This window comes from Catharus ustulatus, chromosome 4 (assembly GCF_009819885.2).
Source record: "Catharus ustulatus isolate bCatUst1 chromosome 4, bCatUst1.pri.v2, whole genome shotgun sequence".
In the NCBI taxonomy this organism is placed as follows: domain Eukaryota; kingdom Metazoa; phylum Chordata; class Aves; order Passeriformes; family Turdidae; genus Catharus; species Catharus ustulatus.
The window spans coordinates 30078170-30150258 of record NC_046224.1 but is presented as its reverse complement, the minus strand read 5'-3'; the positions used below and the strand labels follow the sequence as shown (position 1 = coordinate 30150258).

Below are 72089 nucleotides of genomic sequence, written 5' to 3'. Positions count from 1 at the left end.
TATCATACTGTCCATTATTGACTCTGTGTGTCAAATTTTTTCTAGCACAGAAGCTGTGTGATCCCATACACATATTTTTCATTAACATATTTAGTATAGTGGATAGTGTAGATCGTACCTGGAGATAAAACTGTGTAAAATTTGTGAGTGTTAATGGTCTTCTTCTAAAAGAGCACTGATAACAGTATCTTCAATCGCCCCTGACCTCTCTGACACAAATGCTAACAACCATTTTCCCTATGTCATGGAGCTCTAATGATCTGTTCCCTGCTGGTACCTATCTGCTATACTGGTCATGATCACTTACTTTTTCTGAATTAGTTTCATCCAAAAAAAGAAGAAATCACACCAGGACCATCCAGCTATAAGACAAAGTTTTTGTCCATAAAATTATGTTCTTGATTTTAAATAAAACATCAAATGTCTGATTTATCATGGATAGAAAATGAACAAACAGACAAATAAACAAAAACCCCCAAAGCCATTTAGCTTTAACAGTCTTATGACTCTTGCATTCTTATTTAAACCAAGTTCTTGGCCAGAATATGTGGCTGTCTTTTATCCACCAATGAAATCTTTAATCAATGAGGTAACGATTAAGCAATATCGAAAATTTTAAAATTCCTTTTTACACGAAGATCCAACTCAACACAAAGTCATTCAAAATGGTTCGGGCTTGAACATTTACTTTAAAATACTCTCTGTCTCATGCCTATATTGCTAAGGAAACAAAAATAGATTTCCACTTATGGCTGTAATTACTGTTTCCAGGTATCCTTCTGCCACTTCAAATGCAGAAATATAAACTCAATATCTAAAGATTCAACAGAGTAATACCTTTTATCCTAAGTATACATTGACAACAATTTCATGTTTGAATTGTTTTAGTTATTGTATGTGAATTATCACACTATTAGAGAATAGGTACTCTTAAACCCACTTGACAATATGATATTTTAATACTGAAGTGGTACACTGCCACCTGCAATCACTTACATGGCAGCAGCAAAATTATTAGGTAATTCTTTATCAAAGAGACACAAACAGCCTCGTTAGAAACAAGTTTAATTTTAAGACAGTACTTGTTATATCACAAGTGAAAGAATTTATATGACAAATTTCTAATGGATAATCTATTCCTTGTAGAAGAAAAATGCTTGAAAATATTAACTACATAAGAAAATAATTTAAGGACTTTCACATAATTCTGATTATTTCTGTAAATAGTTTCCTTCTGAGTGACAGAACATTTAACTGCACAAAGAATTGCAAAGATTACACACTTCTCCTGTTCCTGTAAATTTGTGTAGATATAATAACCAATAGAAAATATGTGGTTATTGTGTAGACTGAATTATTAAGTATCAAGGATGGACTTCTCTCAATTACAATGAAAGGTTTTAATAAGATCAGTCTGATTTTTGATGTTGTGGAGAATTTCTGTCATGTCTTTTCCAGATAGTTTTTATGCAGATTAAAGAAACTAGGCTGGTTTTTCTCATGTATCTACCACACACATCTATTCTGATTGCTGAAAAAACTGCAGTATTTCTTCTTTGCATGCAAACCACAGCTAATCACAAAATTTTGTCCCTACTTACAGTAGAGACAGCAGAAGGATACAGAAGGATACCTAGAAAAATGTTTTTATTCCAAATATGGGAAACAGTTATGATGGTAAATATTTCAGTTTTCTTAGACAGGAAGAGGTCCAGATAACAAATCTTGTAGTTGCAGTTCATCTTATCACATATCTGGAGTATCCCAAAAATAAAAAGAGTCTGTCTTACCCCTCTTCTACTTGTGAAATTTTCTGGTATTTCTGAGAGCTCAGAACAGGTGTGCCCAGATTTGATAGCCAGTCCTTCTCTGACTCAGAGGTGTTTAGTAGGTCTCTGAATGTCTTTCAGAGCTACTTTAAGAAATTTTTCATTATGAGGGTGGTGAGGCACTGGAACAGATTGCTCAGAGAAATTGTGGATGTCTCATCCCTGGAAGTGTTCAAGGCCAGGTTGAATGGGTCTCTGAGCAAACTGGTCTAGTGGGAGGTGTCCCTGCCCATGGCACAGAGGTCAGAACTTGAAGATTTTTTAAATACCTCCCAATCCAAACCACAATTCTATGATGCTATGATTCATGTCATCTCTACAATACCTCTCCACAAGGAACCAGAAGTGTCTGCTTGATGCAAGCTGAAATGCAACATGATGTGAAGCAACTCTTTGACCATTCTGATATATTGCCCTGACAGAGGAACTTCAGTGCATCCCCATAGGGCCTGCTGCCAGTCAGAAATTTCACACAAGTGCTTTATCTTACCAAGGACCAAGCACCGGTCCCTGGCCCTCTGTCAAGGGCCAAAGAAATAATTTGTAGCCTCATTGCAGGAAAATGTCTCCAGATGATATAAATATAACAAAAATCCACTGTTTTCTCACTACTGTCCGTATATATTAGTTTTTTGAATACTAAGTACAGATGACCAGCCTATAAATAGAATAAATAAAAAGTGAGATGAGATCATGTTACATTAAATTATAAAATAAAATAAATCATACTATAAAATATAAATCTACCTTACTAATGTTCTTAAAGGTAAGGTACTTTGGGTTCTTTCCACAAAAAAAAAAAAAGAGATTTCTGATACTCCTGGTTGGTACATGTAAAATGCTAGACATAATCTGCATTTTTAGGATTGAAGTGGTCTTTTACTGGGACCATATTTGATGATTTTGTTTCAATCTTCAAGTCAATTTAGTTTTAAAACAGTAGCCATACAGTTGGACCAGTCTACTGGTCTCTGAATTTATTTAATATGATAGTTTTTAACCATCTGGACAAGTTCAGGTTTTATTTTATTTCTCTTTCCTAATGGGGCTTCTTTTACTGCATGCAGTTTTGGCAGGATACCAGTGACTATATCTGTGAGGTACATTCTGTCCAGAATGCCTGGTAGCCTGTTAATCATCTCGCATGGTTTTTTAAGACTGTCCTATGAATCCTCTTTGGAAATGTTCTATAAGTTCATTCGCTTATCTGCATTTGCAGACACCCTTAAGTCAGGCTTAAGCTAAGTGTATGGTGGGTCTGCCCATGGAATTTAATTTAATCACTGAAATTCAGACATAACTTCATAAGATAATAGTTGATCACTGCCTTATCTGCACTACCAGGCAAGTGGAAAGATCTGAAATCTAAAATAATATGCAATAATCAATACAAAATCAGGTACCTAAGTGGAGAATTTCTGCTAATTAAGTTAAAAATGTCAAGTGCATAGCTTAAATATTTTGCATAATTTAAATATTTATTGTAGTTTTTAGCTAATGTGTTTAGATTGCACCAATTACAGTCATCTCTTATTGGTCTTTAACACTGTGGTGCAGCTGGCATGACCTAATGGCATAACTAACAATTTATTATGTATCATAGCTCAGTTTGGGCTTAAAATACTGTTAGTAGGGTTATAAAACTGAGGGGTTTGCTTTGACATAAATCTGTGTTTTATGGATAAGAGGTGTATCTACTCCCTTTATTATGTACTAAAATATTTAGACTAGAACTCATGAATATGTTTATGACATTCAAAAATTTACTAGCTGACATTTATTCCTTGTGTGAAATTTTTATTTGATTATGAAAATGTAAGAGAAACTACAGGCATTAGTTGATTTACACAATGGAATTGCTTGGGCACATTTCTTATGCGTCACCATAACATTTAAGGTATAATAAAAATTGCAGCTACTTTGTTGCAAATTATTCAATTTAATCTTCTGAAGAGAATTTTATTGGCAATGTTTGGAAGCTGACCTTTACCTGCATGACACTTTCAACAAGAAATGTCAAGAAAGACTACAAATTACTTTTACAGCACATTAATAGTTTATAAAATTTATTCTAGATCATTTAAGGAAACCCACAGACTCCATAAACACCCTGCTATAACAGAGGTGTTTGACACATCGGAGCACTGTGAAATGGAATTTGATTTCTCACAGATCATAAAGGAATGGAAATAGTAGGGACCAAAGTGACACTTCACTCATTTTAAATTGATCCTAATTTTATGAATGTGTATATTTACTATAATGGGACAACAGAGGAGTAAGATGATGTTAAGTATGAGACATCAGGATGTGCCTCTAGGTACTGCATCCTCTCAAGGAATGCACTGACTGCATCAAATACCTTGAGAACTTTGCTCATGAAAATACTTATATATATGATTTTGGGAAAAAAATTATCTAAAATGGACCCAAAGTAAGACAATAGAAAACTTATGCCTGAAAAGTTCTGCTTTTTCTTCCAGGTTCAGCCATGCATCTAGCAAAATAACAGTGCTGCTTTATATGTCCTTTTTCTATATCTAGAGAAATATCATTGTTACATGTTATTATTCCAGAATTTTAAAGGGGAAATAAAATATATAAAAAATCAGAGTGATTCTTATGGTGGATTTAGTGGTAAAGTAGGTTTCTGTTGAAGTGTTGTGTTTGATGTTGATGTGTATGACATTTCATTTATTGAATACTGCAAACAGAGGCCAAAGGTTGCTCAAAACAACTTTCAGTGTTCTCTGCTCCTAGAAACTCACTCCAGGATTATAATCAAGCATTTATTTACAAACCACTAGGGTTACAGTAGGATGATTTGGCACTTATAAGTGAGTCCCTTGTTTGCTGTATTTTATGTGTATATGTGAACACCCACAGTGTTTACACATAGGATATAATTTCCAGAGGTGATTTTTGCCCTGTGTAGAATTGGAATTAATTTTGCATGGTAGCTGCCTTTTCCCAGCAGCTAGCATTTCCACAGCTGGTTGCTGTTTCACTCACCCATATTTTTCTATCACATAGTATTTTTTCAGCAGACCTCTTGTATGCCCAAAGAAAGAAAACATTTATCCACTACAAATCAAAAGTGTGAAAATGCTACTGAAAGTACGCTTTTTCTTTTGTGACTACAGAAAGCCCACACCTTTTCTCTTCAGATCTAACTGTTGCAAAGTCATGTGTTTAAGACTTTAAGGAACAAGGTTTTGAATTCTGCTTATTTTGACAAATAAAAATTAAAAATTTTATTACATTAAATAACATAGCTGTCTTATTGAGACACCTTTAAAAATAATGGTTTATATGAAGTATTGTTATGCATTTGTTTCCTTGTTTATCAGAACTTTTTAGCCATATCTGTAACTGAAGTAGCACAGAACAGCCTCTCTAAGAAAAAGACTTCAACAGAGAAAATGAGATTAGAAGGAGCTTGTGAAAGCATTTTTAGATACGTCTCAAATGCCAATGCACAGAAAGGACTCACTACCTCCTGCTGTTGAACAAATACTTGTAATAGGTTTTACACATATTTTTGAAGGACTGAAGTGATTGACAGTTGTAATGCTTGAAGAAGTTCTGAATGATGAGTAGGGGTATGGACATTCAAAGCTTTTCTTCACTCTAATTAACTGATGGCAATGATAGATGTGAGCTCAAGGCAATGACATTATACCTTCAGGCAAGGACAAAAGTAGTCCTGTTTGTTCCAGTATAGATAAAGATTTGATTTGCCTGTTTGCCATAGGAGAATTGACATGAACTTTAATCATTCAACTGATGAATTAAGAGATGCAAAGCTGTAAGAAATGCATAATTTATTTTACAAATTAATAAATGTCATAATCATTGAAAATCACACTGTTTTAAACAGCTCATAATGCTTTCCAAACCATTTTGATCACCAAGAAAGAGAGGATAACCTAATGATTATTCTAATGTATTATACAGGGTCACAGAAGCACTTGTGAAACCTTGTCAGTCCAGGGAGTCTCTGGCTCCTTGTCATAGAAATTACTACTGCTGCAATAGTGTCATCTGGAAGGATTTTTTGCTTCAGGTGTGTCTGCACACCATCCTGCAGCTTACCTGAAGTGGCATGGAGAGATGGCTTTAAGATAGATGACAGACTTTGCAACCTACAGCTCAGGCACAGACAGGCACTTTGTTCTGCCTCCCCTACCTGTGAAGGAGCTCCAGCAGGAGGGAGGAGCTGGAAATCAAGGACAGTATCTCTGGAAACTGGTTTGATCTCCAGCGTTAATCCCTCACCCTCCTGCACATGGCACGTAAGACTTGTATCATCAAGATATATCTTCCAAGGAAGAAAGAATGAGAGGGACTAAATTGAGCAGAATATTAAAAATCTTCAAAGGGCTGTGTTTATAGCTCTTTTATTATTCAGTTCTCCTAAGACCTGCCATTTAGCATTAAGTATTTTGAGAATATCTTTTGTATGGTTATGACTGTCATCAGTAATAATTTTCACTGGTGTCCACACTTTTTATGTCTTAGACGAACACCTCTGCCATTACACAGTTATAATTTCTGCAGTGAGAGTGTCTAAGGGGGGTCTGGCTGGAATGGGGTCAGCTTTATTCAAAGCAGCCAGTATGATGCTGTTTTGAATCTGTGTCTAAGCAGTGTTGATACAGGCCAACACTTTAGCTATTGCTGAGGAATTGCCATAAGATTTTCTCTGTTTCTCACTCTGCTCCACTAACAGCAAGAAGGCTGGGAGTGAGCAGGAGAATGGGAGGGGATACCATCCAGAGAGCTGGCCCAAAATTACCAAAAGCAAATTCCAAGCCACATAACATCATGTTCATCAACAAAGAAATCAGGGATTTCTTTTTTCCAAAAACACTACTGCTTGGAGTCAGAATGGGCACTGGTCTGCTTGTGGAAGGTGAGAAGTGATTCAAATGTCTTTGCACCACTATTTATTTAATATTTTTACACTTACACCAGCAGTTACTCAGACTATGATCCAAGTTAACTCCTATTGATAAAGATGGATTAAAACTGGCAATGCTGTTAGGATGCGGTGTTTGAGTCTAACATTTCTAGTAGAAGAGGGATTACTTCAGATTTTTACCATGGTTATTGATAGGACACTTCAGACTATTAATTTTTTTTCCATGTCTCAAATTTTCTGAACTCAGTGCTTTGAAAATCTTTACTTTTAGGTTCAGTACAACCTTATTGTCACTTAGCAGCTGATTCTTAATAACACTGAAGTTTATTTATTTGACACAAGTGGAGATGAGTAAGTGTATGCTTTAACTTTAAAAGCCAGTATAAATTGTATAATATTTTGCTCTGATCATCTAATGGTTCCATTTCAGTATATGTAATCCTAGGACATAATTTTCAGGATTATGTGTCTGGTCTCCATCCATCTTCACTGTACAGAATAAAATGTGTTAAAGGGTTTTGTAATCACTGCAAGTAAGGAAAAGGTCGCAGTCTAGATTTTAGCTGTCCCAGTAATATTAGAACATGTTATTTCACACTGTGTTCTATCCTCTGTCATGGGAATGAAGCCTCTGTCTCAGCCTCATAATCCTTCTCTTCATGAGGCTACTTCATTTCTCCATCTTATCTGTGTTAGCTCCTTAATGTGTATTTCTCAGAGGAGAAAGATTGTACTTCCAGTATTATGTTCTCATAATGCTGCATCCTGAGGTTTTCTTCAATCACCAGATTATAAGCCATTTTTCTGTAAGACTTGTTAATACCATCTTTCACAGCTCAGTTCTCAAATTCCCTTATATGTTTCATATTTAATTCCAGTGGTATCACTAGCAAGAATCATGCATTTAATGTTTCTGCCATATTGAGTCCCCTTTCTCCCCTTTCATATTTCATGATTCTAAACTTGAATTTCCTACATTAACATTTTCCTCTATTCTCTGATACTCTGAAGATCTGGTAACTATGCCATTCCTTTCTTTGCCTGCCAAAATGTAACACCAAAAGTAAAAACTGAGGAACTGAAAGTGAGAGGTAAGAAAAATATTATTATTAAAGATAAAAATATATTCTACTAACAACCTACTAATATTCCTTAAATAAAAAAAAAACTGAACCTGAATGTGACCTGAGAAGCTGAAAAACAAAATTGAAAATTACACAAATACTCCTTTGGCAGAAGAGTTCAAGGAAATCCTTCAAAAGGCAAAAAACCCCAAACCACCACAGTGTTCCATGATGGTAAGAGAGATATACCCATAAGTGGGTAGCACATATATGATTCCTTAGCTGATAGGTTTTCAGGGTTGCTTAGTTTATAAGTAGCCACTATAATCCTGTGTAGGATTCCTTATTTTCATCTACCCTTAAGAATGAGGGAGGGAAAAGGGGATAATGACAAATTTAGAGCAATGCGACAAGAAAATATATTTTTCACAGAGCTGATCAAAATCCAAATACCAGCATCTTATATAGGCCAAGTTATTCTACACTTCAGCTATGAAACACTGTGGCCTGTTATTCCACAAGAAATTACAGTGGACAAAGGGCTTTTGTAAAAAAAAAAAAATGTGCTCCAAATGTGGCTGAGAGTATTGAAGTCTGGTCCTCAGTGTGTGAGAAAATATTGAGCAGATTGAGAACACCACCTGTTCATAATTTGTAGAAACTTGACTAATGACTGTAGTCTACTTTATCAGACTAAATTTTAATGGAAAATGCTAGGACTTCATATTTGCTTGCAGGCATCTTGTAGTGTCAGTAGGGTGATGAAGTGATACTGATTAGAAATTCTAAATCAATGTAATCTTTAATAATTCTGTATCATACTGTATGCTTGTATCTATACTACTTTAATAACAGTAGAATACCAATAACCATTTCACAGAAGAATGAAACAGAGAGATAGTATATGACTGTGTACTATTAAATAAAGAAGGCTCACAGCCATCTATAAACTCAGAAATACTGTGCCCTTTTTAATGGAGAAATACAGAACATTCCCTACTGACTCCATTAAAAGTAAGTCCCCTAAGGCACTACAAAACTAAATATTTTTGTACAACACTTCATAGTCAGAGCTGTACAGTATGTGAAAATAGGCCTTGGGGCAGTAACACACATCACCAAATTCCCCTTTGTGAAAGCAGGTTGGAATTGTGCTTTTGGGCACACACATAAAACAGAATGATCGTTATTCTATTCAGAGTTGAAGCTATGTTTTGTTTTCATTTTTTAAAGTTGCTTTTAAGATGTTGAGGTTGGTTTTATAAGTGATTGGCTAATGTCAGCATCAGTAATCTCGTATCAGAAGGACTCTGTTTATATCTGACAGCAGAAAAGGAAAACTTGATGGATGTAATGTTTGTGGAGTGGTGTGCAAAGAAATGCAGATCTTTGCTGTTCTGCTCCCACAGCCAGCTATAAAAACAAGTTTGAAGAAGCTTTGCAACTGCAGAAGCATCATACACATTAATCAGACTGAATCAATAACCTAATCCCACTTTCCTTTAAGAAATGGTAAAGATCCCACAGATTTCAGTCACAGTTCAGCATAGGTTCTATAAATATGAGTGAAAGGACTTTAAAAGTGAATTAGACATTTACTGTATGTCTTCTTACACAAAAAGATAAGACTGTGTACTGTTTTCAGAATACAGCTTATAGAAATGTCAGCAAGATAGAAAATTAATTTTATATTTGTTGCAAAATATGTGAAAAAATTGCATCCCTAAAAAAAAAAAGAGTTGTTGTGGGTGGGACTGATTTCTGGTTTCTTTACCAAAGGATTATCTCCCGTGCTATGAAGTTCTTGCTCTTTAATGTTTTATGTGTCAAATCACTTTGAGGTCTGTAAGCTGCTTTTTGCCTAGTTTCAGTAAAATAACCACAGAAATTAAGTAAGATGATCCTACGTAAATGTAATGTGAATGTAATGTTACATCTGGCTTGCTGAGATCGACTTAGAGAAAAGTTTAGGAGGAAAACAGCCTGTAAGTAAGGACTTATTCTGACCCGTCTTCTTTTTCCTCCAAGCTATTAACATGGAAAACAGAGAAATCCTGAAAAGCCATTCTTTTGGAGTCAGATGTCCTTTTTTCCCCCATCTATGTTTGGTTTGGTTTTTTTTTTCCTTTTGCTTTTAGGTTTTGTATCAGACTCTAATATTATATCCGTTTGGACAACAAACTTAGCTGAATGAATTAGAATAGTAGTATTAGGCCACATAATATAGCCCACTCCCCAAAAATTTAGTGCCTTGGAGTAGTCATATATATCAAGCTACAAATATACACTTACAGGACAAGGGAAGGCATTAAGAGCCCTTACTTGGGTGTGAATACATGTGCCACTTTTACATATATCCAGACTATGGTCAAAGTGTTGTGTCTCCTCTGGTCCCACTTCAGCTGACATCCATCGGGAAAAAAAATGTGGTACTTAGGCAGAATGTGAGCAAAAACACTTTTCAGAAACCCTTCTTCTCAGGATGATGTGGGAAGAAGGGCTATTTGCCCTAGCTGTAATACATGTTTTAAGTGGAAGTAAATTAAAGCTCTGTCTAATAATTTCATCAACCCAAAAGTGTCCATAAAGAAATTAGGGTCCCATACATCTGTAAAAGCCAAATATTATATATTGAGGTAATGCACCCCTCAGTCCCTTCAATACCACTAAATACCAGTAGGATCCCTAGGAAACCAACACCTGTGTCTATGTATTTGAAATTGAGGTCACCTTAGTTGAGATAGTTGTGATTATTAATATATAAGTATTTATGGTGTATAGCAAAATAATTGCTAAAAATTGTTTTTTTCTGGTACTGGGAAAATCTGCTCTAAATTTTATGCTTTAGCTGTTGATTTTTGGATTGAAAATGGTGTCTCTAGTGATGTCTAAGCTTATGGACTGCTAGAGCAGATTTTTTTAAGCAGATGAAAGAAGTTAGCATAAAAATGATCAAGCTGGGTTAGGAAAAATGTTAGTGCATTCACAGACTCTGCTTATGGTAGCAGGCAATAGCAGATATCAGAGACAGATATAAGAACATGACAAGCAGTGATACTTTCTTAGTAAAGCCTCTAGCAAAGTTCAGGAATCCCAGGCTAGAGAGGGAATTGTTACCTCATTAGCTGGTGAGGAATTTTTCTTTGTTTAATTCACTCAATTAATCTCAAAATCGGCATCAAAATTTTAGCATCCGCAATCTATCACATCAAAGAATTTTATACAACCTTGTTATGGACCAGCCTAATTTCACATAAGTTCTTTCTGGTTAATAAAAAGGTATTTTAAAAATCTCTGAGCATCTTTTTCATGTCTCTTAGGATTCTACAGACTTTGCTCATATTCTTTTTGTAACCATTTTCTCCAGGATAAATGATGTCATCCCCTTGGCAACTCCTCTCCCTGAAGCCACTCAGTCTGTTTAGCTCTCCTTGCCACCCTTGTCTGAGGAAGCAGTAATACAGTCACAAGATGTAGACATTGTTTTTCTACAGTGGCAGAAAACCTTTTTCTGGTTTATCTCCTGTTCACTTTTTGTGATTCAATTTACTTTCCTGGTCCCTGCTCAGCAGTGTATATTTCCGTTGAAACACTCTAATTTATTTTTTTTCCTAAATAGAAATCTGTATTTCATGTATATTTAGTCCAGTATTATATCTAGATTTTTAAGAACTTTTTCACAATTTTTCACTGAACTTTACATACCATTTTCATTCTCCATTTCATTCTCTTCATTATTCATCATCATGGGATCCTTTTAAAACTCTCAAAAATTGGGCTTTCTTAACAGCACCTAACTTAACAGCACCACCAAATTGTTAACTAATGTTTCATTTCCTTTTCAAGGATATTTGTAGTTTCATTCCTTTGTTCTTTTAGCTTGGATATATAATTAATCTGTAAATCAAGCATTAAATTTTATATTAAGCCAAGATAACATTTCATAATATCAATGGATTTGAAAAACTGTCATCATTTCATGTTTAAGGAATGGAAGCCTCTTCAGTTACCTTATTTTGCAGGTCTACCGCGTCAACTTCTTAATCAATTATTAGTACATTTCAATTCATTAGTTGATTTTATCCCAATTTAACACAAATTAAAGTCTTCATACTAAGCCTTTTATATGCTAGTCAGAAAATGGCCATCAGAAATTCAAGTTTTAAAAATGCCAGGTAGAAATACTTCAGTAAAATCTGAAGTGAGATTATAATTTTGCAGAATAAAAAGGTGAATTAAAATAATTCTAATTGTATGAATAGTGCTCCAAAATCTACTTGAGCTGGAAGGAAAAGATGTGTGGAAGAATTGCTGTGATTATTTTCAACGGCTTGTAACTCTTCAGGCGTATTGGTCCTACTCTGAGTTCATGAAGAGACAAAACAGGAGAAGAGAAATATCTAAATCTTAATGCCTGTGATGTTGTGTCTTCAGAGCACATAAGTGATGGGAATTAATGTGTGCACTGGATGCAGTCCAGACTCCTCAGCAGTGAGTAATTAGTACCACGCTATACTGCATTAAGGACCATTAGGGGATAATACTTTCTTTAGCCCTGTTTTACTGGGAAATTTCTTTCAGATTATTTTGTTCTGTTCACAGGGAAAAAACAAACAAAACCCCCAACAACTAAATCTGATGGAATAGATTTTTTAAAAAATAAAAATATGAGAAGTAGGCACAAATTTCTGCATATTTCTGTGCTAGCTGCCTTAAAGAAAGCAGTGGAAAGCTTTTGGAGACAGAAGGGTCAGTGGAAGGGGAAACAAAGTGGGTGAAGGACTGGTTGCCTTGTTCACACATTGTTAACACAGCTGTGCCAACAGATGGAGAAAGATACCCTAAATGGGGTAGATATCTCTCCTCATGGAAGAAGTCAGAAAAAGACTATGATGTCCTAATTCACCATTTGTTCTCATCACAGAAAAGTTACTAGCCCTTTCTTTGGCACTTTGAAAAAATCCACAATACAGTGAGAAAACTTAATATTTTAAAATCAGCTAGGAGCTACATGATTGTATTGTGGAGATACATTTTATATTCATGCCTCAAATTTGACAAAAATCAAATTTGTTACAAGTTTGTTGTGGTTCTTTTTTTGAGTTTTCCATGCCTGAAGCTTCCCAGGTCCTAAAAGAGCAATAAACTCTCCTGGGTTTGTGTAGTTGTGACAGATTGTCAATTCCGTAGTGCCTTTCAGTAGAACATTAAAGCATGAACATAAAGTATGCATTTGTGATTATTACTTTCTAGTGATGTGACATTTTAAAAGTTTTTGGTGTTTATCAGGAGATAAACTGATGCACACTGTCAAAGTAGTTCACAAGTTGACAAGCACTATCCCTTTTTAACCTTACCACCCTTTAACAGATGGAGAATTCCTAAGAGGATCTTCAAGACCAGAAAAATCTGGCTTAACATGCTATGGAACCTGCCTATCAAACAAGTGAAGTCTTTGTGCCAGTGCCAATGTTCCAATTCAGCTAGCCAATATCTACTGATAATGTCTCTTTTTGGAAGAAGAAACTCTCTGTCCTAAAACCACTGAGATCTTCATTTAGGGTAAATGCAAAATATTTAAAACTCTTAATAGGGTACTCAAAGTTTATCAGCTGTACACATGGATGCACTCCTCTGAGCTATGAATTTAGATTTTAATTTCTCTCCCCTTTGACACTTAGTGTTTTGATGTCTACTGCAACTTGGTTGAATATTTTTCTTCTACTAACTGTATTACAGAGAATATGTGAATCCATATATATATATCTCTCCATGTGCTGTAATTATTCATGCCTGTATCTCAGTTTGGCAACTGGGAAATACAGACAAGAAAGTAAAACAATTGTATATGCTTTACTGCAAATGTGCTTTTTTTTTAACAATTAGAGGATCCTGAGTAACCAAAGGAGGATAAAAGAGCATGAGAAGGATGTTGATATTTTCAAATATGGCCGAGCAATTCAAAAGCCTGAAATCTATTTTCAGGAGTGGATAATTGGGATTCTGAAATTTTCTAGATTATTGTCACTATCATTGCTGGAGTGGAGGAAAAGTCAAAATTGTTGGTCACAAAGACTAACATTCAAAAAAACTGGTGTGAAAATTTGTAAAAAAAAAGTACAAAAAACCCCCACAGGTACTTCTTGTGCTACTTTGCAAAGTCATCTTTTTATTCACTTAAGCCTCAAAACCAGAAAATTTACTTAGGTTAAATGTTTTACCTATGTCCAATAAAAAGTAGTACCTTAAGCTTCTCTTAATGTAGGTTTTATACCTCATACTTTCTCCTAATGTGTTTTCACTTGTCCTAATGTGGATTTCCTTGATAACTCCACTACTAGCTACCCATATTTCAGTCTTAACTGAATTAGGATTTTACCTAGAGAAGAAAAAGAAGATGTACTGTAAATTCAATAAAATCTCTTTTTATTTTTCAGAAATTGAAGAGACCCGTTTTTTTCAGTTGCCCTAAAAATTGGGCCATTTTCCCTATCGAAAGGTACTTGGAGAAAAGAGGTGACACACCCTTCTGTGTGACAACCAGCTCAACAGTTCAGATGGAAGAAGTCATGAATACCAACACCCGAACACTTTTGTAAGCACCAGGAACTGGCCCTCCTGAAGGGCCAGACTCTCTTCTCAGAATAGAGGAAGCTAGGAAAAGTGTTTTATTTCTGACATTTACATGGATCATGTTAGGTGAGATCAATAATTCCTGTCACTCTGTGACAAGGGGATCACTGTGGAGAAAACATATCTCTGAGAGACTTCCTTCCATGGTTCCCTTCACAGATTTAGACTAGAGTCAGATTAACAGCTGCTTTTCAACTTGTAATATTTTTTCAGGAAGGATTTCCATAATGGAAAGTATTTTCTATTCTGTTCTAATACTCAAACGAAGATATCTTCCTGATTTTCTGAAATTGAAAATTAAGGTTAAGCATCAACTTGGATTGCCCAAAGTGGCACAGGCAATTGGGAAAATAGCAGGCAATTTGGTGATGTCTTTCTCTGTGTGGTATCTGAAAGAACCACATTTTGATATGCAACTCTCTATTAATTCAGAAATGTGTATTCTTCAGGAACTCTTCTGACATATTTCATGTTCTCCTGTCACCTGAGAATGTAGTAAACTTACACTATAAACGAAAATATGATTTCCCAGTCTTTTTCCACGTCTTTATGTCATTTGGAGCATATGCCAAATGTTCCACTTGACTAAATAGAAGTCTTCATTGAAGTGAAAGATAATTGGCTTTGTATCTGCTGACTTTTCTCTTATACTTATTATTTTTAAAAAAATTATCTGCAAATATTAACAGGACTTCCTCAGAAAATAAATGTTCATTCTTTGTTCCTATTCTTCTGGTTTATGTTTGTTTTCTTTTTTACCATGGTAGCACACAAACAAAAAGAAGGCTATCAATGACACAAGTCTGTGTTCCGTGTAACAAAGAAACAGCATCTAATCCATTTTGTTTCTACTGGATTCCAAAGACTTAATTTGCAGACTTACTGAAAAAGTTGCACAGGATATTGTATATTGCTAGGACCTCTAAGCTAACTCAGCACTTTTAAACAAGTAATGTTATTTATTCGGTCTTTTGACATTTGTACTACTACTAGCGAATGACTGATCACTAAGGGATTTTGGATCCTCCACAAACCCAAATTTTCACACCTTTTGTTATTTTTCTTATATTTTAGAGTTCCCTATCCTGTAAAGAAAGGATGGAATAATAGTATGAATGGCACAATTATGGAATAACATGTGCTTTGCAATGCATATTATGATGTGTTATGACATACTTATTGATAGCTGCTGGCAGGAGGAAAAGAAATTGATAGTACTATCAGATATTTTCATGGCTAAAGCTTCTCTCAACAATACCTAGGAAATATCCGTTAGTTTGTTATGCCTGACATTTTAGGGGAATGTACCCCTAGTTCTTCACCTAACACTTCTTCCAGACTAGAATTATAACTAGTGTACCATATACTTTAGTCATCAAGTAGAAAAAACTTCAGAGCTTGCACAAAATACAAGCTGAAAGGATTAAGATGCGATGATAATTAAAAATGCTATGGAGGGCTACAACACTAGGACAGAAACATTGCATTCCAGCTTCATTCAGAATAAAGAAATGTCAAGATAATAAGAATTGAATTTAGTGAACATTGACTTTGTTTTGTGCACTAAATTCACTTTTCCTTAAGACACAGCCTACATATGGTTATTGTGTAATAAATCTCCACATAGAGCAGTATAATAATTTTATTCTTAACTATGTACAAAAATAGTTATATGATCTGATTAAAAATTTATATACTTATATAGGGAGATATCAAAGACCTATTTTAAACACATTTGAAAGAAAAAAGCTTGAGAAGCAAATTCTTTTGATTTCCTCCTGGGCTAAGTTCTGCACTGCTTTACATGCCTTTAATCTGCCATAGTTCTACTGCAGACTTCTGCGGACTTCTGCAGCTGCAAGGTAGCCCCTAAAACCTTCTATCAGTTATGAAAGGGTAAGACTGAGCTGGAAACCATTGGGAAAACAAAATACTCAAAATGAAGTGACAGAGGGGAAAAAACAGCCATTGCATTTGCACTATGCTGCATGCTGACTGAGATTCTAAGGCTGTGTCTGAGAAGTGGAAAGCATGAGGAAGTTTGTGATGAGTTTCCTTCTCTTCCCCTTTTTGTTTTCCTGCTTTTTAGTTTATATATAGGTGGGGAAGAAAGCACCTGCATTTTTCCAAGGCACAGGACGCACATTTGTGGATTGAGCTCTGTTCTTCACTAACACTGAAAAACAAAATTTTAAAATTTCCTTAAAGGCATGTTCCAAGACAAAGAGGAATTCAGTCAGAGGAACACAAAGACCTCATTACATGAGACTGACTGATGGAAGTAGTGCCCTTAACATCCCACACTATTTATAGGTATAAAACTGAGACAGATTTACAAAGGACTATTTCTGCCACATGCTGGTGCAAAGGCATATAGAAAGTTTCCATAACTGTCTATGGAAGATCTTTTCAAATTTATAAATCTTGATGTCGAAAAGACCCACTACAGCCACCTAGCTCAATGTCAAACCAAACATGCAACTTTTCTCACAGAAATTTATGGGGAGCTTGTGGCTAATGAAGCATTCTTCCTGTATGTAGTGCCTATATGCTTAAGTAGTTTTTCTTTTAGGCACTATGGAAAGACTTCCACATTTTAAAAACCTAATGCAAAGCTTGCTGGAGCCACAGAGAGGAAATGCACGTCTGCATCAGAGGCAGTGATTTTTCTGGTAGCTAATGAACATAAATAGACACTCTGATGGCAGCTCATCTCATGCCAAAATAAATATCTGAAAACAGTTATATGAATCACCCTTGGAAATGCCTCTTTCTTTTCATCAGCTGTAAAAAAGGCTTAGGATGAATAGTTCAGATATATTCATCCACACCCTACACATCAAAAGTCAGATGAAATAAAATCCTCCAAGAGAATTTTTTTGCAGACTGTAACAGAATTTCATACAAATCTGTCTTTGCATGGTTACTGTATAAGATAGGACTTCACAATACAACAAATGTAATAATTGTCTATAAATGGAAAATATAAAAGGTCCTCTATAACTTTGGGAGTGGATGGTTTCCAGTACAGAAAATTTCTGAAATTAAAAAAAAAATCACTTACTTAATACTATCAGAACAGTAAAAATACTGTCTAAAATAACCCTACAAATCTGTTTTGTAGAGTAGAAGAACAGATAACAAATGTATAGTTGCAATATATATTAAAACTACTGATTTGTAGCAGGTTACAAGATAATAACTGATTTTTTACAGACTACAAAATATTTGTGCTTACAATAGTATCTTTTGAAACAATATTTAGTGTCTGGCAAGAAACAGAAATGAAACTGTTCAGATAAGCAACACATGCTACTTCTCCAAACTGGAATGTTTTTATTTGCTTCAACATATTGTCTATAAATGTTATGTGAGATTGATGATTTTACAGTCAGTGCTCTATACCAAAGATAAAAAGTGTGCTGATACGGCGTTCCGCTCAAGAAATAGCCATTTTCATCTCCCTAAATGTTATCAAAAACTTGACTTACTTTAAAAGCTGTTAAAATTAACTACAGTACTTCCTTCATTTATCTTCATCATTTAGAGGCTACTTCATAAACTGAGAAAATCATTTCACATCAGATTTAGCTTGTCTAGGTGTTTAAACAATTTCATCCTGGTTTATTAAATAAAATAAGCTTGTGCAAGATCTCCAGTTAAAATGAAGAAAAGTCTCTGCAGTTTCAGAGTAATGATAGTAATGTTTGTTATTTTTACTTATTGATTGGAGGAAAAATCACTATTCTATTTTAGAAGTGCAGAGGAATTAATTTTCTTAAAAGTCAGAGCTATATTTTTCATGAATGATGTTGCTAAAGCCAATACTGTCAGACTTATTAGCCATGTGATGCTCAAAACTTAAATCAACAATATTAATCCAGGAATGTTAATTACAGAGCTATTTTGCAAGCTACCATGATTATTCAGGTTCAAGAGTTAGTTAGATCAGAGTAAGTAATTTAATTCTTCTTTCCTTTTTAAAAAAGTATGTTTGGAAGGATCACCATAACATAAAATGGCCATCATAACTGTTAACCATGTATGTTGGTCCAGGGTAAAACCCCCCTTTTTAAGCACTCATTAGGGACTTCAGCTATTTGAGGGGGCGGTTGGTTTTCATTGTTTTTTTGGGGGGAGTGGTTGTGGTTTTTTAAATTTTTATTTTTGTCTCTATTTGGGATTTACATAAACTTGTAAGAAGGCTAAAATCCTATGAAAACTGGAGAAAAATCAGTTAAAGCAGTTTATCTAACTACACCACAGCTCCAATAAAAAATGGGAAACCACTGGAGAAGAAAAAATACTTAGGAACTGAATGTCATTGTAATTTTCCTGTATGAGCCTTTTCCTCCACGTGAACCAAAAATATGTTTCTATAATGACATAATGAAAAGTACAGTAATTTCACGACCATAAGGCGCACCGGACTATAAGGCGCACCCGCCGGGAGTTGGCAAAATTCGCAACTTTGTAGATCAGATAAGGCGCACCGGACTATAGGGCGCACTTTTTTTTTGCAGCGAGGCTCCGCCCCCAGCTCCCTCCGTTGCTGGCCGAGGCCCCGCCTCAACCCGGCAGTCATTGGCCCCCGGACCCGCCTGTACCTGGCAGGGGCGGTGCCGCGGGGCCCCAGGCCCGCCTGCATCCGGCGGGGCCGGGGCATGGCCGCCACCCCTCCATGCTGCCTCTCCGGGGCCGGGCTATGGCCGCCGCCCCTCCGTGCTGCCTCTCCGGGGCCGGGCTATGGCCGCCGCCCCTCCGTGCTGCCTCTCCGGGGCCGGGCTATGGCCGCCGCCCCTCCGTGCTGCCTGCACGGGGCCGGTGGGTGCCTGTGGAGGGGCGGCTCCGCCTCCACGGGGCCGGTGGGTGCCTGTGGAGGGGCGGCTCCGCCTCCACGGGGCTGGAGGGTGCCTGTGGAGGGGCGGCTCCGCCTCCACGAGGCCCGGGCGTGCCTCTGTAGGGGCCGTGCCGCCTCCACGGGGCCAGGGGGTGCCTGTGGAGGGGCGGCTCCACCTCCACGGGGCCGGGGGGTGCCTGTGGAGGGGCGGCTCCGCCTGCACGGGGCCCGGGCGTGCCTCTGGAGGGACGGCTCCGCCTGCACGGGGCTGGGGCGTGCCTCTGGAGGGGTGGCTCCGCCTGCACGGGGCTGGGGCGTGCCTCTGGAGGGGTGGCTCCGCCTCCACAGGGCCGGGGCGTGCCCGCCCCTGCTCCGCCCCACCTCCACCTGGCAGCCATGGCCCTGCCGGCTCCCCCCGTGGCTCGCAGCTCGCACTTCCGGGTAGGCAATTTTTTTGAACTTTGTCCATCAGATAAGGCGCACCGGACTATAAGGCGCACTTCCGGGTTCCAGGGAAAATTTTAGTCAAAAGGGTGCGCCTTATAGTCGTGAAATTACTGTAACTTTCTTATCTTTCCTTGAAGGTTTTGAAATCATAACATTTCAACATGAGATTAATTAATAATGAGAGAGAAAGGTGAGTTTTCCACAGCTGAGGAACCGGATTTGTATTTTAGGGAATTAACCATCTCTGCCTTTTGATTAAGCTGTGCTGGGAAATATCTCTTCTGTACTATAAATCAGTAGAAGACATTTTGTTTAAACTGCAAGCATAAAATATGAAATATTTTAGGCCACTTTCTACTACCCCAAATGATAATAGAAATTTTCCTGAAATATTCAGGACTAGCACTGTGACTTATTAGATGCCTCTCTGTCATACATATTAATTGAGAAGACATTAACTACTAAACAGAAAGCTAATTCATGGTCACAGAGCAGGCATTTTAAAGCTAACTTATACTGAGGGAGTATGGAGAGAATTTCTTTAGATAGCAAGGTACATAAGAGCTATTTTAAACACCACTAGCCTGATCTTAGGAAACAAGATGACATCTGCCATATGGTGGAAGTGTTAATGTTTAAGAGGAAGAGAGCAGTAGTACTGCACCCTTGGAATCTAAAAGGAGTTTTATGACCAGAGTTTTTAAAGCTGTGCTGCAGTCCTGCTGGAGGGGATGAAACAAGCAAAATGTCTGGTACCTGCCATCAGAGGAGCGATTCCTTCCTCTGGGCAATGGACAGCTCCAGCCAAGGGCTTTCAACATTGACCCACTATTCATCTACTGACTCTGTACAAGCTGTGCTTCATGTAAAAGTCTGTACTCAAATCAAAATGGAGCACAGGTGAGTAACTCATAAAATATCTATCAGCTCTAGCATAGAGAAAAAGGAAATTGTATTGAAATGGGATGATCAGTAAAGAGGCCATTCCCCTGATCATGCTGAAACTCCTCCATATTAGCATTATTTATCGGGCATTTCTAAAGATTATCGACTATTTCCTACTTCCACAGTGGAACAATTCAATTGGAGAGTTAATTCTGCCAGGGAGAGAGGAACCAAACCACAGCCAGTGACCCAGACCACCTTGTACCAGTGCTGTGCTAACAGAATTTATTTCTAATGGAAGCACAGGAGCACTGACCCACAAGGGTCATTTTGCAAGGAATAACTCTGAAATCAATAGGTCTAGGGATGAGGAAGGGAATCCATGGAGGAACCAGATTTTTCTGAAATCTAAATCTGAGAATGACTGAATCTTTCTTGTCTCAAGAAAATTCAACTTCTACGTTGCTTACATGTTTCCCAACAAAGAACCAGCAAGTCTTCCATAATAGGGGGGAAAAATGAAAGAGCAATTATATTTCAAGATACAGAAAGCAGAAATTTTCTATAAGGTTTCTGCAATATTTAAATTTTAATATTTGCATTGTGTGATAGGCTTATCTTCTTGGTATTATATGTAAATTTGATACATTGTCGATATTTAAAGAAAAAAAATATATCAAAGGTATCTCTAATAATATCATCTACAGGTATGCCAGAGATTTACAATTTTCAAATAAACAGTCTGCAGCCTTTATACTTTATTTCCATAAAGCATATGGAAATGAAGGTTAAAGTTAAAGGAAACATCAATATTTGATACCAAACGGTACTGTTAGGAAATGTAGCATCTTAATATTTTAGTAGAATATTATCACCAGTAAATTTTCTGTGATCTAAAAGGTTATTACAGCTTAAAATGTGTTAGCACATATTAAAACAATGGCTATATTACTCATTTCAAATACGTCACGCCCGCACAAAGCACCAGAAAGTTGCCATCCCTGCTGTGATCATAGATTACAGAAAATAGAGTATGTAGATTTTGATGCTTCACTGAATGCATTTTTATTGCATTTAATGTTATTTAAATGATTGCAGAGCATATTTGAAAAATTGGTGCTGCATCCTTGCCCAGAACCGTTGATGAAAGACTGTGAAATACATGCTGACGTCTATCCAATCATTGGCATAAAGATTGCAAAACTTTTGTCTATTATTCTTATGTTGCATATTCACCTTAATGTTTCAGCACAGCTAAAGAAATATCAAATAAAATTAATGTTGAATAAATATTTTTTACCCAAAAATCAAAAATCCCCACATATTTTAAAAAGTGAGTCTGTGAGAATTGAAGATAAAATGTTACAGTCTTTTCTATAAACTGCTAAGATTTATCAGATGTCTTCATCTCAAAACATGGAAAGAAACAGCTACATTTTTAATCAGCACAGACAATCAAAAGAATAAGGGCCTTTGCAGGTACCTGTCACTATCCAGAATGAAACCTCCTGCAAGGCACAAAAAGGCTGAGGAATTGCATTTGCAAATTTGCTTTGCAAATTTTTAGTAGCCATGAAAAGAAACCTTAACAGATCAGAGAAGGTGTGAGAAAAGTCAACAAGGAAACTGGTTCTGAGCAGAGAGGTGACACACACTAAGCGAAAGCAGTTGTGTTAAGAGTAACAGGATTTGAGGTTGAACAAACATAAAAATATATTTTAAACAAAAATATAAAAAATATATGTCCCAGATTTGAAATTCAGCAAATATAATCAATTGTGAATTGCTTAATTATCCAAACAGAAAAGCAATAGGTTGTGTGAGCATATGTAATCTTTCCACCTCTACCTTTGAGCACAGCTGGACCTGCTGAAAGTCCTCAGTAAATTTGCAACATCCTATTACTATGTGAAAACAATAAAAAGAAATCATTTTAGGTGTGAATACAGCAAAATAATTCTTTGATGTAAATACCTACGTTTTTAACTAAAATTTTAAACTAGAAATCCTCATTGTTCAAATTTGCATGAAAATGGAATGACATCTAGTGGCAGATTAAATTAGTTACTACTCTGCCATGGTAGTAAAGGACACGAAGGAAATCCATCATCTGGTTGCAGTAGCATGGAGTTAAATGGAATAAAAATAGTAATATAAATATTAATCTTTATCAGTGTTTTTCACTATGCATGTATTAAGGCAATTACAGAGCAAACCTCTTTCTTGAGAAAAGCTAAGGGTATAAATGTAGGACTCAGCCTTAGAGAAAATAAAATACAAAAGAGGCACATTGTCAAAATAAAACATTTTAACTATACTTCTATATGATTGAATGCAAAAATGCAGCATAAAATACTTCTTTTTACATCTTAAAAAAAAAAAAAAAGGCTTAAAACAGTCCAAGCAAATTCCTGTCTGCAATTTTTGCTTATTTCTGTCAACATTAGGTTAACCCCAGTACCCCAGTACCCTTTCTAAAGCTGGGGTAGTTAGGAATGCTTTCTGATTCATGTACTTTTTCCAAAATAAGTTAATTCCTTCCTGATCCCATTGCACAAGCTAAATAGATCACTTGAGGAAATTACTATATTTGTACTATCACTTAATGCTTTTAAAAATCTATTCTTTAAATTATGCAATAAAAAAGGATAAACAAGACAAAGAATAATATCATCCAAAGATAACAACTGCATCAAAAATTTAGACCAGAATATTGAAGAGATCTGTTTGTCTTCAAAATTTATGTTTGTGGTTTGTTCTCACTGGGGCAGATTGTGTGTTATGACAGGGAATACAGACTGTTGCGTTATATGGCCATTTCAGATACAGAAAGTAAAGGCAAAAGAAAGTTTGATGTAGTACCAAACTGCAGGCAAACTTACCAGTTTATTAGTTCTGCTGATTTCTCTTTGCCTTTCAAAAGCTGTAGGACTAACAGGAAAAAGTCACAGTCTTTGGCTGATACTAAATGAAACACACTGTGAGTAGAGATCAGATCCCCTCAAACCCCATTTATTGCCAAAACTTGACTTGTATTGCAGCTTTGATAAATGACAGCAATTTCCAAATGCATGATAAGGATTCAGGGAGATATGGCATTTGCTATCATGACTGATATGCAGCCGAAGACTGTTGGAAGATTTAAATTCATAAGTGCATTACTTTTTGTTGTTTTATATGTAGAATATTGGCAGGTATATTTTGTGTTTTAATCTGTACTTTTAGAAATATGAAGTTTTATGACTGGTTCTTTTGTACTTAGGGAAAAAACCAACTAAACAAGGCATGATGACAAGCATTCCAATAAGACCAACAGACAAGCATTCTGTTTGCCTTTCATTTTATCTAGATATTATTAAACTTTTACATTGAAATCATGTCTAATTTCATGTATAGCAGTCCAACTTAATAAAGTAGATTGGATGAAAACTAAGCATTGATTAGCCGAAAACTGCTCCAGTCTAATTATTGGGCAACCTGTAGACTAGGATAATATATTCTCTGCATCCTACATGCAAATATCCTGCACAATCAGTATGCCTCTTCAAGACGGGCCATGGGCCCACAGAAGTTCAGGATTTTTTAATAAAGGCTTGATAACTCACTTTAAATTTGGCTGCTGACTAAACAGGCAAATCCCTATTTTTGCAGGTGGCCACAGTTTGAACACAGAAATGAGGAGAGCTGTTAATATTTGGTGAGCATAAATAATATATGCATAGCAATATTCCTCTAACAGAAGCCTTCAATAGCAATAGTGAAATTATTTTATTGAAGCATTATTTCACAAATTATTGGAAAAATTGTGTTCAAAGTTAATTCATGATCCCTCTTCACATGCAAGTGTTCTGGATTTCACCTTTGCATTTGACAAAAAGACTCCAGGACCCCGCTATAGAAGCAGCTAAAACTTCAGCTACTGCCTTAATTGCTATTAAATATCCTAAATACAAGCTTTCTAAACACAAGAACCAGAAAATGGAATTAAAAGTCTGAAGGTTCTTATATCCTGATAAACTATTTTCATCCTCTTTCCTGTCAAGTTTCATTAATTCTTTCATGTCCTTAATCTACTTCTGTCTTCTTATCACCTTCCTCCTATCCATCCCTCCTTCCTCCATGCTGATAACAGTTCTAGTCTCTTTGCCTGCGCTCCATTTTTTCTCTCATCATGTCGCTTTGAGTCTAAACATTTTTCTCAGATAATTCATCACATTTCTAGGTGGTTGTGCAGTCACTTAGTCATAGACATATTAGCCTGGAATGATGAGGGCACAACACTTGTTTAGGTAAGTCATTACCAAGCTTCCATTTGTTCCATTATTGATCTGATGAGTCTCACAGAACAAAACTGCCTTAATCTCAGCAGCTGAAATGAGAAAAAGAAGTGCAGATTTGAGAAGGTGAAATCTATCATATTAACAAAATAATACCTTACCAGTCTCAGATCAGAAACACTATCTATAGGTTTCTTCCTTTTTGGCTGAATTTAATGTCAAATCTTCTGCAAAATGTAATGAGACAAGAATACGATTCAGATGTCACATGCTGAAAAGCATACATGTCAAAATTAATCATTATCTCTCTAAATGTATTGCATCAATTAGCTCTTTTGCCAGAGCAGATGAATCCAAGCAGCATTTTTGGCTGTGAACTTTTGGTTTGTACTGCTTTTTTTTTTTGGCTTGGTTTAGTCCTAGTAAAACTTTCTTTGCACAGCAGTGCTAGACTACCAGTTAGCACATTGGCACACGTATTTTGGTGAAAGTTAACCCTACACATTTATTTCACCAAGAATTTCTTACAACAGAATTAGACCTTATATAAATTGCATCAGAAACATCTAAGAGATACACACTTTGTAAAAGTAACTGCCTCCATAATTTTCTCTGGATTTCCATGTACACTAGCAGAAACACTTAACAAACTGGCAGCTAGATATAATTGATTAAAAATTATATAAATAGTGAATAGTATGGATACTGGAGAGACTGTGCCTCCATAGTAGGCACTAACATATGTTTTTCACATGTTTTTCAACTAACTTTAAAAAAATTACTTCCATGCCAAATAAGCAGGGAGCTGGTATATGGGTCTTTTCCTTCCCATAGATAGAGAGAATATATAGAAAAGAGTTCTTTTTTTATTCATATCTATTGTTCCAGCTGCTGAGAAACAAGCTATTTCCATATGACATTTTTTTCATGTTGCAAAGACGTTTGTTTTTGAACTTCTAAAGAGATACTTTCCCCTTCCCCAGAGATAAAATTTGTCCCAGATACAATTATGCTGAATCTCTATGATACATCTAAAAGATGTAAGAATCTCCTTTTTGCAGTATTTAGCATATTAAAAAGACACAGATAAGGTTCTTCCCCACAATGTTTCTGGGGTTACTGCACTATTTCACACACAGAATAAATGAGGCACAGTAAAGAAAAGAATAGTCTTCATTTGGAAATAATGTGAGATAGGAACGATCTTCAGGAAGTAAAAACCAATGGGATCTATGGATTGAAGCAACAAACCAGATGTGGAAAGACCTAGATTTTATTCTTTGTTCTGCTGCTCTTTGCTCAGCTGCATAACTTCAGCCAGGTTACTTAACAACTTCTGGCATCCCATTTGTCTTGGTTGTTTTGCAGGTATTCTAAAGGGCTGAGTTTCTAAAGGTTGTTAGAAAGAAAAAACACCTTTGAGATATATATATGCACCCACAAGAGTGTTCCAATTCTTGGACAAAGGACATTTAGTCACACTTCAAGACTCCTTATTTCCTTTTTCCTGGCTATGCAGCAGCTCATGACTCTACATAATGGCTTTAGAAACTGTGTCTCCATTAGGAGGCCTGTGCACCACAATCTCTGTTTCATATCAGCTTGCTGAGACCTGCAGGCTCCTTAGACAAGTGCCCAAAATCTCTCCTTTAGGTACATCAGGAGTAGCACTCTCTCCTCTCGGTCACTCTGCTAGCAACTGGGAGTGGTTTACAGTCTTGACACAGTATTGACTCAACAAAATGTTCACCCTCTTTTCAAAGATTAATTGGCCTCTTAAATGTGATTTTTTGTGCCAGGCCACTTATCGGCTCTGTCAAAAGAACCCAGACTCTGTTGCATGGCTGCTGTCACCTGTCCCTATGCAGGTTGCTACGGGCACACTCTGACACATGAGCCTGTTGCATAGCCATCAGCACTGCAGAATAAAAGGTTCATCTTTCTGAAAACAGCATCTGGATACTTAGCTGAAGATCACCATCTTGAAGCCCAGTAATTCAGTAATAATACAAGGGCTCCATCTGAGCTTTATAGTTTATTAGCTACATGCATATTCTATACAAGGACTATTAAAAAACACAATTTTTACCTAATAGGCTATAATGACTCCTTCAGTGCCTTTATAGTGGACTACATAATTTCTTCTGACTTCATGGATCATTGACATGATAGATAAATTCTTCTTTCATTCTCCTGCAGGCACATAACTTCCATTATCATTACTGAGACTTATAAACACATACTGAGAAGAGAACATAACTCTTATTGGTATTTGTTACCCAAATCAGCACATTTGAATTAACCTCTATACTATGAAGCAGCCAAGGACAGATATAATCAGAATGTTCCATGATATCAGCTATCTGTTGTGTATTTAGTTTGATATTTACTACCATCATCATACTTGAAAAAATGAATAGTGAAAGAATCATTAGATCACAGGACAATTAATTTCTATTTCCATGTATAGAACTAAATTGCTGTGTGAATTTCAACAAGTAGAAACCTCTTTAGTATCTGTATAACAAGGACAATGCTTCTTACCATGTCTCCCTCAAAGGGGTCTTGTGATGTTTAATTGATATGTTTGCAAACCTCTTAGATTGTTAGACAAAAGACAGTGGTTATGTGGTAAAAGAGCTCAGACCCCCACAGGCATTTTCACAATATAGATTTTTAAAATGATGACTAAGTAAACCATTGTTACTTATGTTAACATTCCTAATAACAAACTGAAACAGGTGTTCAGGAGGCTTGCTATTTTTAAAATAGAAATAAAAGTAGGATAGTGTGTAGTACTTGCCCTTCAAGATAGAAGAGACAAAATGGTTTTGTTGATGGTGTAATAAAATTTTTTATGCACTAAATAATTTTATTAAAATGACGAATAGAAAACAGAGCACTTTAAGCACCTAAGGTCCTCAAAAAATCCTTCAAAGTTTGGCTTTACTCAACAACAACAACAAAAATATGTCACAAATCGGGATATTAAACAGCTTATGGGGCACACGACTGCACATAGCTCACAACTTGGATAAACTAGGAAGGTATGTGGACTTTTCTCTTGGAACTGTTTTCTCAAATTCATGCTTATTAGAACTTATTTTGTTTCTATAAGACTGAAGCATCTGTTATGACCATAAGAACCAGCTAGAAATATTTTATTTGAATGGTGTCTTAGTTCTGTCAATAAAATATGTAAGTCTTATCTGGTGCTTGATTCTCCTGTGTGATTTTACCTTCAAATGTAAAAGAGAGGTTGATTTCGCTTATGGAAACTTAATGTTGTTGTTTTGTGATAGTTTACTGCCTTCTCATATGAGATGAACATAAATCATATAGATTCTGTCTTGTTACATTCTAAAGTAGAAAGTACTTTATTATTTTTTTTCAGAAGGTAGGAAAATGGAACAAAACATTTAATGAGTCAAAAGTAATGTATAATGCTTGCAATGTTGCCTCATTTCTCTTTGGCATATGTTAAAGCTGAAATACAATAACTCATCACTGTTTTTTAAGCAAATGTACTTCTTGAATTGGACTTATGATACTGCAATAGTCAGCTGTTGTGTTGAACAGATTGTTAGAGTACAGCAAGGCTTTAGCTGTTTCAGGATTCCCCAAGACACCTATGGCAAGAAAAGTTAATGTCGGTTGGTTTTTCTTATCCTAATTTCCTAACGGGGAAAGGGATGCAATAAGAAAGAACTTACTGCACAAGAAAGATCAGTCCAAGTTTCTTTTGCTGACTAGTAAGTACATATGGTCAGTTTGGGAGGACAGGGAACTAGGAGATATACAGAAAGACATCACCCACTTGACCTCATGATAACCTCAGATTCAAATGGACCTTCTGGAATATTTTTCAAAATCATTACATGAATACATTAGGTGCAAATACATTTGCAAACAAAGTTTAAAATAAATTCACTCTCACAGGCAGTTGCTGAGGATCAAATATATCACTCACACAGTAACATGACAACCTACACCAGGGATGTTGATTGACAAAGAATACTTGTCAGTCAATGACATGGCACTTGTCTCAGACAAGACAGTGGCACTTTTACCTTAGTGTGATCTTTGGAAAGAAAAGGAAAAGAAGGTCAGAGAAAAACCCACATTAAATTATCTCCTGTGACCTGGATGCTGAAAAGCAGGAGTGCATTCTTGGGCAGAATTCTTCCCAGGACCTACCAATCACTCACACATCCTCAGTAAAATTGTTCCAGAGGGTGGCTGCAAGGGAAAAATAAACATTATCAAATAGGGTGAAAAGTTAAGAAACAAGATGCCATCTCTTGAGTGGTGAAATATGGTTTGCAAATGCTTCATTTAACTAGCAGTTTGAAGATGGTTAAGGGGATGGAATATTCTGTTTAGATGTGAGTGCCCCTTACCTCCTTTTCAAAGCTTTAGGTAGGGAAAGCACAGGTCATATAAACTCTTTTCCCTCCTCAAAAGGCAATCCTAACCAGCTCCTGGGAAACCATGTGCATATGGCGCTCTTCATCTCCTCTCCCCTTCCACCTTCGGTTCCTTCGCAGATGGAGAAGATCCACAATCCTATCTGAAGAGAGAAAAACTATTTTATAAGATCTGACATTTATTTAAAATCCAAGAAATTAAAATGCCAGTTTCCCCATCAGGGAAACAGCACAATCCATTTCAAGGCATTCAGTAGGCATTCTTGTTTCTGCTGAACCTTTGCTGAGATATCAATTTAAATGACACTGGTCCAGAAGTGATATTCCTGGGAGTGTGTAAGGTTCAAATCAATTGATATTTAATTGGTTGAGATGGCCTGATACCCATGCTTTTTTACTGAAAGAATTAGAAATAAAATATTGTTTCCACTACAGATCCATCTCTCAAGAAGAGACCATGACTAGTATAAAAGCTTTTCAACCCTGCAGTAAAGTGTCAGTGACAGACAGAGTAATCCAGAAGCATTGTGTGCCTCTGAAAAGTTTGCTCATTTATAATGAAATATTCCTCAAATAAACATCAATCTTACATGCATGTTCAGAATGAGAAACACGCACTGGCTGATACCATGACTATGAGTAGAAACATAGATGGATTTCCTTGATTAATGGGAGCTGTTGCACTGCCTCCCTTTTTCCTCAAGCATGGCTGCTCTGCATAATGCCTAGTTTTCCGTGACAGTGTGCTTGCGGCTTTTCTGGTCTTAGTTTTGTACAAGCATGTACCAAAAGTGGATTAAACATCATTTAAATTTTACTTTTGTTCTCTAGTTACATTTAAGCATACGGATGAAATCTTGCATTTTCACTCTCCAGCAGTTTTTTTCTTCTTAATAATAAGCAAGATTAGTTCTAGATGGCTCTGACATTTTATGTAGGCAGAAAATGGAACATCTTTATTACCTCCTTGGGGATGTTTTCTTCTTCACATATGCTCTTCTACCTCCCATTAACTTTAATGGGATTTCCTCCTGCCAATCCACATGAGAACAAATACATCTCTAATGTATGCAATCCTTTGTTCAAGGACCACAAGCTTGAAGAATTATTCAGGAGCACTTTCAGAACATAAGGATATACAGTAGTTGATTCTTCAAACCTAAACATATGTATTTTGACACCTTCTTTTTACATGTGTCACAAAATCCTGGGGAGAGACAGGCTCAAACTGAAAGTGAAGAAGAAGAAAAAAGATAACCATACCAAAAAAAACCCACCAAAAAAAAACCGTATCATTTTAACAAATGCTTTATTTTCCTTAAAAAGGGAAGAAAGATGTTAATCTTCCACTCTTCAGTACCACATTATTACTCACTGCATCTTTCTCTATAAGGAATCACAGCATAATCAGTGTGATACATCCAAACAATAACATGGAAACTGGTAGAAATTTGCCATAGTTCCTCATAATTATTTTAATACCCGTGATAATAATTATTCATTCTTTTCCAGATTCCTACATCTAAGCACTCTAAGCATTAATTACATTAATTCTCTCAGTCCATCACTGAAATTGGTATCAACATACTCATTTTACAGAGGAAAGAAGGACACGCTTTTCTCCTCTTGAGCTACCTAGAAAAGGCACCTGAGTGTTGAAAAGATCCCACAGGGATTCATTCAAATGCTCTTCCCCTGATTAATCTACTTGAGGTAGGAGTGTATCTGCAGAATTGCTTCTGCCTTCAGGAAAATGGGAAGACTTGTAGAGATTTGCCTGACAGAATAAAATTCAAGGCAGCTTTTCTTTGCCGGAAAATGTGCTTACAAAGGGCACTGTCCCACTGCATAAGGGAGCTATTGTGGCATTGATTAGTCACAAGACAACAAAACAGGATTTTATCTCAAACTGCACAGATTTTTTCTGTGTAGCACATGATTGCAAACTACTAAGGGAATAATTTTTTTTTTTTCCTTTTATATAAATTGGCTAAATATTTTGGTAATTACATTACTACAGAAAAATCAATCACTGATATGTTAAATATTGTTTTACTAGATTTGCCTTAAAAGAATAGATAATTGTTATCCAATTTTAAACTACATAATGACATCTCCTATAACCAAAACAAAACCTCATAAAATAAATATAAACCTTTTTTTAGACCAGATCTTTCAAGGAAAAAGATTTCACAATTGGAAATCTCTGTAGCACACTAAGTAACAGAACTCTCCAAGCTGTACACACTAATTTTGAAAATATTTATTCCCTGTATTTTTCCACAAAGCACTCAGTATTCTCAGTATTTAGAGTACTCAAAAAACCCCCATGGTTTCTGAAGTTTTTCAAGGAAAAAATAAGCATACTACTCTAACTGCTGGCTCAACAGTGCATTTCTAGTCATGGAAACACTTCTGTAATTTTTAGTGTTAAGTTTTTTCTTAAAGATAGATTATGTTAGTGGTATTGTGGAATTTTTATGAAAAAATTGGTCATTTATCTTTGATGATCTTCTGAACTAAGGCCACAATTCTTAATTCTACTAATAACTGAATTTTTAAAATGCACCTTCCCTTGCTATTCTGCAACAGTCACTTCAAATCTGTTATTCCCATTAATATACCCACTGGTAAACTTAAATCAAAGCATTATTTTGAATGCACATCAGGGCTTTTGAATACAGTCATTGTAAATCTCTGCTTTTAAGACTAGAATTGCATTCATGCAGGAACAAAATAAGAGCTCTAGTCAGAAACTAAATTGATTTCTATGGACGTAAAAGCATCAAGGAGCCAAAAAAGAACCATCATCTTGGCTTGATGAGCCCATACAGCAGGTGTTTTGAAACTCTACATGATTTTTAACTCTAATCCTGTGCAATGACAAGAAATCAATGATATAATGTTAATGAGGCCAGTCATATTGATATGGGAGGATAACCTTTGAATCAGTCAAAGCCATTTCATACAGGGATAAGTGCTTAATCCTCTAAATTCAGACCATAGCTCCACTGCTGGAAACTTCAGTATTTAGATAGACACCAAAATTATGGTACTTCTAATCAATGCCTCAATGTTACTGCTTGGAGTAAGTCTTAGGAACAAATTTTTGCATGTAAAAATATACAGTAATTTCACAATTATAAGCCACACCATTTTGACTAAAATGGGAGTGCGGCTTATAATCAGGTGCGGCTTATATATGGACAAAGAATGAAAAGTTGCTGTTTTAGTTTGGAGGACAGGTGTCTGCTGAGAAAGGCAGGAGCTTCTCTTTGAAATGGAGAATGTAAACCCCCTCCCTCTAAATTATTGTAATTTTGAAATCAAGGGGCTTTCAGGCAAAGATATGGGAATTAGGAATAACAGTTCTTTTCTAGGGAAATTAAAATAGAAATACAGTACTACAAAGAAACAAACCCCAAACCCTGACAAAGTCAGAGTACAACCTGACACCCCGTCAGGCAGGGTGTTGGTAGCAGTCCCATTAAATGGTGGCTGCATCCTCCTGCAGTGACAGATGTGATTCAGTTGGAGCACTGCTCCTGTACAAGGTGCAGTTTCCTCCCAGAGGTCCAGTGGTGATGTGGTGAAATCCGGTTTTCCTCTGGAGTCCAGTGGAGAAAGGGGCTCCCTTAGTGTCCAAAACCTCTGTTTTTATCTTGGTAAGAAATGTTGGGCTCTTCCCCCTGGCTGGAGCAACTTCCAATGGGATGCAGTAATTTTATCAGTCACACAGTGGGACTCAATGGGCCATTAGCAGAAGATGACTGGCTGGAGGAAGGATGGGTTGTGAAAAGATAAAGAACAATGCCCTGCCTGGTTTCAATGGATGGCCCCTTAGAAGAATATCTGCCGTTGAGATAAGGATCACTGCCCCCACCCTCAACAGATGGTTATAGGATGGATACCTTTTATCACACCCTGTATTGTAACCCAAGACACCTGGACATGCGGCTTATAATCAGGTGCAGCTTATAATCATGAAATTACTGTACATGCAAATTAAGAAGTAATAATTATTAACACTGAATTCAAATGTTCTCATTGATTTCCTCTTCCTGCTTGAATCTAATAGTCAGTGTGAGAAATCCTAATGACATAACTTGGTTTGCATCAACTTATTTTTTGTGTGTTATCTTAAAATATTTAAGTTTCCTCTGTCTCAATGACCTCTTTTCTGATCTACTGTGGTACTTCAGGGCAACAGCATTTTGACTTTGTTTTATTCTTCCTTAAAAGGGAAGATTTCCATTTAGATGTATACATGTAACAGTGCATTGGCATTTTCCTCAATGAGTAATGAAATTGTCACATCACAGTCTGTCATGGATGGCAGAGGTTGGCCTGAGAGCTGGGTGCACAGAGAAGAGAGCAATCATGGTATGTTAAAAGAAAAGTTCAGGGTAGCACAATGCATCCATGTGATTTCTCCCAGAAATCATCATCACAGGCTAGGTGACCACTCACTCATGTCATTGTACATGTTCAATGTCTGTGCCACCACAGATCAGGGCTCCTCTGAATGGCTGGCCTGGCAGTTTAGTAAAGCAAAAGTAAAAGTTTGTGTATGCATAAACAAAGAAAAAAATTATTCTTGACTTTCCATCAGCATTCACTGTCTGGCCACTTTCTAGGAATCTTCCCCCTTCCTCCTCCTTTTCTTAGCTTTTATATGTGACCTGACATCCTATGGTTAATCCTGACATCCCTTTGGTTAATTTGGGTCAGCTGTCCTGGCTGTGTCCCCTCCCAGGATCTTGCACACCCCCAGTCTATGGGAAGGCACTGGAGGACATGGAAAGCTGGGGAGACATCACTGATGCTGCACCAGCTCTGCTCAAATATACCAGCTGCAGCCAAAACACTGGTGTGTTATCAGCATCTTTCCAGCTACCAGTGTGCAGTAACAAGAGTTACAATATACAAGGGTATTAAAATAAATAAATATTTTTTTCCTCAAAGATATAATTGGAATATTAAAAAGATTAAAACACATTGTACTACATATCCCTTCACTCCTTCACCTGAATTGATTCCCTGTTTGCTTTAGTTTTTCTCAAATGGTGCATAAAATACTAAGATTAGTACAATTTTCTCAGTAAGGTAGCAAGTACTTTTCATCTCCAAAAAGTTGATTGAATTGGGTGGCTAGCTCAGCTAGTCAATGAGAAATAAATGCTGGAGGGTGTTTAAGAACGAATTCCTTGTTTTCATCTATAGTGGTAAATAAGGAGAGAGTTACAATTTTTCATATTTACCTAGGAATTTTAAAACAGCCTTAGGAAAGGGGTTTATAGGTGTGAATTTATGTCTTTTTTAGAAGTCAATTACGCAAACTATTTCCACACACTATTTTTTTCTCATTTTAATCCACATCTCTGAATACGCTTTCCTGCTGTTTTGTACCATCTTTCACCCAAATTGCATGATGATACACCACTGTGTGTTAAGTTGCAAGACCGCCTACCTAGGAAAGCCTATTTAGTACTGATACTCAAATCCTTGTACCCTGCTTTTGGGCAAGCACCGTGTCGAATCCTTGTAGCATTGTCTGGGATAAAGATGTATGTGTACACGGAAGTAGAAAATTAAATTTTTGGAGTGTATACACTTTAACAGTAGCCTTTCCCCTCAATTAAAATTCTTTGTACTGCCTATTTAAGAACTTTCAGGTTTTTACACCAGATTAATATAAAACTTGCTTTTAGACCCACAGTGTTCCAAAGGATTAATGTACTTTTTAAAAAATTTGTTTTACTTTTATCCATCTAAGCTAATAACATGTTTTACAGAACAACAGGTCTCTTTCAGATACTAGGATTCCCAACTGACATGTAGCTCTCTATTTCCCAGGGCAGTACAAAATCCACACATTCGGAACATAGTCATCTTTCAGAAGGAGGGTGTACTAAAGAAAGGTCAACAGAGAGCTGTCAAATGTTCTGTGTCTGCTCTGAGTATTATTCCTTTGTTTTGAGGGCTTGGCTTAGGTGGTCAGAAATGCCCTGCCAATGCCAGCATGGCAGCAACAAGGAACATCCCTTCCTGGATTCCCTCCCTAACCTATGGAAACATAGGAAAGCACCTTCCACCTTACAAAAGCACCTTGTAAAGACTAGGAGTGCAAAAGCCCATCTTTTACCAAAGGCTTCTGATTATTTCTGATTAGCCCGCACTCTGGTTTATGCACTGACTACATCAAAGGTTGTTAGACCATGAGCATGTCTTAGGAGTGTCAGGATGTGAGCATCTGCTGTGCTAGCCTAAAACAAATCTTGATTTACTTGGATGGTCTCATGCAAATAGATTCCCTAATCCACCAATACTTAGTTAAGGACCGCTGCAACAACGCTTGTCCCTGTAATGGGTTCCTCTAATCAGCAGTTCTTTCAGTCTCTACAAGCCCAGAAGCCTTTGTTTCCTTTCCAAGAAAACGAAATTTCTCCTTCTCACATGATCCTGTTGAATGAGTGTATTATTTGTAGTACACAATGCTCTGTAAAATGGTCTGAAATGTTCATATTTCTTCTGAACTAACTCTCTTTTGTCATTTTCTATTCCTGGCTAGTGGGATTGCTAAAACACCTATTTTCTCTCAAAGTTTTCAGCCAGTGACTTGCCTGCCTTGGTGACTTTTAGAGTACTTTGTTACATTTATCTTACAGTTTGTTCTGCTTTACTGATTTGTCATAAATCCAGTAAATCTCAAACTCTCTAGACTGTTGTGTGATTAATTTACTTATTTGTAATCGGTTTATATTTGAATTCCAGAACTGAAAAGATACTCCTTGGTTTCTAGGTCATTTTCTTTTTTGTGGCTACTTTGGTTTTTACAGACAAAATTCCTTTTAAAACAATATTTTTTACCACTGCTTTGCCTGAATATCATTTAGCCTTTTAATACTCCATATTGTCTTTAAAATTCACGTCTTTTCAAAAATTCACACATAGTACTTTTATTCCTGAAGGAAGACTAGACCATCATTCACTACATTTTGTCTCTGCAAGGACTGAAATTTTGATTGTCTGTGTATTAGCACTAACAATGCTACCAAGTATTCCGGTTGACTACTTCTAAGAACAGACATAACTTCTTTTCCTGAGTATTTGGTATATAGGATGAATCAACCTTATTCTAAGTTATGATAAATCAACCCTTGAAGTTGAATCTTGACATCAGCCAGTCAATATAGTCCATAACTTTCAAATATAATTTGGATATGCCCCTGTACTTGAACCAAGAATATTTTTTTTTCTCAAAATTTCTCAAGAATCCTGAAATCTACAGAACAATAAGCAAACAAACAAACAAAAAGACAATTGTGAATGTGTAAGATCAGGTTTAGGGTAGCAATTGGTTTTAATTTTCACAGTGTACTATTCCAGGTTAAAAGATGGGTGGTCTCTTAATCTTTAAAATTAGTCTTCAAAAACAAAATAAGTTTGCATAATTAATAAAGCTGTTATTTGTGTGGTTTGGGGAACATTGTGGTGTTTGAGTCTGTTATGTTCAGGCATTTTTCATCACCATTCCACAAGCAGTTTTTTTGCAAGAGTTCAGTCCAACATTTATCTTTATTTACTGCTTTTAAAAAACTTTATTTTGACAGGGATATTCAAGTGTTTTAATAGTTGTAGAATATTTCATATTAGTTCAGTGATTCCAGTCTAGTTTACCAGCTCATATTCTTTATTTCTTTTTTATTTTGAGAGTATAATTCCATTCCTGTCATAATTCCATTTTCAGGCCCTGTCAGTATTTTCATGGGCCACTAAGTACATATCATCAGTTGCAATAATATGTTATTAACAATTTCTTTGCCTCTTGTTCAGACTATATGCCTGCTTCAATGACATTTTATTTCATGTTAAAATCATGAGACTTCTCATGAACACTTAGCTTTGTCCATGTCTCAGCAATGTAATACACAAGAGAGTAAAGGTCTAGCAGTATTCAGAAGAGAAAACTTTGTTTGATAAGAAGATTTTCTCCCCAGCGAAATAACAAGTGAGATATTTCTGAAGTTCAAATGAGAAGGATTTTCAATTTCACTGGCATTAGCCAATAGATCAAAAATCCACATTCATTTGAAATCAGAAAAAGTTTATTTTACTTTTAACAGTTTTCATTAATATATTTATGGATAGTTATTAACTTTTTAAATGTGAAACATTCAAAAAACACACTTTCTTCCTACTTAAAGATTTGTCATTTACCTTTTCCATTGCAGTATTTTACTACCTAGTATGCTGTACAGAAAAAAACATTAAAACATGGGTAATACTTGAATATATCTTAAAACCTACTCTGTAGCTAAGATATGATTTTCCCAAGACAAAACAAGAAATTATTTCTCAGCAGATTATATTTTTACCTTAGCCCCTGTGTTTGAGATCTGAACAATGGTGTTCTCCAATTATGAATATTTTTTATTTGTCCAGTTTCTGTAGTGAGTAGAATGGTGTTGAACATATGACTTTTCTAAAAGAAAATCACAGTGTTATACCTAGGGGTTTAATTTCTTTTAAATTTCTAAAATTGCTGTTCTAGAGATGAAAATGGTACATTTCATCTAGATTTGGCTGATTTGCAAATAGGATCATTTTATTAATAAACTGTTGTGGTATCCTCATCTTCTTCCAGTCTTCAGGGTGATAATGTTTCTTTTAATTCTCAAACCACACAAACAAATAAAAGTGTACATTTGCATTGTCTAATCTATGGTGGTTTCTACAACCCCTGTGCGGAAGTTCTAGCTCTTTGACTCTCATAAATGCATTTTAGGCATAAAAAATTATGGCAAGTTCACAACCTACTGGGCAAGAGGATTTATAAAATGTAGAACATTAGAAACATTTTCTTGCTTCCAGTGACAGTTTTACCTCATTAATAGATCTATCAAAGAAGATTCCCATCAGACATTGTGGTTGCTTTGTGCTGTCCATAGATATAAGAACTGACCTATCCTAAACAGAAACAAAACTGAAAAAATTTTGGTGAGGCTTCTTTAAACACAAAAAATGTGCAAAATTATTCTCCTCTATGAGAAGAAAGTTAATAAGAAATAAGTAGCAGCATAAAAAATTTCCTTACTTCCAGGATGGGGGGAAAGTGTATGCTGTGATTTATTTTACAGCAAATGCTATCCCTCCCACTCTTTCCAGAACAAGCATTCTTGCACATCATGAATTTCCAATATTTTTTAAAAATCCTTTTTTTTTACAGGTATTTTACTTATTGACATTCATGCCATATCACCTATTAAAATTTTGATGATTCATGTAAAGTATTTGGCATTAAGGGCAAGATTTTCATTTATCAAGATGTACAAGTTATACTACTTAGCACAATCAAAAGTAATGTAAAACTTTAAAGGCTTAGGATTTCAAGATTTTGTCTTCATGTCCAAAATTGAAGTTTTGCTGACACTTCTCCTTCTGTCAACAGAGATTTTAAACTCAATCATTTTGGTCACAGTTGCCAAGTTGGCCGCCAAGCTTCATTTTGCACAGAAGATCCTCCCTGTTGGCAGGCAGCAGTTCAAGGAGGCATCTTTTCTATTCAGCTGCCCTAGTAACTGCACCACAAAGTTATCATCCAGGTATTTCAGGAGTCTTCTGGACCTGTTTGTGCCAGCTGTGTGGCGCTCCCAGCTAAGTTGAAGTGTTCCCACTCAAATGGTGTTCCAGGAAAGCTGAAGTCCCCTGTAAGAACAAGTGTTGTTGATTTGGAGGTGTCTTTTAGATCCTTTGAGGATAATTCATTGTTCAGAGAAAACCAGATTTTATATCTTCAAAATTCACGTATTATTGGGAAGAAAAGAAGCCACATTGTAAAAGTCAAAATAATTGTTAGTACCTGGCCAACAGTTTTCTCCCAAAGCAATCATATATCTCAATGTCTCTGAACTCCTGAAGTTCAGATTGAGCCTTTCCATCTCTTCACTTCTGTTCTCTTCCATGTATCTTCAAGTACAGCCAACCCTTGACCCTAAATTCAGACAGATCTCCACTGTGAAGCTGAAACATCACTGCTTCTTCCTATGTTTACATGGAGACTTAAGATTTCTCAATCTCGAGTTTCTAGAAGAATGGCCAGATATTCTGAGCATCATTTTCTCCATAATCCATTACTATTTTCTGGTCTATGTGTCAAAACAGAAAATTCAAAGGCTGACTGCAAAACTCATCTCAGCTCATATTGTTGTGCAGTAGGAGTGTAATGAAAAATACCACAAAACAGGGTTGTGTTACTAAACTGTGAGGCAGAGGTCAGACTTTCTTTATTTATTTCTTTCTCTCTTTCTTTGAGGGAACAGAGACATATACTGTTGTAAAAATCTATTCATGTAGACATGACACAGCATCAGAGAGGTAACAACCTTCCTCCTCTTTTACAAAATAAAACTAATGAAAAGCTATAAAATCTAAAGAAAAATATAAGGAGAAAAGGTTGGAGTTACTCTGCTTAGACAACAGTGAGATGATGGAGAATATTTTTTCCTAGCTTAATTCCATTCTCCATTTATTAAACTCACTGACACCAATGCTACTTTATTGACTCCACCATTTCTCTTTATTGAAATGTTGATTTAGCCCAGCATGCTCCATATGTTTCAGCATATTGTTGTCCAAGAGTCATTGGGATCTAAACATTAGCTTAAAATTCTCTGTTGAATGGAGAGACACATATTTTCCTGTGCTCTGGAACTGAAGCTGAGGATTGGGATGGAGGGCAGAAGAGCAATGGTGGGTAAAGGGAAAGTCAGAAAGACAGAGACTTGTAGGTCCAGGAATAGTGACATTGGCATTTTACCTTGTAGTTTTTTCCAGTGGGGGAAAAAAGCATAAAGAGCAATGAAAAAAAAAAAAATTGATTGCTGCAACATGGTGCCACATCAAATTTCTCTCAGAAATGTCTTTCTTCTAGCTCTTTTCCTTCTGTGGATCTAGATGTGCTAAGTAGCTACCCAGGGCTTTCAACCAGAGCTGTAGCAGCTGTCTCTTGGCAAGATTCCATTCTGAGACACAACCATTGCACCTGGGGAAACAGGTGGTTACTCTTTCAATGTGAATTTCAGGATTCAAAAAAACTTCTCTAGAAGTTAGCAAAGCCAGAGCCTTTTGAAATGGAAGGCAGAAAACAAGCCTGCTCGTCACAGAAGAATTACTTGCCAAATTAGCTGTCTGTTTGAGAGAATACCACGATGCAAACCCTGGCTCTGTGTAGCCCACAGCAATAACAGGAGCATCAATGTTGGATGAGTAGTTATCCTGTCTCAAGCTGGCCTAATTAATATTCCAAACTAGTGAAGAGTCATACTGAGATCAAGATACTAGTTTAATTGCCACAGTGAGGTTTCTCACTCAGGATGAACAAGTTTGAGAAATCAATCTGAATCTGAGATTAAAAAAAATTTTTAAAACCTGATTTTTTCCCCCACATCCTGGCTCTTTGTATCCCGCCCTGATGTTGTTTTACTGGTTACTCTGGTTATTCAGGTCCTCAGTATGAGCAGAAATCCTATCCATCCATTCCAAAATCTCCATATGATGGAAATAAAATGTTTCTTTTACTGATTTTTTTCCTATGATTTTCATCTGAAAACACCCAACCAGAGATATCTACTGCACCAAATACATATTGGTTGCCTGACATCTCCAGCTTGAAAATTCAACCTGTGCCTATAAATTCCACAATTGTGGATATGTGACGGGCTAAACAACCTACCTATCACTTCTTTATACAATCATGTGCCAACATGTGCCTCTACTTTTCACAGAAACATTTTAAGTTTTTTTTAAGTGACAGAATCTTTGTTTTCTCATGAGCTATTCAGAAACCCTGTAGCAGTTGACTTTCAGACTATTACTGTCAGAATCTCGAATGACTCTAATTTCATTCTACTTTGTCTTCCTTCCAGAAGTCATTAATTAAGGACATTATTCTGAAGCACTAGTGCCTGAACATGCCAATGAAAATTCAGTTAAATGACTCAGCTTCTGAGAATGAATTTGTTTCTTTCCAAACAAAGCACTAGGCCTTCATGAATGCAGAAGAGCAAAAAGTTTAGAACAACCTGTTCCGATTTTGTGAGCAATTTTTAAACTTTGCTTGCTGCCAGTTTGTCTGTGAGTTTCTCAGTCTGCTGAAAGATAACCATAAGTCACTCTCTTGCCTTTTATCCTGAGAAGTTCATAAATCATGACTTTATCAGAGGCATTTGCCACTGTAAAATGCTGAGTTCCTGTAACATGAATTGTCTCTCATCTTCCTACAAAATACTTATTCTTTTAGAAAGAAAAAACCCAACAACAAAAAAAAACCACAACAGAAATGGTTAGTGGTGGAGTCGTTTTCCTACGAGTAGAAAATATGCTAAACAAAACCATTAGACAATCTTTGTAGGAACTGCTTCAATTCATGGCTGGGACATAAGAAAACAGATTAGATCTACAAAGCACATATCTTGTCGCTGTCTGCAGTGTCTACAGAGAATGGACTGTTTCATTTCCCGGATTCATGGATCCCTAATGAAGTGTAATTGTATCTCCATGATGGTTTCATGCTAATTGAAGGAGACTACAGAGGAAACTAGCTTCTGAAAGCAAGCAGTTAACATTAGTCTTTCAAGGTAGTTCCAGCTTTAGTCTTTTTTCAATGTAATTCCAGCTATTTTTTCACCATCCATTTCTATCATCATTTCATCCTTTCAGAGAGCACAGAGACATAGGAATAACAAGAATACATTATGATTTTTATAATATAAAAATATTAATCTTTTAATATCTTCTTGCAAAGAAGTAATGTTTTTAATTGGATTACAAATTTTTACTAGCTTTCTTACACTGGCATAAATTCAGCCTCATACTGTCATGAGACTTAAGACACACCACTAACTATAATATTCTTCTTATTCTGTCAAAACAGTTATTTTATTAATCCATTTATTACTGAGCCTTGCCTACTGAGACCCAGGCAGAACCCTGCATGATCTCTTTCTCTCTTACCTCCTTAACCACCTGCCTGGGGCAGAGCAGAATCATTTATTATTTCTACGTCTGAATTTCTTTCAGTCTGAAATTGTTAATTACAGATGCAAAAAAAAGTCAGGCCTTTTCTAATTACCTTCCCCCTACTGCCTCAGACAAAATGATTGTTCTGTATCTGAGACTACACAATAGAGATTTTGAAACTGAAAAGAATGAGTTGCCAGGCTGAGGTGGCATTAGCTAAATTGCCACCTTCATGACAGTAGAGGGTTAAGCTTTCACACAATCATTTCACTTGCTTTGATTCAGACATTGAGCAGTATCTTCTTATACTGTGCCCACTCTGTGCACTTTTATTGCATCACTGTAACCTCAGCAGTATAACTGCTGAGGAAACATAAATTAGCCTTAATGTGGTTGTACATGAATTCACAGGGGTTTAACACCCTTTACTTGGCCACAAGAACAAGCTGCCCTTAATGTAAGACAAAGTCTGTCCTGAAACATCTTCTAACTGCATACTTTGTACTTCTCTGCTGAGGAAGAGTTCTCACAGTACTGTTTTTTCACCTTCATTTCACCATCACTCTTGCTAAAAGTCTTCAGAGGTTCCCAGGTAAAATGACCATAAGAAAAAAATATGCTTACATCCCCTCAACTGTTTTGTTTAGATTCTGTCCTGGAGTGATCACCTTTGAGTACATTACAGTGCTAATAAAAAAAGCATAACCAGTTTGGCAACTTAAAGAAAATACATGCATTTAAGAAAAAGCCAGTGTTTAAGAAATATCATTTTGTTATTTAAGCTTTTGCATTTGCTTTTTCAAAAGAATTTTATTGTAGCTCTGAGGAAGGACTATATACTCTAACCATTCTCTGCTTTACAAAATTTATTTGGTAAGTATAACTTCCCTACACCTTCCTAGCTGACAGTAGAAAAACTAAACCTAACTCCTTTTCAAAAACTTTGTAATTTCCTTTTTTTTTTTGTAGAGGATTATGGAGATAGCTTTGACTGAATCAAATTATGCTCCAAAAGCTTTTGAAGAGAAGTTCAGTCTCTCCAGGTACTCAGAATTCTCTTCTATAGGCTGAAGAAACTGATGGAAAGGTTTAATCAGGTTTGATCAAAGGGTCTCTCCTCCAGGATTTTTCTGAATTAGATTAGAACTGGAATAATGAACACTAACAGAGTCAGTAATGTATACATTTAAAAGGAAAATAATTCCAGGATTTTGTCTTCCCTAGGAAAACTGTGTTTAACCTGTATTTCTAGGTCCATGTAATTCAGTGACACCACACTTCATCATTTCATGGTTTTACAAAGATTATAATTTCAATAGAATATCACATTTAGCATTTACAATTCAAGGACATAAAACAGAAAAGAAGAAAAAGCAGATAACCCAACCACGACAGTAAAAATGAGAGCAGGCATTGAAAGTGCAATAAACCCCATAACTATTTCTTCATGGAGGGAATTTTTGCATTTCAGTTCTTGTTTTCTCTGGTGTTTTTAGCTTACCTGGAGATGCCGTTTCACTTCATCAGCTCCTGATTTTACAGAAAGCCCAGAGCTCCACTGAAATCAGCAGAGCTGTTCTCAGGCCCCACAGCTCAGCTCTGTTATCAGCCTGAAGAGCTAATATGTTTTTGGCTGCCCACCCATACAAAGCAATTCCATTGATCTGAAACAAAAAGCTTCTTACAACTGTGGTAGCTGGAATTATTACTAATGATTTACTAAAGAGATTAAATTTTGTTTCAAAGGCCCCAGACATGTCTGAAACTTTCCAATTGCATATTTTTTACATCCATTAATCTAATAAAAAAAATCTACATTTAATATTCAGCTTTTTTTTTTAAAAATTGATGTCCTTTCCATCCAAGTTCTACTGCAGCCCCACACCCCCCACAGAAAGGTAACCACACTAAGTGCAAATTGCATTTGGTTGCCCTCAACCCTGCAATGCTATCGGTTCATCTCTATATCACTGCCAGTTATTTGCACTGAGATATCTGTTTTCGAAAAGCACGTAAATTTAGGTCCTCCAATTCCCTATTGCAGCGACATGTCTCTGTGTGGGGAGATGTTTTCACTTTTAGATATCTGATTTCACAAGTGTCTCAACCTGATGAGAGAATAAATGCCTCTTTTTTTTTTTTTTTTGAGTCAATGGAGACTGTAAGGCTGAAACAAATGCTGAAAATTACTTCCAAACTAAATCTCAAAACTTAGCTATCAAAATAGTATCTATTCCATTAGTATATTATTGACAAGTGTATCTTCTCAGTGAGGTTAATTGGTGCTCCCTGCTCTTACAAACCAATGTGAATGCAAATCATGCCTTGCAATCAGCTTTGAGATCGGAGTATATTGTCCGTTGTTACATTGGTCTCCCTTTTACACATGAATCAGCATGGCTTAATAAGCTACTTTCATCATTTAATGCTCCCATCCAAAATACAAACTAGCTCAGCTTCTCTAAATTATTATCAAATCTATCATATTCTGTAAATTGTAGGCTTTATTTATAAACTTGATCTTTCCCTTTCAGCTGAAGCAACTGATTTTCAGTTTTTCATGTTCTTATTCACCTGAATAATTGACTCTTAATTACCCAAGTAATATCACAAACCCCAATTACTTGTAGTAGGGAAAAAGTTCAAACGCTTTTGCCATCACATCTAGTGATTTAGTCTGATTAAATTTCTGTCAGTAGGGCTGGAGAATGGCACACACAGCACAGCTCTTCAATAGGGCTCCAATAGCATCAACTGTGTGGATGAATCAGTGTAAGGCTGTAATCTGAGTATTTTCCACATGACTGTTCACTCTTTGTTCATTTAAGTAAAGTTTCAGGGGTTTTTAAACATCTATTTCTTAATTTATATGCTGAAGTTTTGGGGGAGTTTTTTGTATATATTCAAGCTTCTTTGCAGGTGACACAGACTAACTTTATCTACTATGCTACATATTTTCACTAATAAGTGAAGGAAGTAGCCACAGGAAGGTTTTCCTATAATTTCTTTACAACAAAAATAAATTGTATGAATTTAAAAAAAAAATCTGTTTCCTTACAAAAACATTGTGCATACAGATTGTCTAGAGAGGTTCTGGAGTCTCTCTCACTGGAGATATTCAAGAATCATCTGGACACATTCCTATGCACTGTGGTCCAGGATGATCCTTGATGAGGCTTGAGCAGGGAGGGTGGGCCAATGTTCCACTGTGGTCTCTTCCAACCCGACCTATTCTGTGGTTCTCTGAACATCAAACATTAAACTTGCTGGGTAGTTTTTGAAAATTCTTTTCTGGCATTTCAATTGTGAGTATTTCCTTTTGTTTGCAATTAAGTTAACACAAAAGACTTAATAATTTCAACAATCCTCTCCTCTGAATCATAAAAACTACCTTTTTTTAGTAAAAATTAGATTATGGCCAGGATTTTACTGAACTGTTTTTCAACTCATACAAAAATTGTTTCTGGAATATGAGGTAAGGTGCTTTTTGGATGGTCACTATTCTATCTTGAAATATATGTACGTGTCAAAAGTGCAGCTATGTAAATATACTTTAGTAAAGGTCCTTTCTGTAAAATGAGACAACAAATAACAGATTTTTTTGGATCTTAAGAGGTCCTCATGTCTTTTCCTGTTAATACTAGAAATTCTAATTGACATTATGTTATGTGAGACTTTTTGTCAGCTGAAACACAAGAAATAATGTGACAGTCACTGGATCTGCAAAAATCCAAGTGCAGTGACTCCTAAAAAAGTCATATAAATTTTAGACTGACTAGAATGTAAAGTCTCTCTAGAGGGCAGTGGGAATTACATGTTTTGCTGTGGGAATGCTGATTTAAATGTACGCAAAGATATTCTCATCCAAAAGTAACTCAATTACCAAATGCATCTTTTTATCTTCTGTTATTTTTTAGAAAAATAATGTGAGTTATCACATCTTTGTGGCTGTGTAAATTCATACCTTAAATACCTTAAATATTTCTTAAATATGTAAAAATTTGATTTTGAGGGAGAAGGGGGAGCTGGGAAGAGAGAGAGAGCAGGTGGTGTGCCTTATCTGAGCCTAGATCTCAATCTCATTTATAAGATCTCTGTTTCTAGGAGTTTAACTAAGTAAAGAGAACCAAGGAGAAGGGTATGGGAGGAGGGAAGAAGGGAAGCTCACAGGATCCAGAACCTATGTGTTTGTACCTCTTTCAATCCAAGAAACTGATAAATTTGAGGTAAACCAGAGAACAAATCTTAGTAATGGGTAGGAAAGGAAAACTTTGTCATCAGCTTGCTGATGCAGAAGCCGACTGTCATGACATATTTCTATTTTTTCAGTTCTTGCATTTATTGAAGAAGGAAATTTTTGAAAGAAGTTAGATTTCTAAGTCACACTGAAGATGGATGTTCACTTCCCTCAGGTTCTATGAGACAAAAAAAGTTATTTTAATTTAATCCTTCTGACTTTATATAATGAAAACGAGATAACAGACAAATTCTCACTGATGATAGCTGCTGCTACTATTATTAATATTATTACTGTTGTTATTGTTGTTATTGCTGTTATTGTTATTATTACTTTCTATCATTTATCAATTCTCCTGATTATTATTAAAAATAATAAATAATGAAAATTCATATACTGAAAAAGACATGTCATGGCAGACTACAATCCATGAAGCAGGGTAATTAGCTGTTTATCAATGCAGCTGAAAATCCAGGAAAAAAACCCCAAAGATTCTGTTTATTAAAAAAATAATCCTTGCATTTCTTTTTTGAGCAAAACAAGTGAATCTGTGTGGCTGAACTGTCAGACTTTAATTGCTCTGAAAGCCTAATGACAAATGGGGAGAAGTGTCAGAAATTCACATGATTTATTATCTTCCTACACTTCAGTTTCAAGCAAATGTACAATCCCAGAGGGATTCTCAACCACTTCCTGACAGGCCCTCAGCACTGAATTAATACAGAAGGTAAAAGAAAAGTTGATGTAGAGTATCAGAATTGATTAATGGAAGTCATGTCAGCTGCCAGTCCTCTGCAAACTAATTAGGCAAAATGCTCAAGAAAACTCAGTGCTGTATGTGAAGGTTGCCAGAAACTTTAAGGAGGATCATAAAAATAAGTAGATTATTATTTTAAAAATAAATAAATAAAAAAGAACAACTGGAATTTTGTTTTGCTTCAAAATTTAATATGTATACATTTGGCCAACTGACTTTTGCCTAGAAACTAAGATGTTAGTCCTACAAATTCTAGTGATTTCTGTTTGAGTTTTCTAACCTCTGGAGTAACTCTTTATTTAAAGAGATTTGATTGGTTTATAACGGAGTTCTGAAACGCTGATGAAGTAATAAAGCCCAGACAATCCTAGGTCAAAATAATGTCATCCTCAGTGCAAGAATTTATGTCATTACATTGAACTAATTCATTCACCCATATGTCTGGGCTACTAAAGACTGAAGTATTCTCTTGCTCAGCATGCCCAAAAATCAAACCCTGTAACAACTGACATGCTTTTGGCCTTGACTCATGTTCAACATGGACATAGAATGCCAAGGGAAAACCATGTAAATGGTTCATATAGCACAACCTGGAACATATTTTTAAACATTCTGAACATTCCTATACCCAGGCACTACAGCTGATGCTGTTTTCTTAAATTAAATATGTTGTCTGCCCTATAAAGAATAAATAACCTCTTCTTAAAATTGAAGTCTTTACTCACAGTACAGGGCTTTCATGAACATTATTCTGTCAGAAATACTGGACTCAGTTCAGCCCCTTCATCCTATGAAGAGTTGGAACCATTGCACTGCTACCAAGTAAGTCTATAAAAAGTCATCTCCTCTATCACAGAACAATGTCACCTGATGGTATTTTCTCATGTCCATGTGGAAGTGTCAGAAGCCAGAATTCACTGCATCTGTGGACAGAGCAAAACCAACGTCAACCCCATCCATATTGCTTTAGTCTTTTCGTGTATATTCTACAAATAATCCCACATTAGACCTTTACTGCACTATTACGGATCAAAAGTCAAGGCCAGTTTTTCCATGCAATTTATGCCCTTATTCATGTCATGTGAAAAGGAGTTGAAGCTCACAGATAGCTGGAGCCAGTGAGGAAGATGTGCACAGGCCAGTAGCTTCACTCTGAAGAGGCTTCTTCATCTGCTTGCTAATTTCTCTTCCTGGAGCAGGGCCAGCTCAGCCCTTCAATACCTGAATCCATAACTTCCCCAGTGTCTCACATCCCCATAGAGTATTATCAGCTCCATCAGCCCATTTCCAGTGTTTTCTCATGAATCACATCCCAGCTGAGTCAATGTGGTGGGTGTGTGTGAAATCAGAAATAGCCCTGCTGTGCTTAGAGACAGGAAGGGACCCCAGCTTGTCCTGAATTTTCAATGAAAACATGCTTGACAGCCTGGTTCTCTCATGGTATGCCAGGTCCCTTTTCTGCTTAAGCATCCCTAGAGTTCATACTTCCCTGGAGTCCACACACCTTTGGAAAAATCAAAAACACAAGGAGTGGACTTCAATGTATGAGTGGAAGATATCCTTGTAGCTGGTTCTGTCACACATTTTGTCCAACTCCAGACCCCTTGTTGGTCTATTTACTCCTACTTCAAGAGACCACACACCCAGCTCCATCAGTTCCAGGACAGCTCAGACTTCCAGTCATTGGAGATGCCGTCCTGGAGCAAAAAAGAAGTTTTTGTACCAGGATTTCAAAGGACTTTCTCCCACAAAAGCAAATTGATAATGGTATGACAGTCCACAAGGAGGGGTTTTGGGAACACATCCCTTCTGCCTGTGTACACATTCCAGTCCACAGAGAGAGTCCAGCTGTGACCGATTAGGTGTTCAATGTGTTTTGCATGCAAAAGACCTAGAGAGGGATCAAGAGTCATTTGGGAGCCTTTTCTTCGATTGTGGTCTCTCTGTCTGAATGAGAGAAGCAAAATCCTAGACAATAACAATTGGGACAAATTGCCAGAACAAAGTGTGTAGTGTCTGATATTCTCAGGATATAACAGATTCAAACTGAGATACCCACATAAAATTAAGAATCAACACCCAAATCCACTAGTGGCATATCCATGGGGCCTGATGCTTATTCAGACATTCTGACGCCCCATGCAGACACTAAAGTGCCAAGCTGATAGGGACAGATGTTTCACAGCATGTTTCACTTTGCCTTGCAGAGAAAGAGAGAGCTGCTATATGAGCAGTGGGGAAAGGTGGTCATTCATATTTCACACTGATAAATCTTTAATCCCTCTTCTTTTCCTCTATTTATCCTCCCATAGCAGTTCCCTGGAAAAAGAGGAGTTGAGAGATTATTGCCACTAATTTGGGACAGTGGACGAGAGCAGGCAAGGTTTGATGTTTAGAAGCAGACAAGGAGTATCAGAGCTCTTGGAATGTCCAAGGCATCCCATGGGCCCTGATACGTGCATGTAACCAGAGCACTCTGAGGACACCTGCAGCTCTCAGAGGTCAAGTGACTTAACAGGTGCCAAAAACCTCTTCAGGAGCCTAGGTCTGTGATAAATTTAAACTTAATCCCCACAATCTTTGTTTCTATTTTCTCATGTCTCTGTGACAACTAATATCTAAATCTAGCCAAAATGTTCTCTAAATAAAAACTGCCTAATATGGTCAGAGATGCATTAGCTTGAAGTAATTAGCCCGAAAAGCAGAGCAGTTATTAGCTGTAGTTCCATCTACTGATGGATCATTGTTTATTAATATTAGGTATAAATATGCCTTGGAGATACAGGCAGGTCCCGCTCTCTCACTGTGGTTGTCACATTTTGCCAGTGCCACCTGACCTCTTTATGGCTCTTCTTGACTATCCTTTGGGAAAAAGGAGACAGATCAATACAGAGTGGCAATGACGGGCTACAGCCTGTTCCTATTTCACTTGACATTGATTGACACTGAGTTTCCTGGAGAACAATTGATCCATGCTCAGAAGAGAGTCCTGCATATCCCATCTGCAAAGGTAGATTGGCAGGCACCAGGACCTCCCTGTCTATCCCCAGGCATCCTGATGAAATTCCACACCGTTAAACCACAAGCACCAAACTTCAACCCTGCAGCTCTCAATCAGCAGATGCAGTCCAATGGCTCCCTGATACAGTCTGTAAGGCCTGCCCACTGCTGGCAAAGGCTGCTTGATGACAGACATAAAACTGACATATGCATGTCCCTGGATCCTGATATCCACGAGCAAACCCAAAGTATCACCCTGAATATCCTGCCAGACTTGCTCTTGCACGTCAGTGTTGTAGTCTTCAGCCAGCACATCAGATGCTCTCAGGGTAATTATGTCAGGGAAACTAAGCAAACACTTCACAGCAGAATGGACTCATCCAGACAATCTATAAAGGATTAGGTAGTTGCCAATGGATGAACATTTTTCACAGAATAGTCATCCTCTCTCTAATCCTCAGCTCTGTATCTTAGGGAAAAACACAAAATACCTCCAAAAAAGGGGGCATAAGAGCTAAAACCCATAATTTTACTGGAAACAGAAAACATGGCTCAGCAGAGCTAGCATTTGTACCATACATAATATGATCCGTCGCCTGATAATTTTCTGTCTATCAATTTCTCTGTTAATTTTTTTCTCTCAAGCATGAAAAGATATTACATCTTCTTTTTCCTTTTCTTTCCAAAATGGTCTACCTGTTACACAAATGAACTGAACTCTAGACATGTTGCAAAATTGTGTTTGCTTTTGAAATCTTCTGTTTTTCTTTCAGACATGAAGTGTTCCCAGACATTCATCGAATTTTTCCAAATGAGCAAAGAAATTAGCCTCTACCATACCAACTAGAAAGGAACACAGTGAGGACTTATTGACTTCCATAAATTTAAAGCTACTGCAAGATTAAAATATGATTCATAGACTTTTTCTTGAACAAAAGTAAAAGGAGGGGAATTTGCTATCAAAAATGTTCTTATAATGTCCAGATGCAAATGAGCTCTGCAGGGATTTAATTCCTTCCAGGCTGAAAACTTGTCATCATTTCACCTTACATTGACTTGAGATTAGGCTGTTATCTTGAAACAATCTGTCACAGAATTCAGTATCTATTTTTTTCTTCCCTCTTGCACTAGTGGAAATTTTTCTATCCTGACCACTTTATGGAAAAAAAGATGGCTTTTTTTTAAAATTAAACACAATCTTTAAAAACAAATGAGAGGGTCTGACAGATGTATAAGCTGTGTACTAGGGTAATTTTAAGATATCTGCACAATCCTGTGAAATGACAGGAACTCCTTTTGCAGAGCTGACCTAAAAAGAAAAAGGCACATTACACACGGCGGATGCATGAACCTCGATATTAAAAGCTGGAGAGTGCCTAATGAGCTGTAGGAGAACAAGGCTTGAGGGGATGTGTTAACTAACACAACATCAGCCACGACTCTGCAGTCAGGGCTGACAGAAACAAGTCTGTGCTTGGTGACCAGCCGACCCTGCTGCCTGCAGCTGGCTTGTCTTCAGCTGCCTCTCCAGAGTGCCCATGTGTAAGGTAAGGCCAGAAAGATGAAAGATGATGTTGGCTTGTGCAGCCAAACCAGCACTGCTCCTTTCCTTCTGCTGCACAGGGAGATGCACGTACCCTGCAGCCCCAGAGCCTGCCAGCCCAGTCTTCTGACACTCTCTTCAGCTTAATAAGCACTTCATTTCATCCTTGACACCATAGCAAGAGACCTCAGAGTTTTCATTTTCTCTTCTGCCTGCTGGCCGCTTATGACGTTTAGCCCTTCTACTAGCTGACTAAATCAGACAACATCACCAAACAAAATGTTTGTTTTCATGCAGAAGGTTTAAAACACTATTTTATCCATATTTTTAAGGTTGTACCAAAAGAAAAAAAAAAACACAAAAAACACAAAAAACCAGTGAGATTGCATGTCTTCAAAACCAAATAAAGGCACAGAATATGAGCAGTGTGACAAATGACAGAGGTCTGAAATATATTCAGCTGCTCTGAATTTTTCTAAGCCTTGGCTCTGGCAAAGCTCATGAGTTGGATAGGACAGACTGGAAAGCGGGAAATTAAATGGAATTTGAGTTAATTTTATTTCATCACCTGCAGTAGATGTTCAGGTGTTTTGATGCAGACATTCAAGAAAAGATGTTTAAAGGATGTTTCTCATAAAAGCTCATCACAGAACCCTACTGTTTTCAATGGCAGTAAAATGTAGTAAAGTGCATCTAAATAACAAGAATCAAAAGATTCAAAGGAACAGAGTAACTAAATCATTATTTTGTGATTGCTGACACATGGCTGCTTCATTTATTGACCTAATGCAAATCAGAGATGTCATATTCTGATTTTCTTTTTCCTACTACAACATGATTTTCAGCAAGTTCCGCTACCTGATGTACCTGGAGCAAGTGAATGCTGCTGAGAGTTCAGCATATTCAGGAGGGTGAGAGTGTCAGGTAAAACTGCCTACACAGACCTCAAAGGAGGATCCTGACCACAAACAGCAGTAACAAAGTTTTGCTGGCTGATTATTTTTGTTGCTACTTGGTATTTTACATCAGAAAAGACCAGCTTGGGTCATCCAGCCTATCCTCTGTACTCTACCCTTCTCCCTACATCATTCTCACCAACACCTAGCTATCTAACCTGCTCAGCAGTGCTGCAGGTTCCCAGCTCTGTCCCCTGGCTTTGTCCTTAAGCACAGCCTCTGTGGTGCTCTCAACCCCATAGTACTGGCTGTGGGTCCCTTGCCATTCCCACCAGCCCATAAGCTCCAGCCAGTGGTAGTCAAAATTAAATAGGACAGATCTCTGGCACTGGGCTCATGCCCTAGGAGGCAAAGCTCAGTCCCTCGTGTCTTTCACCCTCCACCCACACATGCTTGCTCCATATTCTCACCAGCTGGGCAGAGCAGCTGCCTCTTCCAAGTCAATCTATCACTTCTTCATCGACTAGCTTTAGATATCAGAAGACTAAACAGGCTGAGAGGCTTAGTGGACACAGTGATACAGGAACTTTACACCACCAAAACCAGTTTCCCCCACTTTCAATAGAACCTGCAGCACTTGTTTTCCTAGGTCAAGTGACTAATATTAATACAGGGAAATAATTTAAATATTTTTAGAGATATTTAAATACCTCTCAGGTGTAATTTTGCTCTTGTTAATTTTCTACAGGTCATATCATTGTGTTAGTAAAAGCTTTGGAAGAAAAGATGCAGAAAAGAAGGCTTCACATTTTGTAAAACAAATTGAATGCTTACCTTTCTTATAAAAAATTATATTGATCCTCCAGTAGAATGAAATTACAGTTTGGTAGTAGTTAACAATTGTTCTCTAATACAAAATAGAAGTGAAAGATACACGCAGGGATTGCCTAGTGCATATCAAGGCAAGGTAACCACACTCAGTGTTTCTAACTCTCATTTGCACCCAATATCATCTTAGTACAGAGGGCCACAGATAAACAAGGCTAATTAGAGGTATTTTACCTGATGTGCACCCACAAATGCCCTTCCTACCTTTTAAAAACCACCACATTTCTTCTTCATACTAACATGCATGGAGAACATTCATTCCTTTTTCCTTTGCATATTTGGAGAGTGTTACCATGCTGCTATCTCTTCTCTACCTTCTCCACTCTTCCCTCACAGGACACTTTTTGTGTTCTTATAGCCCTGTCCTAGCATTATTACATTTATCCACATCAAGTCATATGTCTGTTATTTTTCAGACAATCTATCTTTTTGCCACTTATTCTAAATACTGTCCACCCTAGCTCTTCTTTCATTTTATCTTCCCCAGATGAAATAAATAAATAAGCTATTCCATTAATCTTTGATGCAAGGACTGACTGACACTGAAAATTGAAATATTTGAAATTGAAATATTTTCTCACTTTGACCAGGAACTTTTGGATGGATTTTGTGAGAACAGCTCCCCAGTTCCTTTTTTCATGTCACAATAATTTCATCAAGGTAGTTTTGCCTAGGGTTTTTTAGGAGAACAAAATATGACAGAGAACAAACCAGCTTACTAAAATCAGTTGAGTTTTTTTCTGTATCTGAAAAGCCTGCTATTATTCATAAAAAGAAATTTAGTTGATATGACTTTTCCCCCCCGCCCCAAATGTATTCTGGCTATTATTTGTCATTTAGCTATTTTCCAAGCTTTTTTATTATTTCTTCTGTGACCATTATAGAAGTCAGAGCTGAGCTGACTGGTCTGTAATTTCCTGTCTTTTTTTTTTTTAATATGTCTAAGAACAGGTAATACATTTGCCCTTTCTGGAATGCCATCGTTTCTGAATAAGTTTGCAGAATAATAGTTAATGGCACTGACATTTTTTCTGTTTGTTCTGGAATAACTCTTGAAGAAGTTTTAAGGCCATTCACTGTGTAGACTCTAAACTATACAAATATTCAAACATATTCTTTCACCAGTCTGTTGTTCTGGACTTTCTGTCACTGGTATTAAACATCTGGTCAATGAACACTCATTGGGATGGCCAGTACAGGGCTGAATATCAAATTTTTTCCACCTTTTTAGTATGATCTGCAACTGGCTATTGAGAAGGGGGGTGGTATATATTGTTTGGTCTGCTCCTTACTATCCATGCACTTATAAAATGCATTCCTGTACAGTTTAGACCCCATTACTTGTGTCTCAGTCTTTGCATTCCTGGTGCTGTGCACAGAGACCTTCTCATCCCCAATACCAGACTGTCAGTTCAACATTTTGTCCAGGCCTGGCAAGTATTCATGTTTAGTGACGTTTTTTTCTCACCCTTCCTTTGCACAGATATTGTACACAATTCTTTCTTTTCTGAGGCTGCTAACTCTCTTGAAATCCTTTAATTGACCTTCCTTCTGCAAAAAGATTATACCTGGCTTTTTAAAGTCTGTCTATTGTTTTAATTTTTTTATCCTTTCTCCTTTTTTCTAATCAATCATGCCTTTCATCTTTAAATTTCCATTTCATTTTGTCTGTTACTCATAATCAAGAATAACTACTTTTAATTACTTTCTTTCAAATTCAGTGCAGTGTCAAGAAATTGCTTTCAGCATACTGCAAAAGCTTTTCAAAAGGTTTGGTTGAACTACAGCTCAGCAGACTGATAGTTGCTGATGCTTCTACAGCCTTTGATCTTGGGGGTCAGCCAGGAATGCCCTTTTATTTGCCTTTTGGCAGTGCCCCTTGTGCCCAGGATAGCCTCTCTGCTGATATACATCTGTCTGCTGATATAACCACCTGATAGCATTGCAAGAACAGTACAAGAAGTTCCTGTGTCTGAAAAGAAGGAAACAAAGATACTCCCAGTTTTCCAATCTGGAAGTATGTGCTGCACCATCTCAAAGCTGTGCAATTCAAAACAAATTTGGGCTTTCACCCTTTCTGGAAGGCTTTCCTCTCTAGCAGAGCAGAAGCAACCTGCATATCCACCCTCCTTCATCAGGAGATGTTATCTTTTAGAGAAAATATAGTTTAAGAAAAAAACAGGGCTAGCTGCTTTACCTCTTTAAAATAATCATCATAGTTGACCCTTGCAAAGAGTGTTGTCCTTAAAATAATCATCATAGTTGACCCTGGCAAAGAGTGTTGTCCTATTCTCTCCTCTTTTCACTGTTAGCAGACTTTCACTGGTGTTTATTTCTCTGTCTCCTCTGTCTATATGTTCTTAATTATAAAGCAATATTTTTTCCTCCGTTTATAAACCCAAACTTCTTGAGTCAGCTCTACCCTGGTATATCAATATTATAGTCATGCAAGTTATTCCCTAAAGCCCCTGCTATGCCAATCAGGTAATAATTTTAATTATGTGCTGAGATTTCTATGTCTGCTCTTCCTAGAGATGTAGTATTCAGCACATACATCAATAAAGCCTTCTGTTTAGTTTTTCAATAGTTTAGCTTCTCCATTTTTATTAAATTTTTGCATTGCCCTTGCCTGGATATCATTGTACACTATATAGTCATTGTTCTATTTTAGGCCTCTAAATGTCACTGAATGAGAATAATACATTGAAAATTCACAAAAAAATACATTTAAAAATGAAGGTGCTAGTTATGATACATTTTAAATATTTTGGCCCAATAGGCTTTTTTATTACTTATTATAAAGAACAGAACAGAGCCAAAGACAGAATTTTGCTTATGCAAAATGAGAGGCTGCATGTCTGCCTTAAGACAACAATCACAGAGAGTGTTAAATTCCTGAACAGAAAGCCTCACTGTTGAAAGACTTGGGGGGGAAAGGGAGGGGATGATGTTCATGGTGTTTATTCTCAGGTCTTATAGTTCTTACTGACTTTCACAGTGCTTAATCAATTTAAAGCAGTTCACATTCTCTTCCTAGGTCACTATTGCCTTGTTTGTATTCAATTTCCAAGCAGTCAAACAAAAGCACCCTAAGACATAATGTGTTCTTTAGCCTGCAACCTCTTTAGTGTCCGCTAGTGACTGAATAAAAGATGATGTTGCAGGATAATACACTGATGTAATTTCAGTTCACTTCTTTTTGCTTAATTTTTAACAAGCAATGGTTCCTAATAAAGCATCCTCTCTGCACGTTTTCTCTGTAGATTTTAGAGGTAAGATTTTCACTTTCCTCTTGATGTAAACCAGTATTACACCAGTACACCAGTATTACATTCTGCAAGCAGTAGTTACAAATGAAACACAGCAACTAAATGCACAAAATACCTGGGACAGATTCTGCTATCAGTCCCCTTCAGTGAGGCTGGATCAGTACACAGAAAAACCCCAAGGTTTGCAGCCTTATGACATGTAACAAGAAAAGAGAGTAATGTTAAATTGAAAAAGTTAATCAAAAAGCTGAAGGGTTTGATATTTCTGAAATGATACCTAAATTGGTGGAGTTGTAGAGGTGCTACTACGAGTAGTGCTAGTCAGTAGTAATGTATTACATAGGCTGCATTGCCTATTCTTATTAAACAAAGAAATACACATTCATTCTACTTTTTCTTGCATGTCCTTCACACTGATTCCACACATATTTTATGAGAGATCGCCTATGATTCAACCTGGCAGCTTTATACTGTTCTTCTAGTTATTTGTCTTAAAACACTGTGCAAATTATGATAACCCAGATTTCATACAGCAAAATAATCTTCTTATTTGATCCTCCACAGGGTTAATTTATTAAGTCTTCTTTCCTAGATCTTGAAATAATGTAGACAATAACCTCCTTTTTCATTTCCCTTTCACTGAAAAAAATAAGTTTTTTTCAACAAGAGACACTGAGTGCCAATCATAGAAAAATCCTTTTAAAGAATGCTTATTATTTGTTCCATTTTCAGACTCAGCATAGATACATAAGGTATTCAAATTGTGCTTTTTAATACTGATCAGTCACTTTTAGAAGACTCTCTAATCTGTACAGTTATTAAGTATAATGGGATTTATTTCAATAAAGTTTAACACTAGGAATGAAAGTACATGTGGTAAATCCTATTATATCTAAAGACATGGGCTGCATTTCCCTGTTTACTTTTTATTGCTCCTTTGTCAGGAACAACACATTTTCATTTGAGTGTTTGAGGGTTCTTTTCATTGATGATCAATTATACCATTTGAAAGATGAGTGAAGGTTGAACATCTCCCTTTGAAGCAAGAAAACAGGATTCCCATGAAGTTCAACAAAGGGAAGGGCAAAATCCTGTACCTGGGAAGGAAAAAACCCAGGCAACATTACAGGCTGGAGACCAACCAGCTGAAAAACAGCTTTACAGAAAAGGACCTGGAGGTCCTGGCAGGCACAAAATTGGACATCAGCCAGCACTACACACTTGCAGCAGAAAAGGGCCAGCAGCTTCTGAGGCTGCATTAGAAGAAGCATTGCCAGCAGACTGAAGGCAATCATCATTCCCCTTTATTGAGAATTGGTGAGATACCCAGAGTGCTGGATCTAGTTCTGGGCTCCCCACTGCACGACAGACACGGAGCAACTGGAGTGAGTCTAGTAAAGGGGCAAGGGCACAAAGGGAAATAGAGGAAATTCCATATAAATACAGGGAAAACTTCTACTGTGAGGGTGCTGAGTCAGATGGTGCATCCTCCCTTGTGTTGGATCTACTCAAAACCCAACCAAAACATGTCCCTGAGAAACCTGCCCTAACTGCCCCTGAACTGTGCAGGTTGTTGGACTATGTGATTGCCAAGAGGTGTTTTCCTCCAGTCTCAGTGATTCTATCACCCTGTGAAATCATCCATTAACTGATCACAGATCTAACTCCAATCCAGCAGAATCTTACTCTACACAACTAGTTTCAAGACCAAGAAGGCAAACATATGCTGTCTGTTTACCTAAAGAATATATTAGGCTGGTTTTTCAAGTTCAACCTATCCAAAGACAGGTTCCTTTTTATTAGAACTCTGCTGTATTGATACTTCTTATTCCATTATAATTTCTGCACATACATAGGGAAAAAAGAAAACAAAAGAGGAAAAAAAAAAAGGAAAATAATAAAAACAAGTGAAAATTAAAAAAAAGAGAAGAAGGAGGAAAAGGAGAAGAGAGGAAAGGGAGGGAGGGAGAGAGGAAGGGAAAGAAAGAAAGAAAGGAAGAAAGAAAGAACGAAAGAAAGAAAGAAAGAAAGAAAGAAAGAAAGAAAGAAAGAAAGAAAGAAAGAAAGAAAGAAAGAAAGAAAGAAAGAAAGAAAGAAAGCATCACTTGAAAAAGAGTTACAAACTTGAGCCACAAATCAGTGTTTGATGTTTACAAAGATGCATAGCAAATGTTGTTCAATGAAATGAAAAGAAACATGAAAAAAAAGAGAAAAACTCCAAGATATTTCAAAGTTCTAGTTATGTTCACCAGTGGCAATTTTTCTTTTTAATGTTAGATCACTTATTCAGCCAATAGAGGGCTGATGAACAAAAATGCTGTCTTATGGAAGGGTGGGAAGATAACTTCTTCTTGGTGTCCTTTCAAAGGCAGGAAATTCAAAACCTGACTTCAATAGAACGTGACACTTAATTAGGCAGCTTGTGTTCTTAGACACCAAAGAGAATAAAAGGTAATGTGAGATATAAAGCTGAAAGTGAATCATGATGGAATTCAGGTTTTTTAACACACCAGGAGGGGTGCAGGTCTTCAGCAGTGAATGCAATTTGCAATTTCCAGTTCCACAGTCTTCTTCAAATAAAGTCTTCTGCCTCAATTCTTGCTTTTAGGCAAATGTGTCTTGGAATCCCACTTAACAGTTCCAGATAGGTAAAAAAACCTAATACATCAAAATCTACAGATATGCAACCACATCCCTGCAGTCTGAGTTTGAAAGAATTTGATGGGAGAAGTTGTCTTACTGCAGTTGATGTTCAGTGCAGTATATACCATTTGTATACTGATGTGTATTTCATAGACTGAAAATTGTAAGAAAACTAAAATTGCCATAACTTCAGAATAAGAAATTTTATATTTTCTGACAACAACATGCACACAGCACCAATCCCTTCTAATTACAGAACACATTTTATAGAAATAATTATTTTATTGAGGTTATTTCCTCCTATTCACAGATTTTGATCTATGTAATTCTTGTTTCAGTGCTTGGAGCATATGAGTTGGCTCAGGTAGGATTCAATCTGTATAATTTCAAATGTTGTTCTTAACAGTGTTTTTTAGATTTGCCAAAAATAGTCTCTATTCATGGTGTGCTATCTATCAATCATGGTAACTATCACATAAAATAGCTTGCCTTTGGCTAAGGTTATAATATAATATATAATATGGCTTTCATGTGGGCATCTTGAAACCTTCAAAAATTTTCCCTATGTAAATACTAAATTAGTCAAAACATCAAAACATTGTTCCAAGATTATACCCGGTACCTGGAATGGCTTCTCAGATAATTTTTTTTAGAAGAAATTAATGGAAAATATCAATGCATACATGAATAATAGATACAAATGACTTGAGAAGTAACTCATTTTGCAAAGAAATCATTTGACTCTGAGAATGTAAATTGATAATTGTATGCAGTACCACAGTATCAGGAGAAAAGAAATGGGCTTCAGTTCTACTAGCAACACAGAGACAAAATATTGCTTATTTGTTTCTTCATGCAATTTGCTTCTGTGTTTCTGTCAGCTTCTCTCAAATCCCTGTAAGCAGAGAGGCCTCAGACAAGTTGGGCTCTTTCTTCTGCTTTTAACAGACGCTGCTGTTGAGCTGTATCTGGGAATTTTTTCCCTGGAAGGCACAAGGCACAGTCTCTGCCTCGTAGCACAGCCCACTATAGCTCTCCACCTTGTCCCAAATAGGCCATTTTGGCAGACTCTAAATTTTGCATGTCAAATATCAGGCACACTGGAGAACTGTGGTGATGGAAACTGTTTGTGTGGCTCACAGGTAGGGGTGGCAATTCCTCCCTTGAGGTCTCACTTTACCTTTCCAGGATAAGGTATGCAATTGAATGACTTCAGCTGCCCCTTGAGCCGGGCTTATTCTAAAGCAAAGAGTTTTCTGGTGCTGATCATGTCACCTTGCCCCACTGTTAAAATGCTAACAGACATAGGTTTACCTTAACATATGAGCTCTAATGTCAGCTCCTAGGTAGTAGGCTCGCTACAGAAGTTTAAAAGGGAGATCTTGCTCTGTCCTGTATGTACAACAAATAGAAAGCTAGAGGAAAGAGTAGAGGAAAAGAGACAAGGCAAGGCAAAATTAAAATAGACATAATTAGTATGAAGAAAAGAAGTAAACAGTGCTGAACTGTGACTTCCTCTCCAGACTGGTCTTTCAATCTGCTTTATTAGATCCTGCACAAAAATGATAAAAGCAAATATTCCTGTCAGCATTTTCACATGGGAAACCATTCTGAAAAGTTCTAAGGCATCAGGTTAATAGCACACACATTCTGCACTAAGGATTGTGACCTCCTGTTGCAAAGGCAAAGAACTGCAATTGTTTCTTCCAAGCCTGATTATTACATTCTGTGTGTCTGTGACTCATTAAAGAATACTGAGAGGAAGCTGCTACATATGCAAGACAAAATGTGTACACACACACATATGTATGTATATTGTTCACACACATTTACAAAGACATTCACTATATATTATGGAACGGGAGCACAATACTGACAATAGGAAAACCAGTGTTTTGCAAATTTTGTTGATTTGCCTTTTAAATTGGAATCAGAGAGACCACAGGGATATATTGGTACCATTCATGTTGCAATCCTCAATGAGGTAGCTATGTTTTCCAAAATTAGCAATAACATGTACTATGTGGAACCTTAATTACCATTCTGTAAAGAAAAATCACTGAATTAAAGGGAGTGTTACTGTCATTATTTAGGAATTAATTTCTCACAATAACCTATGGAAAACAGAGTGCAAAAGAGAGCAGGATGGGAGAAGAAGCAGCAGCATTCTCTACATCACTATTGTGTTCTATTTTCTGTATGGCACACCAGGAAGTTTTCCCTGTATTTGTATTCTCTGTATGTAGCCCCCTGAGAACACCTACCTTGCTTTGGCTAATTGGAACATGAGCAGAGTGGAGTGCTTGACTTTGTGCATGGCAGTTGAAAATTGCTCAAAGGTAGTTTTTAACCAGTGACTCATTTCTGAGTGGGCTTCAGGAGCCTGACCATCAAAGGAGATCTTTATGTCTCATTTTATCATCCTGGGACTCTTTGAATACAAATATGTCTGGGCAAAGGCAGAAAGACTGGTGAGGTCAATGGTTTAATTTCTGTTCCTGCACCAGAAATACGAGTTGCTAAACACCAGGAACTTTTCCTCCTTTGCAATGATACTGCCATAATTTTGAGTGACAAGCAGAAACCGTAATACTGCTACAAATCTCTCTGGGTTATTGAAGAGCACTAATCAGAGAATAACATTCCACAGCTGTTGCATTCCTGAAGTACTCTTCACTGTTTACCCTGGGAGCAGCTGTCATTATCTCCTGCTAACAGAAAGCCTACACAAAGAGAGTCTTTAAGGTCATCAGCATCATGCCCAGCCTGATCTTTTCTTGTGGCAGCCCCAGAGCTTCCTGTGTGTGCTGAGCACACCTTACTCCTTTTGCCTCTTCCCACAGTATTCTATGGAGCACCCATCTTTGTTGGAGAGAGATACTTCTTAGTAGAGAAATATTATTAAAACGCTAGATACTTCACAGCCACAATGTGGGTGGGTCTCTTCCCACACAGCTGACTCACACACGTGCTGATGGATTTTTTGCATTGTCTGCACAACAGAAGAGGCAATGACAACCACTGAAATGGAACAACTTAAAGCAAGCAAGCAGGATATGACTACAAATCCTACATCACACAAAATAGTGGATTGTTTTAGATAAGGCAGAGAAAAGCCCTTATGGGTTCAACATTTTATATCTGAGTAGAGGCATATTTAACTAATGAAACATTTGATAGGTTCACGAAAAACATGGGGATTCTCCCTGAGCAAGATTGAAACACTTTACAGTAATCTTCATGGTTCTTTTAATACCTGCTGTTCTCTAGGTACAGTTTGAAATTTATCTTCACTTTTACCTTAAATCCTTTATTTTAAAGGGAAGCTGGAGACCAGCCTAGGGGAAAACAAAAGAAAATCCCACCTGTTGCTTTGGGCTATATGTTTCTAACACTACCACTTGCTTCCTTAAAAAATAAAATTCCAGAATTTGCTATCAACCTACTTAAGATGAACTTTTCACACAAAATTTCAAAATAATTGAATGATATTTTCTTGCAAATCTTCCAAGTCAGAGAAAAAAGAGGTACAGGAAAAACATTTTGGTAGTTCAAGACTCTCCAGTATCTAGGACAAATTCAAGGGACGATTACTTTGGAGGTTCTAGGTCAACCCAAAATGTGCTATGTAAGCTTCAGGATTTGTTTAAAACTAGAATCAAAATTAGATTGATGATTCAAATTGAAACAAAACCATATATTCACTCCTTTTTGTATTAAACTGGATTCTCAGGGATATTCACATAACTCCCTTACCCTTTAGGCTTTCAGATTCACTATTGCTGGGTCATGGAGGCTCTCAGGAACCTCATCCTGCTGTTAGCATGTCACACAGGACACTAGACACAACAAGGCTTATGTTCTCATCATACATCATGCAGAAAACTGCCGAAGCAATTCAGTTAATAAACAAAAACAAGACAAAGCCAGAAGGCATTTAACTGTATAAAATCCCTGTATGTCATCAGTAAGAGCTACCCTATTGTTTGGCCATGTTTTCAGCAGTAAGTTATCATGTATTATTGGGTGTTCTTGCTGCACCTGTCTCCCTCTCTCCCTGAGAGAGAACTGAGTTAGGTCCCATCGAGGATTTGATCAGAAAAGGTATTTGGTATAACTGCTCTGGCAGTCATATGCTAGAGTTCTGCCTGCAAACACAAGGTATTTCAGCTGTTCATAAATGTGAATGCATTCTAGGCTCTCAGAAAACCTGTGGTTACTTTTCTGTGTGAAAATTTATTGGTTTGTTTGTCGGGTTTTTTCCCAGCACCAAATATCAATGATTTTCCTATTTGCCATAGCAAGCCTCTTAATCAATCTGGCACACTGCCTGGCTGAGATGGTTTTGAAGTTATGGGACTGGCAGATCTCTTTATGGCTGTGACCTGAGTGATTAATCATGTGGAGTGGTCATTTGCTGAGAGTGGGAAGCTTTTCATGATTGATGGAAATGGGCCAGCCTGGAGGAAGAAGCAGCTGAGAAGGAACCAGATATTGATTTGAAAACCCACTCACCTATATGAGTTAGAAATGCTAGTAACAAATTTCTCCTTCTCCTCAAGCATTTACTTACTACAGTTGTACAGCAGGAGAAAGAGCAGTGAATGGCAAATGAATATGATCTAATGGACACAGCCTCTGAAGTTTCCTTATGAGAAAAGAAACTTCCATAAGCCTTCCTGTGGCACTGTGGCACTTGTATCAGTGCTAGAGCACAGAGATCATTCAGCAAAGAAATGATGCCTGTATGTACCTGCTCTTCTGTGCATGGATTAATTAGCCACAAGTGTTACTTGGCTCTGTGCCGCTGCAAAGTCAGGTGCCAGAGGCAAGGTTTGAGGTGCTTGCCTGGCGTGAAAGGACGTCCAACATGAGACAACTCAGAGCACATTCAGCTCCGCCTTTGGCACTTGGGGAGGGATGGAGCACTTCACAGAGAGATGCCAGGACGTCATTCCCATGGTTACCTGGAAGGCTGCATAGCAAACCCAGACCACACTGTGGCACCCTATGAGGTGCCCATGGAAGTGCAAGTTGCTGCATGAAGCAGAGAAAGAAAGGGCTCTGTTAGATTAGTCAGGTCACACATGTACAACAAAGGAAGCAGGGAGAGGGATTAGGAACATAGCACATGTTGAACTTTCAGATCCTGTCTAATGATCATGGATAATCACCCACAAGCTCCCATGTTATTTACCAGGTCAGTCACGCCATCACATGGGGCTGAGTTTTGCTTCTCTTCACTGCTTAGAGCCCTGGCTTTGGTATTGCCTCTGCCAACCATGCACACAATTTTTGTAATGTATCTACAGCACATCCGAGTTCATCACCACTATAATCATGTGCTTCTGGTGTCCCTGGCCTGCCTCTTGTTCTGTTTCTAATGTCTTTATTTAGCCTCTAAAGGTAGTTCAGTAAGTACATTTTCCTACTCCCACATCAAGCACCTAGAACAGAGTTAGCTTTTTGACATATTTCTTTCCTCAAAGGGCTTCTCCTCTGAAGCAATTTGTCATCATTGACCAAAGTCACAGTCCGTAATTTCACACTGACTGGCCATGTAACAGCATATCCCCTTCCTGACCAGCTACCACATCAGGTGTTCCTCAAAAACAGCAAAAAAGTATTGTGGACAAGAAAATTGAAGCTGGTTCCCTCTAGCCCAAGCCTTCTAGTCAGAGTGCTCACACAACATAGTGAAGGTGGTTCTCAAGCCCTTCTGTATTCACCACTTTCTGCAAACAGCAGCATTCCAGGTGAATAACAGATGAGGTGGGTACATATCAATAGCTGAGCACACGAATAAGTAAATAACAAGGCACGTGCTTGCAAGCCTCTGTCTGTCACTGCAAACAAATCCTACCTACAGAAGGTCACCTCCCCCTCATTCCTAAACACCGCATTTCTCTGTAGTGGTTTAGAACTCTGCTCATCATACTGATCAGGTTTCTTGTCTCAGCAGCAGATGTCCCCTTAAATATCCTGGATGGTGAAGTTGGCAGAGAATTTCACCCAGGAATAGGAAACCTAAATACCTTTAAGAATCTATTCTTGAAGATTTACATCAGACTTGGCTGTGGGCAAAGGAATTACACTTGAAATCTTGGTTTCAGAAAAAAAAAAATAAGGCATTTTCATGTAAATCAGCATATAATTGATCCAACAGATATTGCATTTGGGGAGCAAAAGTGACAAGTATACATTAGGACCTGGCACACCCTTTTATGTTCAGCCTTTTTCATGCCCCTTCCCTCTAGAGCTTCACCCCACTAATCACTATGCAATGTCACAGCTGTCTGGAAAAAACATCGCCTGAATATAACAAGCAGACACATGAAAAATCAGTTTCAGTGGATTTTATTTGCTTTGGTGCTGCTTTTATTTGTGAAAAAATCTCAGCTTTTAAACTCTGTATAGACTCTGTGACCTGGAGGCAGAGGAGAAATGGTAATGGAATAGGTCAACTTTTCTGTTGCTTTTAAGGAAAAGTTCTAGTGCTTATTGAACTGATGAAGTCTGGTTGTCTGCAGTTATTCTTATTTTCTGGTTGATTGCAAGCTCTGATTAAAGCTTCTGCCAGGGCAGGGGTACTTACAAGATCTCTCTCAGAGTAGACTCTCTACTATATGAGTTTACTCTTCAGCCTTTAGTCACAGTACTTCAAGAGTCTCCAACCTATCTGGCTGGCTATTTTCACAAAATGTATAAGAATTTAATTATCTTTGAATAAATTTATTTGTCTTAAAATAATTTAAAAAAAAAATCAAAAGTTATTGCTGACAGAGAAGCCCAGTATGATTAAATAAGAGACTCAGCTAAAATCCACCACAGGGCTTTCCTCCCTCCCTCTCTCCTGCACATGAACCTGCACGCACATACACACATATGCAAAGAGGGAAAAAAATGTGTGACAATGCCTTAACACACTTGATGAGAGAAACTAACCCTGATAGGGCAGGCTGTCCCCCCATCTATGCTATCACCCCTGAACTGCAGTGATCTCTGAAAATTTTCCTGCCAACCTTCAAGCTGGAGGGAATTCCTTTTGTTGCATCTTCCCATCCCGTGCCCTCCTCTCTACTACTTTCAAGTAAGGGAAGGCTCTTCACTGCATCATGACATCAACTGCAACCATTGCTGGAGAAACCCCAGGTGCCACCTGCAGCACTGAGCCCTAAGACCAAACCCACGAAGCTGAAGGATCCTCCTGTCAGGAAAAATATACTGGGGAAAGATAGAAAGGATCCTAAAAAGCTTTTCTTTATCCTCCTGTGGTTTTTCCTATGTGGAGGGAGATGTGGAATTAATTTTTTTCAACTAAATCTTGTCTTTTCTCGCCATAAAAATAGGTCAAGCTCAAATCTGGGGGATGTGCCTTCAAAACATTTTCTGCCATAAATCTAGCTGGTGTTCCTCTGTTTGTAGTTGCAGTCCACTAATTATTCAATCTCTTAATCACAAGGCATTTCATTACAGTCCCAGTAGTAACTACTCACAAGAGTTGGAGTGCTGTCTCCATCCAGTGGTAAAATGTTAAAATGCTGCTTTCCAGGAGCTTCAGTTTTTCAGACATTTTGCAAAGCATGATATACATTATATCTTGATTTTAAATTGCCCAGCTACCAACTGGATAACTACTTTGAAAGATTCTATATGAGACCTAAAAATGCACATTCTATATATTAAAAAAAAAAAACCTTAGTATTTTTATCATAAAGAGTTTATCAGCAAATGCTGTGGATTTTAATTCTTATCCCTCCTCGAGATTTCAGCTTTGTCTTTGAAAGCTGATATTCTTCTTCCATTTTAACTGTTTCTGGAGACAAGAATGCAGAGCCTCACCCACCTCTCTCGCCCCTTCTTCCTCCAGTTTAATACAGCCACATTAATAACCTCCTCTTTGCTAATGTAAAAAAAAGCTTCTGGCAGTTCACATTTTTCATGTGTGGCAGTAGGAGAGCACCACTAAAGAGAGTGCAGGGTTAGAAAATTAATGTGGCTTTGCCAGCAGAGACTCCGTAATTAGTTAAGCTCCTGGTTCTTTGCCTTTCTTATGCCACATTGATTTTAGCTGCCATGGACAGAAATAAACAAAATGTAGGCAGAGCTGGCTTTCAGTACCCAAAGGAATGCCAGGTTCATTCCTTAATGTAGCCGCTTGTGCTTTAAGTCTTTCAAAGACAGGATGCCCCAGCTTGGCTCTTACCTTGGCCTCCAGGAACACATTCTTGTTTTCCTTTCCCTTTGTTTTTGGCATGGCCTCAGGAAACATTCAGTCTCAGATTCTCCTCACAAAGAAGAGAAAAAATGTTGTTCTCTCAGCAGCACAACACAAACTTTATCAAAAAACGGTGTGAAAGGTTAATTCAGACGATAAATGGCCTGTGCCAAGCTCTCAGCAATATTACATTGACCTGCTCTTTGTTTTGTTTTGTTTTCCCTAATTGCTTTCAAGTATGCCAAGGCCTGGCTGATCTCCAGAAACCTGGAGCTGAAAAACTCTGCAAATCCATTTCTAACCCATCTCCTTGGACTACCCTCAAGGCAGAGCTGGCACAGTTCAGACTGTGGTTCTTTGTATTCTGAGGACGCTATTGAAGCCTGTGCAGGTTCACTGTATGTGCTGTTTGTCTATGAAGCTGCAGTATGGGATTGGGAAGAAATCAATTTTTTCAATGTTGCCTTTCAGCATTTTAACCCCATGTATGGCCCATTCTCTTTTGAAGGTATGATAGCTCTGAAGTTGATAAAAAGAGTTGTCAGTAAAGCTGTGCCTGAGATATTTGGAGAGCTGTTGCTAAATGCTCATTTGTTATTCCCTTCAGCTGCCAGGTAAAACCCCGCTTCCAGAAAGTTTAGAAACAAGAGTTGCCAGAAAGTTCAGGAGTGTTTGGACCACCTCCTTTTTTTGGATCTGTTCCTAGATAACAGCATTCATTCAGATGGTCCTTCTACACTGGTAAGGTACTATTAGCACACCAAATTACGTATGAAAATATGGTAAAATAATTTTTCATTAGGTCAAAGTGCAAGTCCGGAACTACTGAGGATAATTTCCCTTTCATTTTGGAAGTGCTAAGAAATGATATTAATTTTTACAAAAGGAAATCTACCTCATTCAAGAAAATCATTAGTTTATTATAAAACTAAGAGTTAAACAAGCTCCCTTTTTATTTCACATGAATTTCTTTAAAATAGATAATGCAGTTCTTTGAAAAGATGTGACCTTTTGGAAAAAATGTTCTCCAAGTCCCTGGGACTTTTCTGTATCTCTTCCTGACCAAGAGTACACCCATACCAGCTCCCATGCTCAGGTTACATTGTCAAGGAAAGCATTCAGGCTGGACTTGGATGGTTCTGCTGGTCCTTTGAAGAAGACACTAAAAGACATCTACATTCCCTAAACAGCCAGATAAGAGCACCTGAGAGTTGTCTCCTCTGCGTAGGACTAGTTCTACAAGTCTGGCAACCGTGCTGTTGGAGCCAACCTGTCCCTGCTCAGGGGCTCCTGCCCCTGCTGCTGTCTAGGTGAATCCCACATGAACTGTATTGCCTAAGAAGTATGCATATTGCAAAGCAATCATACCAAGTTATTACCCTTGCCATTTAAGGATTAAAGGATGGTGCCAAGGAGGTGGTTTAACTCTTAATGAGAGCTATAGGCAAGTGCAGGTAGAAAACAGACTGCTTACTGAACAGTGTGTATTCAGCGGGGCTGTGAAGCAGGCTCTAGCCTCTCTCATCATATTTCATTTTCTGTACTCACCTTAATTTCTCACCTCCTTTAACAGACACATTCTCCCAAAAACTTGCTTTAAGGGATATTTTTAATCACCCACGTGCATTTTCAGACAACTGAATGTTCATAGAGGCTGAACACTTATTGATGAGACAGAGGCTGTCCAGGATATTCAGCTGATTTATCAGTTCCCAACCTTGTACCCTGTGACTCACAAATCCCCTGGTCCCATCAGCCTGCAATGACCTGAGAGCTCTCCACCATACTTTACTTGGAAGTAATTCTGGCCAATTTACAATGCCCTAGGGAAAAGGTCCTGAACTGCCCAAACCCTCATGTGAGTCACTCATTGTATCTAAATCCTCTAGTCCATAGAACTATTCATCTACCCTTTGTTCAAGGAAAGAAAAATTAGGTGATAAAAGTATTTTCATGGAAAGCTCCCTTTATCAGTTAAACTAAAGCAAGTAATTTCTGCATTCTGATTGAAGAGTTTCCAGACTCCCAGACTCCTACAGCCACTTACAGTGCAGGGCTTTGCTTAAATCATACCAGTCTTGTTCTGAGCAACCAAAAGAATTGGCAGTGACCACAATCCACTGGACACTTCCCTAGTTTTGTTTCTTAGATATCTCTCTTGCCCATCCCTACAAATAACTCCAGGCTCAAGGTTAAGTGGAGTTGAAGCTTTTCCATGCTTCCCCCTGCACAGGCTGCTGTGCTGTCACTCTGGGGATTCAGAAAGCTTCCCAACCCCTGCTAGAGAACTCCTCCAGAAAGATTTTTTTTTTCCTCCCCTAGTTCAGGTGACAGCTTTGAGGTTGGCTCTTGTAAATAGGTAGTAAAAAGCAACCCTGAATGAACTTCCAAAGAATCCTCCCCCTGACCTGTCTGTGTATCTAAAACAAAGTTTGCTGCTTGTCTTTTAGGTGCCTACTGTGGTCACTGTGCTGTTCTGTGCCAAGCAAAAATATTCTGAGCCTTTCCAGTATATCATTAGCTACAGGGTTGGTAAACATTGACTTTGCTCCTATGCCTGGAGGATTAACTTCTTACAATTGCAATTTATGATAAATAAATGAAACTTGAGGGGAAAACAATGTGTTATCAGAAATCCTTGCTGTCAGGGCATGATTGTGCTGGGAGCTGAGATATCTCCACCCCTGTTCCAGCATTTCCACACGAGGGCATATCTGTGTCTCTGAAAATCCAGTTCAGCATTGCTCTGCTGCTCTTTCAAAACAATCACTAATTCCAGATGGCTGGGGGACAGGACACCCTTTGATCAGACAGCACTCCCATATCTCACAGCTATGCATGGCTGTATCTGTGCTTACAGCTCTGCATCAGAGCACAGTGGTGCACAGTGTCTGGGAGGTCTGACAGCCACCACACAGCAGCATAAGGGACTGTGTGCCTGTGTTCCATATTTTCCATACTCTTGCATATACATGTTTCTAACATTCTGAAAAAAAACATGATGAGCAATGAGAATAGAACTCAAATTCTTCTACTGTTCATTTAAATATATTTGCACTTCTTTTAAACGGATCTAATTCCTTAATTTTTCTCTTTAATTATAATCTGTAGAATTCAGATTGTGCAACTTGCAGCTGCTATCCATTGATTTTATAATCTAGCTATCACAAGACCAGACACAGTATCACAGGTCATAAGAAATTACCAATATGGGTGAAAAAGAGAACAAGACTAAAGTTCTTTCTTCTACTAAATAACATTAATGAATAACTCTAAGTGTGTAGTCAGAATTTGTTCTGAAAAACCACAGTACTGAAAGAGAGTTAGGAGTGTCAGAAGACAGACAGCTGTATCTGCCAGACATCACATCAAGCTGAATATGAATGCACCTGTAAAATTACACTTGCTACGAGGTGGCTTACTAACAAGCTGGAAGGTGAGTACAAAAAAAACTATCAAAATTATTAATAAATGTAAATATAGTATGGAATTTTAAGAGCTTAAAACATTGGAATGACTGCACTAGCTCAAACCAAAGATCCTTCAAGTCTGATACCCTTTCTTCAACTGCTTCATTAGCAAACTGCTTGGAAGGTTAGCATAGGGTAAGCAAATTTGGTGGTGTTCCCTTCTACTCCCCTTAGCTCCAAATATTTTCTGCTCAGGAAATTCCTGAGCTTGACAAGATTTATACATTTATTAAACCCCAACAAAAAACTCTTGCAATATTTGCGCAGTTTCAACTTAAACCTCTCTTATAATCTTGTCATCACCCTATTCTGTAAGTCTGCTATCTCTTGTATGAAGAACTGTTTACTTTCTCTATTTTCCTGGAACTGACCGGTCCTTGTAGCCCTATGAACAGTCAAACCCTATCCATGCCCTCATTACCTCTGACAAGGCCTGTGCATTACCCCATAGCCACTTCTCAAGGCTGAAGAAAGGTAATTTGCTCAGCCAAACCTCATAGGCAAATTCTTCCATCTAATTATCCCAGTGACCGTTTTCCAAATGCCTTCCAGTTTTAACATTACATCTTAAAGACTAGGGGATCAGAACTGGCCAGAGTCAAGGGTTAGGTAAACCATGGATTTATATGGTGGCAAAACTATGTTCTCTTAATTATTTACTGCTTCCTAAAATCTGGTTTGCTTTGCTCATTTCTCCCAGAACTGATGTTTTCCTGGACCTGCGCCCTACAACTCCAAGGTCTTGCTAACAGCGATCATCAAATCTAGGCTCATTAATTTTCATTTTACCCCATGAACATCACCTTAAATTCATCTACTTCA

At 37.4% G+C, this 72089-nt stretch overlaps 1 long non-coding RNA gene across 1 annotated transcript; it reads right to left on the bottom strand.

Moving 5' to 3' along the window:
* Nucleotides 1–28692: 28692 nt before the first annotated feature.
* Nucleotides 28693–68127, bottom strand: LOC116995855. Its single transcript, XR_004417788.1, has 3 exons — nt 67786–68127; nt 29300–29469; nt 28693–29138 (listed from the first exon to the last, which is right to left on the bottom strand). It is a non-coding gene; the product is annotated as an uncharacterized LOC116995855 (long non-coding RNA).
* Nucleotides 68128–72089: the final 3962 nt, after the last annotated feature.